Source organism: Arvicanthis niloticus, chromosome X, assembly GCF_011762505.2.
Source record: "Arvicanthis niloticus isolate mArvNil1 chromosome X, mArvNil1.pat.X, whole genome shotgun sequence".
Classification (NCBI taxonomy): Eukaryota; Metazoa; Chordata; class Mammalia; order Rodentia; family Muridae; genus Arvicanthis; species Arvicanthis niloticus.
Window position 1 is genome coordinate 98,023,333 of NC_047679.1, and position 72,089 is coordinate 98,095,421.

Consider the following 72,089-nt stretch of genomic DNA (forward strand, 5'->3'; position numbering starts at 1 on the left):
CTTCACTGTGTGCTGTGCATTTTTTGCATGATCCTAGTGACTCCATGATGGCTCATAAGCCCATCTTTCTTATAAGACTTAGACTCAGTCCTCAAGCTGGCTTAATTATAGCCACCATGTGCCATGTCCCTTCTCCCACTGAAGAATGCACACTTGGAGGTCATCAACTTTTGTCAGTAACAGCAGTATAGAGACTACTTCTATACAAAGCAGTCTCTTAAAATGTGGCTCCAGTAACAACCTTCAGTCTGAGTTGTCAATATTCTATTTTTCCCTCATTTCCCATAATGAAATGGATAACAGAACAACCTTTATTGAATTTATTTGCTTTGCAGTAACACAAAACAAAGAAAGCTAAAAAGAAAAATGAAAACTTATCAGAATATATTTCTAGGCATTAAAAACCTTAACCTTATGATTAAAAACTAAGTTTTCTTAGTAGTGGAAGAAATATTATTAATGGGGAGTTCTCAAAGTGAGAATGATATAATGGAGGTATAGGCAAAAATGGGGAAGGGAAGTGTTAGAGCTGATATACTGGAATTATGTATGTTAAGGCCATTGATTTAAACAAACTATTCGCTATGGTAACATAAATGGAATGAAATCCATTCTGTCAAAATCTAAACACTATCAAAATGGCAAAGCTGTAGGATCAAAAGAGGTGTTTTATAGATTAAATGAAAAAATCCAGCATATTGTTATACAGTGTCTCATGATACCATCATCAACAAAAACCCAGCACCAATTATTTAAGCTAGCTATAGACTCTCATTGCCTCTCTAGATTTGGTTTTGAATGTAGAAGCATCCAAAATAGATGTTCAAGGTTGCATTTCTGTTTAAGCAAAGCAAACACCAAGTGGCAGAAGTAGATGTCCTTTGGATCTAGTAAAATGATCCCAGGTTTACTGTTAAGGCATCTAAAGATGGCTTTCTCATAATGTTTGCTAGACTTGAGAGATAGAATAAATGTGGAGAAATTAAAAATGGAAAGGTTAATTACTGTGGGAAAAACTCACCCACCATAGGTGACACTATTCCCTAGGCTTGGATCTTGGACTGTGTATATAAAAGGGAGAAAGTGAGTTGAGGACTAGAATTCATTACTTTCCATTTCTTGCCTGGAAAAGCAATTTGACTAACTTCCTCAAGTTTCTGCTGCCAGGAATTCCCTACAGTGATGGACTATACATTGGAATTATGCTAAAATAAGCCCTTTCTCCATTAGGTTGATTTTATCAGAGAATTTATTACAGCAACAGGAAAATTAACTAAGACTCTGAGTTACACAGAGTTCTCTGCCCTAAGCCTGGAGCCAGAGAGGAAGGTCACTCCCCAGAGGCAGCAGACACACTGTCTAACTAGTGAACTATCCACCTGCCTGGTGGAAAGTATGTCCATCCCCTGGGGCTAAATCATGTAAATCTTTTCACTAAAATCATTTGATTGGAATAAATGGCAATTTTTAAGTCGCCGAAGCAAAATATGGTTGTTTGCTTTCTTTAAAGGCACACTGTCTAAAGTTAATGATTCTACAATTCTGTAGCATAGCTTTTCTTGAGACCAGCTCTAGAGCTAGGTTTGATGATGTTGGTAGTGAGTTATTGAAGGTTAGACATTAATAGTATTTATTAATAGTATTTATTTATTTATTTATTTCATTCAAATAATTAAAATGTTAATTCCTATTTCTAAAGTTATTTTCCCTAATAAAAGCTAGCCCTGTCAAAAATATTATATGGAATTACCATAACTACTGGCAATTATTACTGAAAATAATAGCTCCATCCAGGAGCTATTTATTGCATGATATCTGTCATTTGGCTCCATGCTTGGGCTTTCTTCTTGGCTACTGAGAACCACTCAGGCTCCTCGGGTTGTGGTAATTTTGATGGAAGACTTAAAGATCGTCTGGCTTCTCTTTCCCTGGTATATGGGTGAAGCATCTTCTGATAATCAAATGTAACTGTAATCATAGCAAACAACACACAAACAATCAGAAAACCCAGAGACACTGGAATATGTTTAAAGCTGAAATTAAGTGGACCATTCTTTCAGGTTTTCTCTGATCACCCAGTACTTTAGTAATTCCCAACCAGTGTTCTCTTAGAAGTCACTGTTCTAAGAGTCATTGCTTGGACAAATGCCCTGATAGGTATGTCCAGGAACAACATAAACATGGATATGGCCATAGAGTCATAACCATGGGAAGGGATGTGAGATAATTCTTGCAGTGAAACAGCCACAAATATTTTTGTTGTTGTTATTTGAGACAGGGTTTCTATGCTTAGCCTTGGCTGTCCTGGAACTCACTCTGTAGATCAGGCTGGTCTTGAACTCAAAGATCCTCCTGCCTTTGCGTCTCAAGAGCTGGGATTAAAGGTGTATGCCACCACCGCCCATCCACAACAGTCAATCTTTTGATTTTATTATTGGAATATCTTATACTTTTGATCTCACAAGGGGAAACATTATACCTATTCCTTTTTTAATTTAAGATCTGTTTTAGCAGTCACTGACATTGTGAAATTAAATGACAGATGACTCAATAGTTCTAATAAAAGCCTATGAAACAATAATCGGCCAACTACTGTAGTCAAACAGACTACTCTTCTTCCCAACTCCACTGCCTCCCTGATCCTGCTCTATGGATAATGAGCCTAACTCAATGTTTTTGACTAAACCAGTGGTTTTCTATTCTAATTACATATTGAAACCACCCAGGAATTTTTTTAAAAAAATACTAATGTAATGGGTATGATGGCACATGCTTATAATCCCAGCATTTAGGAGGCTATGCCAGGAGGCCTGAAAGATTAATGCTCTAGATTGGGCAAAAATCAAATGACAACTACAACAACCAAATGACAAAGAAACAAACATATATACACACACAAAAAAATAGCAGTGCTCATGTGATTTCTTGAACTAATGGAATAAGTTGGATGGTGCTGGGGCCATCTATCATTTCCGAGCTTCCTGGTGGGTCTACTGTTCAGGAGAGTTGAGAACCACATTTCAGGAATAAGCTCTCAAGACATGGAGCAAGGTGATGACTGTTATTTCCACAGCCAAATAATGAGTTCCTGGGTCCCTACTCTTTTATTTTTCCATGAAAGGGATTAATGGTGAAAACAAAGAAAGCTGAATGTAAAGCCATCCCCATTCCTTCAGCTTCTGCTGAGGAAATCCCTCTAAAACATAACTCTCAGTGATGAGGTCACAGTGTATCATTTCCTGTCACATTTATTTGCAGCTGTCAACAAGCATTTTCAGTAGTTAAAAATAAATCAATAGTACTGGGCCTTTGCAGTGGATTTTTGTCAACAGTTTCATTGAGGATAGAACAAGCGAAGACATATTGCTTTGCTATCAGCTAGAAAGTGACTTAGTCTTTTCCTCTTCTCCCAAGCAACAAGAATGTTTTGTGCCTTGCCTTGAAAGCTGCTTCATCAAAGTGAAAGACTAGACAGAGCTATAGAAATTATACACTGGACATAGATATAACAATTGTATTTTCTTAAACTAAGTTAATATCTGCTGTATTTCATGGAAGAGCCATGAAAAAAATCACGAAGCTGATTTAGAAGTATTTTGAGTGTACTTAAAATTGCAAAACATTTTACCACATTCCTCCATGGCTATTTTTGACAGGTCAGAATGAGTGTTCTCACCTGATTTTGTAGACTGTCTTAACTGTGGCATCTCATGTCTGGGGATAGTGGAAAGAAAAGTCGTCTTTGGCAGGATATGAGTTATGGGCTCAGATTCCTGTAATACCAAAATGAAAATTAAAAAATTTATGAGTCCTGAAAATAAAGACAGCAAATTTCTTAGACAATTTCGTGGTGCAAGCCCTGGCCTGAGTACTATGAGTTCAAAAGCAATCAGAAGAAAAGAGATATAGATTTAGGATAAAGATATTGATGCAGAAGTATACATCTGGATAGAAATATATAAGTATAGAAATTAATTATATAGATTCATAACAAAAGTTAGCACAAAGCTCCTTGATGTTGGAATACATCCATCCATACATTCATGCATACAATTAAATGATTCATTTGGAATATATTAATTAATGATTTTTAATTTTTATTTTATGTGTACAAATGTTTTTCTGCATATATATGTGTATATATCCCTTGAACCAGAGTTAAAGATGGTCATGAGCTACACGAAATGGACTTAGCCCCTCCTCCCTCATTTATGTAGCAGATATGAAGCTCAGTTTTCATGTGGGTCCCGAACAACTGGAGCAGGGTCTATCCCAAAGCTGTTACTTGTCCATGGGGTATGTTCTTCTAGCTGGACTGTCTTGCCTGGCCTCAGTGGGAGAGGATGTTCCTAACCCTTCAGAGACTTGATGGGCCAGGGTGGGGGAATACCAGGGAGTCTTCCATCTGCTCAAAAAAAAGAGAGGGAGGATGGGGAAAGGATCATGATAGGAGGTGACCAGGAGGGGGTCAGTGAGTGGGATGTAAAGTGAATTAAATAAATAAAAAAGAAAGAAAGGTGGATTTTTAAAAAGATGGTCATGAGCTTCTGCTATGTGGGTTCTGGAAACTGAACCTATGTCCTCTGTAAGAGCACCGAGTGCTCTAACCACTGGGCGATCTCTCATGTCTCATAATTTATATTATCAACAAAACCCAAATTGACTGGTTTGAGACCCTTTTTTCAGACTTAGAAGAAAAGTTATCTAGTTACACAGATAGTGTAAACATATTGAAATAGATTACCTTCTCTTTTGTCTATAAACTTACCACCCTTACTGCTTATCTCTGCTGATCGCAGAAGCTAAGCATGGCCAGACCTGGTTGTTACTTGAATGGGGGAATAACCTTCTCTCTAGCATTGTACAACCTCATAGCTGTGAGCTTGTTATGGTCACATATAAAGCTGATCAGTTGGTTGAAGTGAGCACTTTAAGACTTCTATCTTCCAACATTTGTTGGTATATGACTAGAAGTGCTTTTTCTGCCAGGAAATGGTGTGGCTGTATGGTTTTAGGCCTTTAAAGTTGATCTCTACACAACTGTTCTAAGCCAAAATGTTTACACACACGAGGTTATTTTCCCCTGACAAAAAAGGTAACCAGAGTGGGCTTTACCCTTTTATGATTCTCCTTCCACTTAAAACTAACAACTAAAAAGAGAAAGCTCTTTAAAGAAAAAGCTAACCACACCACATATTTTCCTTAATAAATTTAGCCAGCATTTAGAAGCATAGAATTTCTGATGTAGCTTTTGATGTGTAAATGCAATGTGCTTTCTTGGGGTCCATTTTCTGCAGATTTTCTAAAAAGAAAACAAGGCATCATGCATCAGTCCATCATCCTTGATTCTCATGTCTAGCTCATCCTGTAGCAATTTAAAATCTGCATGTAGGTGTGAAACCAAACCAAATTGGTACATAGAAATGCAAATATGGACACCTAAACATACATGTTTAGGAACTGATATGAAAAGTGTGCATAATGAAAGTCTGGACTAAAAATAGATACCTTTTGCCTATGGTTTCTCTTCCCAGTTTTAATAATGCATGGTTAATTATGGTCTAAAAATGTTCAATGAGAATTTTCATAAATAGTTGATAAACTTTACATTGAATGCCATATCTAGCAGCATAGAATTCTCATCCCTCCCCATCCCCACCTGGCTGTGAATCTTCCCTTTGTCTAATATCGATACAGTGTGTCCTGATGTCTCTTGCCTCTTACTTAGCTGTCTTAAATGTCTGAGGCCCTGTGATGGTGCCATCATAGTGCCTGTGCTCGGGGACCATTATTCAACATACTAATATGCCCAAAGTGCAAGGGTAATGATGCTGGCCATCCAGACACAAAAAAAGAGAAGCTATAAAATGCCTCCATCACATGAATAAGCAACAATCCTAAACTTACTAAGAAAATATAAAAACATCATATGCTGAGGTTGCTAAAATCTGTGGTTAAAAACAAATCTAATTTCGAAATTGGGAATAAATACTTACTTTGAGCTCAAATTTTAAAAGTTAACACCCACAATGTATAAGTAATGAATTAAAATGAAAAGGGCATTCAATAACAGGGTTCTTTACTATGTGAAGCCCAAACACCCACAGAGAATCTTATAATGTATTCTCTGTGGGTAAAGGGGCCTACTGTGTTTATAGTTTGACTCTCATTTATGAAAATCATATGCATGTACTTGAAGACTATAGTTGCTCAGTTTTTACCCTACTGGTTATGTCTGTTGTTGTTGCATTGTTGTTTGTACTAATAGGACTATTGTTGTCTTATCTACTCTGCAATCAATTTCATGGAATACTGCTTTAGAATATTTATGGCAAGGCTTGACTGATAGACTCTCCTCATTTACAATAGCTTTCATAGACCCTGTAAGAGTATCAAGGCAGACATATTTGTGTGAATGCAAAACAAAGACTCTTGAATTGTCCTTCATTAATGCTCCCAGTAAGAGCCAGTGACTGCATGTCTGTCATAATTCCTAGTGCAAGTTTAATCATTGGCTCCACTAACCTTTGGTAGAATTTCCAGCTTTGGTTTGTAATTTACCTCATATCTAGGTTCCTTGCTCTCAACCCTAACTTCAGACTTGGTCCTGGATTTTTTAGGAAAGTGGGATCCAAAGCTCCTTTGCCGTTGTTTTACCATGGTGATCCAAGCTGGCTCCATAGAGGAATCTGCCTTCCAACTAGAGGTCTTTTCTGAGAAAGAAATAAGAAGTATTAGAACCAATGCCAGGCAGAAAGGAACACCAGTCTGGTTGAGGTTACCCACAATAGTCTTGCAAATGGGATCCTTTTGTTGGTTACCAAGCAAAAATAAGTAGATGCCAATTAGAGAAGGGCCATTCTCTTTTGTACCCTTCCTACAAACTGAGAAGGCAGGGATTGAGTAGTTAGAATAGCTGTGCATTAAAATGGGCATACTATCACTTACTGGACCCTTTATTTCCTTTAGCCATCCCTCTTACCATCACCAAATCAGGGGAAAACAATGCTTGACAGATAGGCTGAGAAAATTCTCAAGCTATCAGAGTCTCGAACCATTTATACAACCCCTCCAACTCTAAGAAAAATCTTACAGATTTTTTTCTACTTCTTCATCCCTTGTGCAAATATTGTGGTGAAATGGGTGTGATTAGAGGCAGAGACAAGACTCTCCAAGGATGATTCTGAGGGCACAATGTTTTAAGGAGTAGCACTTACAAGGTCCCCTTGATCTGAATTAAATTAAGATGATTTCAGGGTAAGAGTGCAAACATATTCCTCTTAATGAACTCAGTTTGGGGGTTGTATTTGGCAGATTAAAGTGACATGGTGTGTGCAAAGTTAAAAAAAACCGCAGAATTCTGCCCAAAGTATGCTATGTATGAGGTAGATGGAGAAGGAAGAAGTGGTGCCATGAGTCTATTAGTGAAAAGGGAATGGCTCTCTAGACTGCTGCCTCCCTAGGAAAAGAAAGACTCCAAAAGAGTTACTTCTAAATGTATTCATGAATTGGATGAAATGAATTGGACACTATCCCATCTCTAAATCCACAACTAACCCTGCCAAAGCCACGGTACAGTTGGAAGCCTAGAAGCTAGCGAATTCATGGTCCATTCATACAAGGTTTTGCCTTACAGGTCGATCCTCTACCTAGAGAGACAAAACTCTCACCTGGAGGCCTGTAAACTGCTAACTTCTTCAAAGTGCCTTCATATCTGGGCCTGTTCTCTTGCTTCTCCTCAAAGGTAAATACTGGGCTGGACTTCTTTGGGCCTCTGTCTGAGCCCTGGAGAGCTCCTTTGTTTGCCTGTTCTTTGCTTGCTGCTGCCGAACCTGGGACAGACGGCTTGCAAGTATCTGGATTCTCCTTTCCAATCTTTGAGATTCTTCGCAGCCGCACTCCAAAAACATTTTCGACATCAGCCTTGCTGGTGGATGGGGATGAAGAACTTCCACTTACATCAGAAAACTGAGGAACGTTGTCCTTAAAATAAGTGTCTGTGGGAACAAATGATTTCTGGGCAGGAGCAGAAGCGAACGTGGCAGGTTTGGTAACAGAAGTTGGGGTGTTTTTAGTGAAGTCCTCATAGCCTTGTCCGTATTTCACATTTTTTGTTGAAGCTGGGCCTTTCAGCATGGGCCAGCAGCCAGTATTATTCTCAGGCATGGCTCCTTCAGCAGAAGCATTGGCAGAGTCTACATAAACTTGCTGCTGATAGTCAGTAATCAAGAAAGACTGAGTAGGCTGACCAGGAGGCTGACGGCCCTCAAGAATTCTCCACTCCACAGGCACATTTGCCGAGTCCGCTGGTAAAATCGATGGCTGCAACTCCGCTACATTGAAGGTTTGAGAAGGCTGTGTGGAAGGTCCTTCAGACTTCTTCCACTCATCTGGAAAACTGACAGAAACTGAGGCTTTCTGCTTGTATTCAAGCTTCCCCAGGGACTGAGAGATATCCCCGGCAGACGTGCTCCACTTCACAGGGTCACCCTCAGAAAATGACAAAACTTCTTGAGGCTCTTCAGGCCTTCTGGATGACTGAAAAGGCTGCTTCATGGGCAGATTCTTCAATGTGATATCCTTGGATTCATCATCCCAGTTATATAAGGAAAGGTGCTCATCCATTTTAGGCCTCAGCAGGGATCTGGAAGGACGGCTTCGGCCCTGAGGAGTAGGCTTTGCATACATGTTTCTTTCACTAGCGGCACTATCTGAAAATACTTTCTGGGCCATGAATTTCACAAAGGACTGGGAAGGTGCCCTGACATTCTGTGGTTTCTTGGAGCTGTATTGAGTGGTAGCACTCTGTAGACTTGAGGCTATTTCCTGAACTTTAGATCTTAATGAGAATGAGGTGGGACGTTTGGGAGGCAGTGGGCGCCAAGGAATGCCTCCCTCCGTAGAGGTACTCTCAAAGCTTGAGGGTGTTTTCTCAACTTTATGTTTGATAATGGTTTGGGAAGGATGTCCTGAAAGCCAGGCCTCCCTCAAAACATCCCCTTCCTTGGAAACATCTTCTAGACTTGACGCTTGCTGCTCAAATTCAGGGCCCAACCAGAGCTGAGAAGCATACTTGGGAGGCATTGGCTCCATAGGAATGCTCCGCTCTCCAGAAGTTCTCAGAGAATCTGAGGAAACTTCTTTCTTGATTTCTGAGGTCATTGGCGGCTGAGAATGATGCCTTCTAGGCCTCCTCAATGTAGCAACTCCTTTCTCTGCTACATAGTGCTCTGGATCTGCTCTTGGCTGGAAGGGGAATTTGGAAGGCAGTCGCTCCAGAGAGCTGCTCTGTGACACAGAAACATTCACTAACTCAGTCGAGGTTGGTTTCTTGACCATGGAGGGCTGAGAAGATATTTTGGGAGCTGGTAGATCGGTAGGAATGTTCCATGAAGCAGCAGCAGCATGATCTGGGGATACAGAGACTTGTTCAAATCGTGTGCTCTGCCATGACTGCAAAGAGTACCTAGAAGGCTTTGGCTCTACAGGGATCATCTGTTGTACAGATGGGCTCATGGGTCTTCTAGAGACTGGTTGTTTGACTACTGATGCCATCAAGGGCTGAGAAGGCATTTTGGGAGCTGGTGAATGAATAGGAATGTCCCATGCAGCAGGAACACTGCCTGGAGGAACAGATATTTGCTCAAAGGTAGGTGTCAGCCATGGCTTAGGAGAATATCTGGGAGGAACTGGCTTCGTAGACATGCTCCCTTGGGCCTCAGAGTTATCTGGACCTACAGGGACTTGCTTAAATTTAGGGTTTTCTTGTGTTTCGAAGACATGTTTAGCAGATATTGGCTCCATGGGGCTGCTCCATTGGGTGGAAGTTTTCACTGGATCGTGGGTCATCAGTGGCTGGATTTTGGGCATCCCTGAAGGCTGAGGAGGCAGTAGCTCCACTAAACTGGCACCTTCTACAGAGGTGCTTTCTGTGACTGGTTGGCTTTGATGACTTGGCAAGGGATGAGCAGAATATTTGGAGTGCAGTTGGCCCATGGAAATCATTTTAACAGCAGCAGTCTTGGATTCTAAAGGCACTTCTTGATACAGCGGTAGCATAGGCTGGGAAAGATTCAGATTCATATTCTCCATAGAAGTGCTCCCTTCAAACGCTGTGCTCTCTGGAGTGGAAGAAAATGATTGCTTTCCTTGAGGCTTCTTCCACGGCTGGAACTGTGTTGGAAGCTTTGGATCCGTAGAAATACCTCTTACAAAAGCAGATACCTGTTGCTGGATGAAGGGTTTCAATAGTCGCTGAGAAGGACGCTGAGGAGATGGGGACTCCAGGGGAGCACTCCCCTCTAGTGCAGCACTTTCTGCACCCGATGATATTTCTTTCTTGATGCTTAGTCTCACTGAAGGCCTGGAAGGATATCCGGAAGGCTGTGCAGCAATACTCTCTTCAGAAACAGTAAGTTCTGGACCTGCAGAAACGTCTTGCTCAAGTCTTGGCCTGGTTGGGTGCTGAGAATGGTGTCTGAGAAGCACCGGCTCCATAGAAGCCCCCTCTTCCATGTTTACAATGTCTGCACTGGAAGGGGCATTTTGCTCAGCATGGTACCCCTTCAAAGCCTTTCTAAGGGACACTGGCTGCATAAAAATGTCCCAGTCAGCAGCAACGCCTTCTGGCTCTGCAAACACTTGATGTTCAGGCGGAGGGCTCGCACACAACTCAGCAGTGTGCCTGGGAGGCAGTGGCTCTACAGATTTGTTTGGTCCTATAGAAATGTTCACCATGATGGGAGGTTGTTGCTGAGTAGTTGAACTTACAATAGGTGGAGAAGTATGTATGGGACGCACTGGCTTGGCAGGAACAGTCCACTGTTTTAGAGAACTCTTTGAAACTGGAGACAACTCTTGCTGCTCTTCCTCTGAGCTGCTCAGATCCTCAGAACTGTGGTACTTCTCAACATAACTACTTGATTCTGTGGAGACTTCCTTTTCCTCCAACTCCGGCAAGGCCTGGGAATGGCGCCTGGGAGCTGGCTGCTCTTCAGAGACAGAACCTATGGCGAAAATTCTTGATTCTGAGCATTCTTCAAATTCTTCCAAGGACTGGGAAGAGTATGCAGACATCATTTCCTCACAACTTTTCACGTCTTCTGAAGAGCTCTCTAGTTCTGAGGCTTCTCTAGCTTTGGGTTTTCCTAATGACTGGGAAGGATTTCTGAGAGGCTGACGCTGCTCCATCTTGCTCAGATCTACATCTACATTTTCTGACTTGAGGAAGACATCATCATCTTCATCTTCTTCATCTTCTTCATCTTCTTCATCTTCTTCATCTTCTTTATCATCAGCATCATCAGCATCAGCACCAGCACCAGCATCAGCATCATGTTTAGGCTTCCGCGTAGGCTGTAAAGAATGTGTAGGACCCAGTTGCATTTCAGAACTACTCTCATACTCTGAGGAACTCTTTGAATCTGAGGAGATTTCCCCTGCATTTGGCCACCTTCTGCGAGAAACAGGCATCATCTTCACAGAAGCATCATCTTCTGCAGTAGCACTTGAAACACTTGTAGAAAGGGCCCGGACACCACTTTTGGGATGCTTCTCTTTGTGGTAAGTTGTGCTCTCCAAGGATAACTCCATTTGGGGTTGAAACATTTGCAAGCCAGGACTGGATGCTTCTTCTTCTTCTTCTTGAGAAGGATGCATATGCACTTGGGCCTCTTCTTGGCTTATAGATTTTCTTATCCACTGTAACACAGCAGCTTTATTCTTTTTCTTCTTGCCTTCAGGAGGCCCATGTTCATGGCATGGTAGTGGACTCACGGACTTTGCCACATCTGTAGATGTACATTGGGGGGCTGGTGCTCTTTGAACTTCAGCATCTATGTCGGCCAATTCACCCTCCACATCTCCTTTATCTGAAGGCATCTCCTGAAGACTAGTAATTTCTGCTTCTGTACTTGTGGGCTGCCCTGTGCTTTTCTCCTCCAGGAAGAGCTTCAAGAAAGAGTGTTCCTCGCCAGGTATCTGTTCATTAGCTGAGGACTCAACTTTAGTGCTCAGGCCATACCCTTGAGTGGATTTTAGAAGGCCTCTTTCTATGATGCTCCACTCATTTTTGGCCCTTCTTCTACGTCTTCTTGGATTGAATCCTAAAACAGAGTAGTAGCTTGAGGCAGCCTCGGTACTTAGAGTCTCATCTACTGTCTTATCCTGAGTTTCTGATTTGTAGCTCTGCTCCTGGCTTGAGAGTTCTGCACCAAATGTAAAAAGGAATGGAGAGATGTGTGTACTTTAGACTTCCTAAAAGAGTGCTATGTTTGCCACTGAATTCCATGGTATGAAGAAGCAACTGTGCAAATGACATTCCCTTGTTTACTGTTGTTAGCTTTAAGCTATGGGGAAATGTTCAAATCAAAGGGAAATTTCAGTCCTATGAGTGGATAGTACGAAACTGGCTCATTAGCACTTTATCAGTAATCTGGCCAACTACTAGGAATGAGATTCAGAAAGAGGCAAATTATGATCTTGTAACAATGATTACACATTTGAAAAACCTGACTGGAGTAGGAGCAAGGAGAATTCTTTAAAATGTCATATATATATACATTTTGTTTGTATGTGGCTATTTTGCCTGCATGTGTGTCTGTCTTCCATATATATGTCTGATGCCTGGTGCCTGTGAAGGCCAGAAGAGGGCCTCAGATCCCCTGAAACTGGAGTTACAGATGATCATGAGTCTCCAAATGGAGAAATTAAGCCCGGGTCCTCCAGAAGAGCACCAAGTGCTCTTAACCTCTGATCAGTCTCTCTAGCCCAGGTGGGAACTTTTAGCTTTCTAATTAGTAGTCTTATTTTCTATATAGTACTTATCTAAACTTCTTGAAATTCTATATTATATAGATTAATGCTTCCTCCCCCCCCCCCATGTCAAAGGAATCATTAGAGAGGTTAGGATTATGATCCCTTTTCTTCCATTTTCTACCTTTTTGCCTTAAAACAATCCTGCATAACATGTAAAGCAGTTCTCTAAATACATACAAAGCAGTACTCCCAACACCCAGGCAATTGCATTTATGTGAATGCTCTGCTCAATTCTTTTCCTAAGCAACTCAGTTTGATCTAAGTGGCAGAGCCCTAGCTGCAGTTCCTTCTCACAGACATTGTCTGTAGCTCCACCTAGTGGTTTCACATGCTATATACAGCAGAGAAGAGCTGGATATGCTTTCTCAATTAGGCCCTTCTTGTGGATGAGCAACTAAAGTACCCTACAAGTATTGACTCCATTCTATCTCCATGTATGAAAGGGACAACTGTGTAAATGACATTATTCTCTTAATCTGTGATCCATCCTTCATCCCTCCCATCCTTCTTTGAAAGACTGTTAATAGTGGGTTTTTTTTTTTCTTTTCTGGGAAAGAATACATCCTTAAGAAAGTCCTATCTTTGAAACCACATGCAAAATCATTTGTGGAAAAACCCTGACAACCGTTCAACTTAATTAATGGAACCAACATTTAATTTTGTCAAACACTGCATGAAATTAGTTTGCCATCTAGCTGAAGTTAAAATACATCTGTGCACACATCCAAACACACAGAGACGTTTTCACTCTGGCGGTATTTGTTTGGAATTGGTTAAATGATAGCTGCCAAGGAAACCTGCCTGCAGATGTGCAAATCTTTGGTAGCCATGGGTATGTGATGTAATTGTGAGCACAGACTCTCTTCTCTATACTGGAAGAGAAAAATAACTCCTATAAAAAGCAATTGGGGGACAGGTACTTCAGTTGTTCCTATTTCGCTATGTTATTGAAGAAGAATACTAAATAGGCCATTATTACTTGCCCTCTGCAGAACTCAGCAAGCATACTAATTTGAAAGAATTAAACACATCTCCAAACAAAGACTTCTCTGGTTGGAAATTGATTTAGATCGGATATAAAACCATGTGCAAACCTTTCCACAAAGCCTGTACAAATGTTGTTTTGCCAGTTTAGGTGGAGAGTCTAGGGCTGGACTTGTGTAAACCTCTTTCTAATGGAAAGTTTTGTTTTGTGAATTTTAAATTATGTGTGCAGGTATGTACCCCAGAAAAGGTCCTCAGACATTTTCACAAGTGAGCTAGACAGCAAGCAGAGTCACATAACGTCTCTCACAGTGTAGCACTTGCCTCACTGGGCTATGGTGAGATGTCCAGGGCTGTACATCGGCTTTTAGTACTTTTTAAATTATATGTATGCACATGTGCAGAGAGGTGCCCACAGAAGCCACAGGTGTCAGATCTTCCTGGGGCTGGAGTTACAGGCAGTTGTGACCTGCCTTGCTTGAGTGCTGAGGACCGAACTGAAGTCCTCTGAAAAACAGTAGCCTCTTAGCTATTGAAGCCTCTCTCCAGCTCATTTGTGAGCATCCAACACTGAAAAATCCAAGAGAATTGAGGGTAGCAACCCTGGGGGCATGTTTGTTTATACAAACACCCAAATACACTCCACTGTGCAAAGATGCCCAAGATCCACTGAGTTGGCGGCGAATGTTTGCTAACCTGTACTGTCCAGTCTCTCCTTTTGCTCAGCTTGTTTTGTCTTGGTTGTAGTCTTCTCTTTGGATGTCACTGAATAGACTTGCTCCTCCTGCTTTACTGTCATCTGAAACAAAGTTGTGGTTTTTTAGGAGAGACAGACAGACAGACCAAGGCAGAGAGAGACAGATAGACAGACACACAGAGACAGAGAGAGAGAGGAAAAGAGAGAGACAGAGAGACAGAGACAGGGAGAGAATGAACTTTATTTCAATTGGCATGATCCTTAGACCTTTTCACAAGTGAGCTAGGCAGCAAGCAGAATGCCAGAATGCTTGCCCAAAGTCTCTCATGGTGGATCACCTGCCTCCCTGTGTTGGGAGGCGACTTTTAGCAGAAAGTGGCTATCAGCTTTGCAGCCATCTCGAGCCATATACACTGACATGAGACTTGGTTTTCAACAGCCTGCAACAGCTTAGCACACTCTGATAAATATCTTGTTTATCCCACATATCTTGTTTTGCTGTTTAGTGCCCCCAGTTGCAAGGCGCACATGGTATCCACTCGTTCAAGGTGCAAGGTGCATGTGCTATCCATGCTATACATGCCTGTAAGGCTTATGTCATATCCACACCTACAAGGCACATGGCAAAAGCATATAAATAGCCCAGATTTCCCTTCAATAAAGGAGACTTGATCAGAACCTCTGTCTTGTCTCCATTCTTCGAGTCTCTTCCCCTTTATCCACTCTCTCTCTCTCTCTCTCTCTCTCTCTCTCTCTCTCTCTCTCTCTCTGTCTCTCTCTGGCTAGACCCTGACCTGCAGACTGAAGCTGCAGAGTGGTCCAGGACATTTTGGCCCCCAAGCGTGGAGCGGAGAGGGCTGCAACATCCCTGGGTGGTGGTGAGGTGTCCAGAGGCCACCTCATGCGTAGGCCTTGGCATCTGGATCACCCTGCTCCTGGGACTGTCCTCACCACTCAGATTTTATCCATGTGCTAAAACAAAACTGAGATGTCTTTTTTCATTTTTAGTTTTCATATTGTAATATCATTAGATGTTTCTCCCTTCCCTCACCTCCTCCAAATCCTGCCATATATTCCTCATTGCTCCCTTTCAAATGGGTGCCATTTTCATTGTTATTACATGCATATATGTATGTGTATCTGTATTCCTAAATAGTATCTGCCCAATCTATATAGCATTACTTGTATGTATATTTTCAGGGCTAACCATTTGGCATTAAAAAACCAGTTATGTCCTTCCAATCTGGACCCAAGCACTGAGCAGATCCCGAGCAGCAGCTCTGCCCCAATCTCACAGAACCCAGAGGAAGCGGGGCTCCCAGGAGCTCTAACCCGGGCAGTATCTTAGGTAAGCAGACAGCAACACCTGCCTCAAACAGGGAGTAACTGGGACCCACTAGGACCCAGGAATTCACTCCTGGCCTGGAACACTGGTTTCTTCCAGTCTGCACCCTAGCACTGAGCAGATCTTGGGCCTCAGTTCTAACACCAGTAGCAACACCCACCCCACACAGTTCTGACACAACCAAAATCATAGGAAAGACAGACTCCAGTCAGAGACAGGGCAGGTAACACTAAGGAGTTCCAGATGGTGAAAGGCAAGCGCAAGAACATAAGCATCAGCAACCCAGGGTACTTGACATCATCAGAACCTAGTTCTCCCACACTAGAAAGTCCTGAAATCCCCATATCACCAGAAAAGCAAGATTCAGATTTAAAATCACTTCTAATGATGATGATAGAGGAGTTTCAGAAGGACATAAATAACACTCAAAGAATTTGAGGAGAACACAGGTAAACAGGTAGAAGCCCTCAAAAAAGAAACACAAAAATCCCTTAAAGAATTACAAGAGAACACAACCAAACAGGTGAAAGAATTGAAAAAACCCATCCAGGACATAAAAATGGAAGTAGAAACAATAAAGAAATCACAAAGGAAGACTACTCTGGAGATAGATAAACCTAGGAAAAAGATCAGGAGTCATAGATGCAAGCATCACCAACAGAATACAAGAGATACAAGAGAGAATCTCAGGTACAGAAGATACCATAGAAAATATTGACACAACTGTCAAAGAAAATGCAAAATGCAAAAAGTTCTTAACACAAAACATCCAGGAAATTCAGGACAAAATGAGAAAACCAAACCTAAGGATAATAGGTATAGATGAGAGTGAAGATTCCCATCTTAAAGATCCAATAAATATCTTCAACAAAATTATAGAAGAAAACTTCCCTAACCTAAAGAACGAGATGCCCATAATCATACAAGAAGCCTATCGAGCACCAAATAGACTAGACCAGAATAGAAATACTTCCCATCACATAATAATCAAAACACCAAGTGCACAAAACAAAGAAAGAATATTAAATGCAGTAAGGGAGAAAGGCCAAGTACCATATAAAGGCAGACCTATCAGAATTACACCAGACTTCTCACTAGATACTATGAAAGCTAGAAGATGTTGGACATATGTCATACAGACCCTAAGAGAACACAAATGCCAGCCCAGGCTACTATACCCAGCAAAACTCTCAATTACCATAGGTGGAGAAATTAAGATATTCCATGACAAAACCAAATTTACACAATATCTTTCCACAAACCCAGCATTACAAAGGATAATAGCAGAAAAGCTCCAATACAAGGAGAGAAATTATACCCTAGAAAAAGCAAGAAAGTAATCTTCTTCCAACAAATCCAAAAGGCGGCTATCATCCTTTTGGCCATCTTGAGCCATATACCCTGACAAGAGATTTGATTACAATAGCCTACAACAGCTGAGCACACTCTGATAACATCTTGTTTTAGATACCCAGGATCTTCCCTTGGGTGTGTGAGACTTAAAGGTGTGATTTAGAGCCAAGACTTAAGGGCGTGACTTAGAGATCAGATTTAGAGATAAAACCTAATGGTGTGACTTAAGGGGGTGACTTAGAAGTGAGACATATAAAAGGTGAGAGGCAGACAGAAGAGTTCAGTACAACTTGCAGTTAGTTATTAGGCATTAGGTAGCAGGCACTTGGAAGAGAGCTTGGAAAGAAGCTTGGATCTTGGAGGCACTAGGGACTAGGAACTCAAGACTTGGGACTTGGACTAGGAAGAGAGACTGAAGAATAAATGGGATTGAAACACACTCTGTCTGGTCTCCATTTTTCGAGTCCATCCTCACTCTCTCTCTCTTGCTGAACCCCGACCCGAGGACTGAAGCAGCTTGAAGCAGTACCGGCTCTAACAATTTAGCCCCCAAGGCTTTGGCAGTTCGGGTTCCAACATTGACAGAGAGGTCCACAACATTTTGGCCCCCAAACGTGGGGCAGCTCGGGCCGAAATAGATAGCTACACAAACAGTGCCACCACTAATAACAAAAATAACAGGAAGCAACAATCTTCTCTCCTCAATATCTCTTAGCATCACTGGACTCAGTTCCCCAATAAAAAGACGTAGGCTAACGGACTGGATACATAAACAGGACCCAGCATTTTGCTGCATACAGGAAACCCACCTCAGTGACAAAGGCAGACACTACCTTACAGTAAAAGGCTGGAAAACAGTTTTTCAAGATTTTTCAAGATTTTTCAATTTTTCAATGGTCCCATGAAACAAGCTGGAGCAGCCCTTCTAAAACCTCCAGCCTGAGAACACAAAGGGAGGGACTCATGGCTCCACCTGTATAGGTAGTTAAGTGTGGCCTTGCCAGACATCAGTGGAAGTGGAGGGAGAGCCTTGGTGCCTGAAAGTTTGGATTCCCTAGTGTTGGGGAGAGCAGTGAGGCGGGAATGGGAGGATGGCAGGAGCACACCATTATAGAAATAGGAGGAGGGGGGATGGCATAAGGGGTTTTGGGGGGAATGGGAGAGGAGATAAACATTGAAAGGTAAATAAATAAAATATCCAATTTTAAAAAAACAGATAATGGGTCTGGCAATTATAGTTGAGCAGTTGAGACTTTTTGTCAACAATTTATTATGGGGATTTCATATAATACTCAAGGACAAGGTATTGTGCAAGAGGCCCATGGAACTTTAAAAAGATTGGTGAGACATACTGTTGCTGAGACAAAGAATTATGAGCTCACCTGTGAGCTTGCTGAGTGCCCTGACAAGGGTGACTGGGGAGCTGTATTGGACATATGTTCCTGACCCACCTTTACTTGACTATATCCCAAATGCCTTGCCTCAAGTTTTTAGACCTTGTGGGATAGAGAATTGAAAAGAGAAATTATGTCTCTTGTATTCTTCTTAAAGGTACCCAGCTATTAGGATTCAATCATGTACTGGTCTAGAAATCAATCCAATATGGGAAATAACAGTCTACTTTTGGAAGACTGGATCTGGACTTTGTCAGGAACATATCTGGAAGCTAGCTGTAGCTCGCTATGATGTTAGGATAGCAAGAGATAATGTTGGGACAGGATCTGGATTTCAAACAAGGGTTAGTGCATGTTTTAAGGCTCTTTTAATTGTCAAGCTAAAATTGGTTTTTGTCTCTTCTACAGCATTTATGGTAAGTTGCATTGACTGTATAATTTCCAATTGTGTTAGTGTGTTAAAACCTGGCATGTCTGTTACGGGGGTCTATCAACCAGCTTTTGTCTCACTGTCCTGAGTATTAGAAAACCTTGATTCTCTGAAAAAAAGCTTGAAAGTGCTGTAAGAAGTGAGTTAGGCTTTAAGCAGAAGCAAGAAGGTAGCAGGCTTGATTATTGCTGGTATAACAGCTTTAATTCCATTAATAGCTAGCACCACTGCTTCTGCAATAGCATTGACACAAGGAGTTAAGACAACTATTTTTGTTAACCATCTAGCAAAAAAAAATGTTACTAATGTATTGAGTATACAAAAGGATTTATATGGGTATCTGGAACAACGAATGATGCTCTATAACCCATTCAAATTATCTGAAGGAGGTTCAGGGTTCAAGAGTTAGGAGCCATCCCAAGTGTCATGACAAATACCATTGGAGTAGTGTCACTTTTGAAATTCACAGTGATTGTCATTATAATTAGAAAAAAGTTTGAAGACACCTGTAGGATATTTGGCATAATCCTAACACCTCTCTGGGTGTGTTAACTTTGTATAATGAGATTATGAATTTAAAGAATGCTGCTCTGTTGACCTTTGATGCTGTAAATAATGCCAATAAAATTATCCATGGCCTGAGCTCAGTATTTCCGTTTTGGACAAACCTCAGGAATGGCATATATAGCTTGATCAGGTTAGCCCTTCTTGTCCTGGGAATACTTTTATTCCTGCCCATTGAGTTAAGCTTATCTTTAACAACATCAACATGTTTGCAGCCAAAGTACATGGCTTAAACCTGAAAATGGGCCCCCAGACAGAGTTATTAAATTAACAGGCTGGCAAGTTAAGGACAGGTAAGATTCTGCACAGAGCCTTAAGACAGAAGTGCATTGGGAGAGGTTGAGAGCCTTTGAGGCTGCTTGGCAAGAAGCTGACATGGGCCAAGGACAAGGAAAGGGGCTGCTTGACAGGAATATGACATTAGCCAAGGACAAGGAAGTAGGCTTCAAGCAGGAATTTGACACTAGACTAAAACAAAGAAGTAATTTCAGGTAGGAGTCTAAATCATAGGCTACAACAAAGAAGTAATCTCAGGCAGGAATCTAGATATTGGGCCAGAACAAAGAAGTAATTTCAGACAGGAATCTAAGTTTTAGGCTAGAACAAGGAAGTAGGCTTCAGACATGAATATAACCTTGGTCTAGGATAGGGAAGTAGGCTCAGATACTTTGGTCATCCTGATAAGCCCTTAGAAACAGTGACCACAGGAGTATTCATATAGTTGGGTTTAATGCCTTGCTTTTTCTTTGCCTATTTGTGTTTATTGTATTGCTTGTTCCTCTATTGCATTGCTAGATCTTCAACCTAGAACTGACCTTAATACATGCATGTAATCAAAATGGTATAAAAGCATAAAGGAGGAGGGGGCATGGGATAGGGGCTTCTAGGGAGGGGAAATGGGGAAAGGGGATGACATCTGTATTGTAAAGAAATAAAATATCCAATTTAAAAAAAAAAAACAGTTGTTCTCTACCCTGGGGAAGACTCTTTCTCCCAATCTCAGTTTATCGATGTGTTTCTTGTTCAGCTTATGTTTAGGCTATCATGTTGCTGAGACTTCATGGGTGTAGCTTCTGAATGGTAGAGGGAACTTTGGATGAGTACCTGAATTATTTGTATTTTCATGCTCTTTTTGTAAAAGGTTTGTGCTAGCAAGTCTTCGAGCTATTTTAGTTCAGAATACCCAAATAATTAATTTGGGTGTTTGACTGGCTAATTTCTTTTTAGCTGACAGATCCTTTTAAACACCTGTTTCTTTGATTTCTTAACTGTAATTGGAAACCTCTTACAAAATCATTAGGTTTTTTTTGTTTTCTTTTAAAAGGTTTTATTGCATTCACTTCTCTATGTTCATTTGTGAATGAGCATACTCATGTGCAAATGAATGTGGATGTGCCACAGAGAGTGTGCAGAGATGAAAAGACAACTTGGAGGGAGGAATCAGATCTCTCTCCTGTAGCCATCTTTTTACATGGGTGTTAGGGATCAAATTTGGGTCCACACACTTTGTGACAAGCAGTTTACTTATACCTGTTGTCATGTGATTTTAAAGAAATTCTCAAATATTTATCTTTTTAAATTATATGGATATGGAATGTCTGTGTGTGTCTGTGCATGTGTGACCGCAAGTACTTAAGCAGTCCAAAAGAGGACAGTCAATAACTGGTGCTGGAGTTATAGGTTACACCTGGCATGGGTGTTAAGAACCAAAGCCAGGGGCTGGAGAGATGGCTCAGTGGTTAAGAGCACTGACTCTTCTTCCTGAGGTCCTGAGTTCAATTCCCAGCAACCACATGGTGGCTCACAACCATCTGTAATAGGATCTGATGCCCTCTTCTGGTGTGTCTGAAGATAGCTGCAGTGTACTCATATACATAAAATAAATAAATATATCTTTGAAAAAAAAAAAGAACCAAAGCCAGGTCGTCAGTAAGAGCAGTATGAAGTATTGACCACTGAGCCATCTCGCTAGACCCCATTGCTAAGATTCTAACTTCAGAGAAGACTTGAGGGCTGTCCAGGCACTAAACCAATAAGCAGGTTGTATAAGGTTAAGTCTGTTTATGCTTTTCTCATTCCATTTATAGGAGTTTCAAATAGACAGGACATTTCATGCAGCCAACACAAGCTTGCACACCCACTGCACACATCAAGGCTGGGACAGTGCCATATACATTACTATCCCTACTTAGGGTATGTATCTCTCATCACATGTATTCAACCTATGACCCTCAGGAAGCACATGGCCACATTTGGCAAACGATATCTATGGATGTGGCCCAACCTAAAATCACAAACTTAAGGCATTACGAGATATTTTGGGCACCCATTTGTAATTCAGCTGCATGCTTCTGAAGAGTAAACTTTGTAGATAACAATACCATGGCACAATGTCAAAGGGTTGGATACATCTATACCCATATAGTTTCCTAGCAGCAGTGGGCATAGGCTAGACCTTTTCTCACAAAGTTTAATGCAGGATATCATGAAACACTTACGGATGTGGAACTTAACTTCTTCTTCTTCTGCTTCCGGGGGTTTAAAGCTATCTTGTGTTTAGCAGCTGAAGAATCCAAGCAGCCCTGTGAGGTGGCTGGGGTACTGAAACCGGAGGGATTCTGAGTGCTGCTTTCAGAAGACTGTGATACCTCGGCATCTGAGGACACTTCAGAGATGCTCTGGAGAGTGGGAGAAAATAAGTGAGTCAAATTCAAACAGATGCTGTCCCTGCTCTCAAAGCAGGAAATGCTTCTTCATTGCTAAGAAATGCATAAGGAAGCCTTTCATGGATGACTACCCACTTCCTTTCCCCTTTCAGTTTAAATGTCACACTTTGGGTCCTTTGTAAATGAAAATGAGATATAGGAAGAAATTGGGGGTGCTCCCTCGCTCAGAAAGCAACAGGGGTGCTCTGCTGCCCTCACAACTAGAACACAAGCACATAGTGGCACTTACAAAGTGGAATGATTGTATGTTCTCTTGTCCCATGTCCCTTCTCAGTGACAGGAAGACATCTGGCTAGAAAGAGAGGTGCAATCCTGGATGGGTAAAACTCAATGGGCCCCTGGGATTGCTGTGCTGGAAAGTTAGGGAGAGAAAATCCATTTGGAAGAAGGTCTCTTTGCAAGCTGTGTTTTCATAGAGAGCACACTAATATTATTTATATTTACTGTTTGTAGGTGCAAGGCTGATGGGAAGACTCCAGGAACTGACTTCTCCAGCCTCCAATGAAACATAGAGAAAGGCTCTAACCTTGTCCTCATTATAGTGGGCTCCATCTCCCCAAACTATTTGGATCTGGGACACCTGGTTCCATTCCTTAATAGGAACTTTAAAATAGTCCCAAGAAGGATTGTGGACACAACATTTTCTACACCTCCAAGAGACACACCAGAGCTCGCCCAGTCCTAAGTACCTGCACAGAAGTTACATTGAATAGCAGATGATGTGTCATCTCGCTCCTGGACATCAGAAGCACATGGTGTCATGTTCCCTTTATGTTTATCCTTATAAGTAGTGTTGCACAATGCCAGGGACCCCTTGGCAAAAGGTAGAGTTCACATGTCCCCACATTTTTCAAAAACACTGTACGCAGATGCAGTGATAACCTCATCTGCTTATCTTGCCTCTAAACATGGCCCTCCATTTCAGTGTCTAGGGACTGAACAGTGCTAGTTCATCTGGTTTCACTTCTAATCAAAGGTAAAAGAAACCTAGTTCATCTGGTTTCACTTCTAATCAAGGTGAAAGAAATATACAAAATCTGTTTGGTGGGGTCAACCACACAGCATTAACAGTGGCTCCAAGATTTTCTTAACTTTTTTCTTTTCTTTGTTTTGTTCTTTATGAGACAGGGTTTCTCTGTATAGCCCTAGATGTCCTGGAACTCACTCTGTAGACTAGGCTAGCCACAAACTCAGAGATCCACCTGCCTCTGTGTCCCAAGTGCTGGAACTAAAGGTGTGCACCACCACTGCCTGGCTTTTCTTAACTTCTTTATGCAACTGTTATCCACTAACTTATAAACACCCTTCCCAATATAATTTATTTTAATAATAAATAATAAATAATAAATAATTATTAATAAATAATAAATATATTATTTATATTTATTCAGCTTGTGTCTGTTCCCTGTGTCATTTTAGTCCTTCTGTCTAAGACTTCACTATTTCCAATTAAAAGAAGAAGATGTAGATGTAGAAATCCTAAAAGGATACCATGCAAGTTGCTTTGTATGAAAGCCAATGTAGGATGCCTAAATAGTAAACCATACAGACCAATTTTCATTCACTTGACCTCCCAACCCTTGTAGTATGAAAACTACAGAGTAGCATTGTTTGCTCCAGTGACACTCATTCTAGAGTATAACAGAAAGATCAGGCTAAGCCAAACCCTATTGATTTCCAGATTGGATATGTACAACAGGGAGGTCCTTCATTCCCAATCACAGTACAAGCCAAGGAGGTAGCAAACTTAGGCCCAGCCACTTGTCTTCTTTTGTTAGTTCAACTTTCATTGATCTGACTACTGACCTACATCTATCCTCCAACCTGTACTAAAAAGACAAAGAAAAATCACCTGATTATGGGGCCTTGCACTCAGATATATGATTCAAACTAGCCATCAGAGGTCCTTTTGTGAGCTCACAGTATTTTGTGTGGAAATGGAATATGTTCGGATTTATATATTTCCTTAAATCCACCAGTGGGCTAAAAAATTGTTTATACTCTGGAGTTCTGGACAGTGTTTCTTAGCATAGGGTTCAGGAACTCACACACCCCAATGTGAAAATCATCTAGAAGAAGGTGTTGAAAGGCACATTTGAGGGACATGTCAAGACTGGACTGTGGCTGAGGATGTAGCTCAGTGGTAGAGCATTGTTTAGCATGTAAAGGACCCTGATTTCAATTCTCAGCACCCAAAACAAAATAAAAAAAGACCTGGAGGATAAGAATACCAGCAGAAGGGCCTTAGAATGGCTTGACAAACTCTCCAACTGGGTATTTTAGGGCCAAGGTAGAGAACAAGAACTGACAGCTGATCTAGCACATCTTCAAACCAAAGCTTGGATTTCATAAATAATCCCATCAGTCTTGTTAGAACAGGATCCAGAAATCTATGGGTTTCTTCTGGTTCCGTCTTCCCTCAGCTATTATTGTTTAGTACCTCCCTAGAATAGTTACCAAGGAATTCAATCATAAGAGAGCATGAGTTATCTAAGGAGAGCAAATTAAACCCCCTTCTAGCAGGAGTCTGAAAGAAAGGTAAGGAAGAAAGGAACTCCTTTCTCTAATTCTCTTTTCCCAGCTCCTCTATCTGTCCTCAGACCAACTCACACTGTCTGTACTCAGGTGCAGAGTGTTAAGGTAGATGGATGTGGTTTCCTTTCTTCTGTATATAAGAGGGGATTAAATATAGACATCCTTTCTGGTGAAGAAAGCTGGTTAGGGCTTCAAGCAAAGCATAGTAAGGGGTCCCTCAGTACTGGTTGGTAAGGGACTAAACTGGACATTGTTTTGGCATTAACTAGGTTAATAGAGGCTCTTTCAAAAATTAAAACACATTTCAGTTCTATTCTCCTGTCAAATATCTAGACCTAGCTGGAAGCAGCTCAATCAATAATGCACCGTGAGGGCATCCTTTTAATGACTGCATCTTTCTCCCTGTATGTTGTTAGGCTTCCCTCTCTTTCTTTGTAGTTGATAAGATACTGGTAAAAGGATATGAAGAACCAGCCTGCCTCCATCTTAGGCTTTAAAAACATCTTATAGTAAAGACAAACGAGGTTCATTCCTGTTTATGATTAAACCCTATTTCTCAAGACTTGGGCTATGTCCCACCTGTAACCTTAACTGCAAATTGTTCTGTAATGTGTGTTCCAGTATAGATGCCAATCATGTCTTTGTTTCAAACCCATCTTAACCCTACCTTTAATCAAGCCTACCTTTCTTTTGAAGGGTTTTTATGACTACCTGTTGTTAGGACTACCTTGTTAGGACCACCTTGCAATTATGTATTTGTTTCAGGAGGTCATTAGAACTAACTTGTTAGGCTTATGTTCTGCTCCTGTAACCCTATTTATTTTGTCCACAAAATCCCCCATTTGGACACCCCATACCTGAGCTATAAAAGCCTTATCTTCTCCACATCCAATGCTGACCTCTTGAACCCCACTTTAGGGGAAGCAGCCTGCACACACACACACACACACACACACACACGCACACGCACACGCACATGCACACGCACATGCACACGCACACATGCATGCACACACATGCACATACATACGAAATGTGCTTTAATTAATTGCTTACTTAAATTCATTTGGCCATGATGATTTAGGTCACTTGTCTTTTTCCTCACATTTCTGGGATAAACAGAAATTTGATTGGCTTCTGAGGACAGCAGAAAGTCCTGCCTTGTGATAAGTAAGAGTGGTAGGCGTGCTCAGTGGCACAGTCTATGAGCCCAGCAATTGAGAGGCTGAAGCAGGAGGATTTGGAATGCATGGTCAGCTTAGGCTACTTGGTGAGGGCCAACACTTAAAAGATGGAAAACCTACAGACAATTAGGCCCAGGTTTCATCCAACATTTGGGGGAAAATTGGCACTTCGGGAAAAATATATTCTGAAAGTGTCCAGGAGGGTCTGACACTGAAGATGGGAGCCTGGGTCTATGTGAGCTGACACTGTAAAGCACGCTGCCTTGGTAATGCCTCCAGAGGAAGCAGCAGCACTTGATGGGAAGATTGTTCTCAGTAAGGGGTGTTTCTGCTAAGAGATGTTGGCACAGGGTGTAAGATTTGCTATTGACTAATGTTCCCCTCCTTGGGGTGTGTCAGAGAAATGTACATCCCCATTTCTGATGGTGTCTCCTCAGCTACTGCTTCATTCAAATCCTTGATACATAAAAGCTGTTGAGGCCAGCACTTTTGCAATGTCAACATTCTAGGAGGTGGAGATTCGATGCAGCCTGCATCCTCCCTCCTAATGCAATTGCTTCAATTCTTTAACTCAAATAGAAAACAAAAATATGAAAGCTGAGGATGTGGACCAGTCGTAAAGCTTGTGCTCTATGAACATGAGGCCCGGGGTTTCATCCTTAGCATGTGCACACGCATGCACGTGCGCAAACACACACACACACACACACACACACACACACACACACACACACACACGGAATTTGGAATTAAATAACACTTAATTTGAAGTTCTAGCTATACCATTTACTGACTCATGCCCCCTAACCTTATTATTCTTATTATTGATAGAGACTTTGATGTGTTATCACAAAGATTAAATAAGTTGATGCATGAGAAGTACTTAGCACAGTGCCTCTCACACAAGAAAACCCCCATAAATGGTAGCTGATATTTAACATGTTGGGGGTGAGAAAATTGTCAGCTTCTCCACTGTATTAGCTAATGAACAATGTCATTGCCACTGCTGGGCACTGGTTGTTCAAATGTATAGGACTGCTAAAGCTCACATGGTTCAATGAAAACTGCTATGAATTTGAGACAGGATCCTGTGTTCAAATCCCAGATTTATCTCTGATCAGCTCTGTGGCCTTGTCCAAATCATTTTACCTGCCTCTGTGTCCCAAGTGCTGGAACTAAAGGTGTGCACCACCACTGCCTGGCTTTTCTTAACTTCTTTATGCAACTGTTATCCACTAACTTATAAACACTCTTCCCAATATAATTTATTTTAATAATAAATAATAAATAATAATAAATAATTATTAATAATTATATAATAATAAATAATTATTAATAAATAACAAATATATTATTTATATTTATTCAGCTTGTGTCTGTTCCCTGTGTCATTTTAGTCCTTCTGTCTAAGACTTCACTATTTCCAATTAAAAGAAGAAGATGTAGATGTAGAAATCCTAAAAGGATACCATGCAAGTTGCTCACTTGTTTCATCTATAAAAGGCATGATAGTATCTTTTCTTTTATATCTTTAAAGCCTTGTAGAGAAAACAAAGTGCTTTGTAAACTGATAGTTTCTACGTGATAATTGGAAGGTGTTGTCATACTCTCCTCTGATTTATCACATGAATTTAACAAAGACTGATCATTACGAATGAATTAATTATGAAGAAAGCCACCCAAAATAACGTAAGAATTGTAGTCAGAAGGAAATGGCCAGGCAGCATTCTAAAGAACTCCACTAGCCAACATGATGGAAGAATGCAAACAACCTAACCTAGAACATGTTAGCATAGAAACAATTATCCTTCGATGGGACTAAGATTGGGTTATTTAATCAGCTGTGACTTTCACCCGTTCCACCCCATTCATGACTGTGAAGATTTATTTGGTCCTTTGTGCATGACAACCTGCAATTATTTTTCCTCTTAAATGGGGTTCTGAAAAAAAAAAAAAAAGGTTCTATCAGTCTGATTCTCTTATGGCTTGTGATAGCCAAGGTTCTGGGAATGACAGGGTGCTGGGAAGCACTAGACAAGGGGATACCCTGGTTAAAGTATGAGGTGACTTAAGCCCTGCTCAGCCCAACTATCTATAGAGATACCTGCTCAGACCCACTGCCTTTCTCACCGAATGTGAAGAACTGAACCCCTGTACCAGATTAGAGGCTGCAAACAGCAGGAGCGAGAGTAATCTGAGAGAAAATCACGTGGTTTTCAGACTGGAGTTGAAACACACCAGGCACCTCACTCTCTACCTAAGGACTCCTGGGAGGAAGAAACTGTGGTAAAGCCTTTCAACTCAATCTCCGGATTCTTAGAAAGCAAGCCTGAGCATTGAGGGCTGTAATTGGTGGCATGCATTCCCCTCCTCTGCCAGTAGAGGGCAGAAGCTGACAGAAGAAAGAGCGTGCAAATTGCTCCAAAACATAGATTTAGTTATTGTTTACTCTGAACTGTCTGGATGTTTTCTTCTACTCTCCTTGTTGTTCTGTGAGAAGGCAATAAGAAGTGGGTTTGTGGGGAAACATTTGGGGAAGAGAGTAAGGAACCGTAATGGGTAGCCTGAGCCATCTATCTGCTTAAAGAATCATCCACTCAGGCCAGCTTATCTCCTGGATGCCAATGAGAGTTGTATCCTTAGAAGCTGCTGCTGCTGCCTTTGCTGCCAACAGTATGGCCCCTGGAATCACCATAGTGACGTAATAGGTCTAGGATCATAGCAGAAAGAGCACAGACACTCACATATGGGAATAAATAGGAATTACACTGTAATTCCAAAGACTCAACTTTTACCTGACAGGCCAATAACTACTCTCTGCTAACCTGACTCAGCTCAGTCCAATTTGAGGGGCTGTGTTTTGTTTTTGAGACATGAATATCCATCAATAGATGAATGGCTCAAGAAAGGGTAATGCCTACAAACAAAGGACAACCATTAGGCCACAAATAGGAATGAAGCTCTAATACAATGCTACAATATGGATGAACTTCAAAACCAATGTGCTAGGTGAAAAAAGCTATCGGTAAAGACCTCATATCATTCGTTCTATTTATATGAAATATATCAAATAAGAAAGTGAAAACAAAGAAATTCAATTAGTGTTATCAGAAGTTGATAGAAATACTATATTATTTATAAATATATATTTATTTATATATATAAATTTATAAATAGAAAGACGATAGAAATAGGGAGTCACTGCTTAACAGGTGCTGGGTTTCCATTTGGGAGAACCAAACAAGTGCCAGATGTAGACAGTGGGAGTAAGTGTGTGTAATTCCACTGAACCATACTCTAAAATGCTTTGTATGCTTACTTTCATGCTAGCCACATTTGTCCACAAAAAAAAAAATGTTATCTAATCCAACCCTTCCACCAACTCAGACATCCCATCCCAATTCATCTGATTTAGTAGTGTTTGGCAGAAAATAGTCATAACCCAATTCCATAAATTAATGATTTTCCATCCACTTTCTGTCAGTATGTGCTTTTATTTTGGTCTAACCTAATTTTTGGCATATATAGCCAAAAGCTACTTTTCTTCATACAATCTTTTTTTTCAGTGCTGGGATTTGAAGTCAAGGCATTGCAAAGAATAGGCAAGTACAGTGTCACTAGCCACATCCCCAGATGCCTTTACAGTATTTTTTAGCATCAAAATAGAGTTTTGTTCTGACTGGCTAGTTACTTCATTATAAACTGTTTCTGTTTACTCTTAGTTCCCAATACTAATAGCTACAAATTCTAAATTCATCTAGGTTCACAACAACCAATTAAGGTAAACACAAATTTGACAACAGAGCTGTTAATATGATTACAATCAACTAATTTGCCAATTGTTAATGGGTAGTATTTGGTTGGCATATCTAAACATACAAAACATATGCATGACACTGTGTGCCAACTGCCTTTTATTAATGCTGGACAGTTTTGAAATAATATTTCATTGCCTAAGCTCTGAATTTTTATTTAAAAATGTACAGGGTTGGCTTCAATTAAAGAAGCTCTATTTTAATTTTCTTAAGATATCTGACTGTATTCACAAATTATTGTGTATTTCTGAAGCAATGTCTTCTATTCTTTATGAGCTAAATTGGTGATTATTTGGTTTGTAAAACCGAGTGGAAAATGTAAACCATGGTGCAAATCAAAAGCCAAGAATGGTAATTTATTTTCCAAAGTGCCACTCTACTTTGTCCCTGGAGTTGAGATATGTCAAGAGAACATAGAACAAGAAAGTATATCTTTAATAGGTCCAACCTATCCCTGAGAGTAGAACTAATATTCACCTTCCTTGGTGTTGATGAACAGTGTGAAGACCTCCTTCTGGAGCTCTTGGGTGTTCTGCAATCGTCAGAGCATTTTTCCAAGTCCTGAGAGAATTTGTCAGATCGGATAATAAATGGGCTGATGCTGAGTCTCCTTGAGCGCAGAGATTGGATCTGTTAAAAGGAAGAATGGAAGAGTTTCAAACATGGATGTTTTCCCCTAGGGTACTGGTATTCTTTTGTTCCTTAACTGGTGAACGACTGACAAGCCAAAAAGAAAGAAAATAACATATATAAAAATGTCATAATGGTCCAGGCAGTGGTGGTGCACGCCTTTAATCCCAGCACTTGGGAGGCAGAGGCAGGTGGATTTCTGAGTTCGAGGCCAGCCTGGTCTACAGAGTGAGTTCCAGGACAGCAAGGGCTATGCAGAGAAACCCTGTCTCAAAAAAAACCGAAAAAAAAAAAAAAACAAAAACAAATGTCATAATGAAACCTAGAATCATGTATGATAAATGCTAGTAAGAAATGGAAGATGGCTCAGTAGGTAAAAGCGCCTACCATGCAGAGATGAGGATCTGAGTTCAAATCTCTAAAACTCATGTAAAATTAGTATGAGTTACAGAAGGATTGGCAATCTCATTGCCTGTGGCAAATGGGGGTCAGAGACTGGAGAATCTCTGGAAATCTGCAGGTCAGATAGCCTGATGTATATAATAGAAAAACAGTAAAGAGACCCTGTCTGACACAAAGGGGGTTAAAAGCTCAGGATCAATATCTGAGGTTGTGAGTTGGTCCTCTGACTTCTACAAATGTGTCATATAGTGTGTACACAAACAATTGCATGTTTGTGTGTGTGTGTGTGTGTGTGTATGTATGAACAGTGCCCATGAAGCCTCCATAGATTAATGTTTAAACTGAAGACACTCTGTGGTGGTTTGAATAACAATGGCCTCCCTGACTTTTGAAGTTGGATAAATGCATTTTGCATTATGCTTTGGCTACAAGCCTATGGGGGCCAAGGAGTGGGCTGTGATGGTTTAAATAGGTTTGGCCCTCATAGACTCATGTGTTTGAATGCTCAGCCCATGGGGAGTGGCACTATTAGTAGCTGTGGCCTTGTTGGAATAGATGTAACTTTGTTGGAGGAAGTGTCTCACTGTAGGGACAGGCTTTGCAAAGGTCTTAAGTGCTTAAGCTATGCCCAGTGTGAAATCAAGTCTCCTCCTTCTGTTGCCTATGGATCAAGATGTAGAACTCTCAGCTCCCCCAGCACCTTGTCTGATTCTGCGATGCTTTATGCCATGATGATTATGGACTAAACCTCTGAAACTGTAAGCCAGCTCCACAAATGGCCCCATTAGCTCATATATTTGAATGGTTAGTCATCAGGAAGTAGTGTGTGTGTGTGTGTGTGTGTGTGTGTGTGTGTGTGTGTACATACATACATACATATATTCATATGTATGCATGTGTGTATGTGTTTGAGAATTGTTCTCATACTTTGTCTTAATTCAGCTCCCAAAGCCTCTTCCAGACCTGACGGTTCCTGCCCCACCCACACACACCCCGCTGGTTTCAATTGGCAATAAAGAACTGCCTTATAGCCAATGGCTGGGCAGGCAGATGGAGGCAGGACTTTTAGATTACATGGGCAAGGGACCAAGAGAGAGGGGCAGAAGAGGAGAATTGCCATGACTCAGAGGCAGAGGGATCAGATTTAAGAGCTGGAAAGAAATCATCCAGCAATGTAGGTGGAAAGGGAAAGCAGCCCTGTGAAAGGGGGGTGGAGGGCTTCCCAGAAGGTAACAGGGCAGCAAAGTTAAAATATAAATTTAGAAAGTAATAAGCAAGGAATACAGGCAGGGGGTGTTTGCTAGCTGCGGGGAGGTTTAGAAGTGCCCTGCCATTGAGCTAGTCAAGGCATATCAAAATTAACTGGCATCAGGGTGTTTCATTAGTGAATCAAGAGCTCTTGGGCAGTTGGGCAGGTGCAGTGCATGTGTGACCCATCAGAAGCCAAAGCAAATTAACTAATTCACCACCATAGATAGATAGATAGATAGATAGATAGATAGATAGATAGATACAGATACAGATACAGATACAGATACAGATACAGATACAGATACAGATACAGATACAGATACAGATACAGATACAGATATAAAATAACAACTGAAAAATCGGCTCAGGAAGAAATTTCTTGCTTCCCTATCTTCATGTCTAACTAATATGTATTTAAACCAAAGACCAGCAAGCAGTTGCTGCACACTTTTGCCAATCCCCAAACAATGTCCAAAACTTCAATTTTTTTTTATTTGACTGAAGCCAGTCTTGGTTTCAGTCCCTTCCAGCTTCTATCTAGAAGTCTTGCTTCATTCTGCTATATCTTTGAATTTGCCCATATCTTTGGAGCTAGTATTTCCAACGGTGAATCTTGAAGTTATCATCTGGGTTTGCCTCCCCCTGCCCCCGACTAAAACCTCTATTCCTTTTGCTCCAGGTACTGTCTGGGCTGGATATTGACCTTATTCATCTCTTGTCTTCATATTATTAAGGCTGATTTTTCTGGAAATGTTAATGAAAATATAGAGACCTAAATCTGGGTGTTCAGTACTTCCAGAGCATGGGTTCAATCTCTAGTATCCAATAAATACACTTTAAAATCTATACTTATACTTTTAACTTTATAAAAATATTTTTAAATGGTGCATTTGAATGAAGGGTTGACTAATTTCAGACTTATGACCATGCTATATTTGCCCAACCATGGTCCTCTTGATACGGATTGAAATCTTTGATTTATATTTAACAAATATTGGATAAGCATCTACAGTTTATTACAACCAATCATACGAAGTGGGCCTACAATACTTCACAAAACATGGTTCCTTTTTTTCTTTTAAGCTAACATCACTTGTTTCTGTCTAAAGTTTTATATATGGAGATCTTGGGTGGCAGCTCTGCCCCTAATCTCCAAGAACCCAGAGGAAGCAGGGATCCCAGGCTCTCTAACTCCAGCAGTATCTTAGGTAAGCAGACAGCAAGGCCCGCCCCAAACAGGGAGTAACTGGGACCCACAAAAACCCAGGAAGTCACTCCCAGCCCAGAGCACTGGTTCCTTCAGGTCTGGCCAGAGCACTGAGCAGATCTTGGGTGGCAGCTCTGCCCCCAATCTCTAAGAACCCAGAGGAAGCAGGGATCCCAGGCGCTCTAACTCAGGCAGTATCCTGTCTGAGCTTGAGCACTGAGCAGATTTTGGGCCCCAGTGCTTTCCCCAGTAGTTACACCCACCCCACACAGTTTTGATACAACCAAGATAATAGAAAAGACAGGTTCCAGTCAGGGACAGGGCAGGTAGCACTAAGAAGATACAGATGGCAAAATGCAAGTGAAAGAAGCATCAGCAACCCAGGGTACTTGGCATCATTAGAACCTAGTTCTCCCACACAAGAAAGTCATGAATTCCCCATGTCACTAGAAAAGCAAGATTCAGATTTAAAATCACTTCTAATGATGAGGATAGAGGACTTCAAGAAGGACATAAATAACACTATCAAAGAATTTGAGGAGAACACAGGTAAACAGGTAGAAGCCCTTAAAAAAGAAACACAAAAATCCCTTAAAGAATTACAAGAGAACACAACCAAAAAGGTGAAGGAATTGAACAAAACCATCCAGGACATAAAAATGGAAGTAGAAACAGTAAAGAAATCACAAAGGAAGACTACCCTGGAGATAGAAAACCTAGGAAAGAAATCAGGTGTCATAGACACAAGCATCACCAACAGAATACAAGAGATAGAAGAGAGAATCACAGGTGCAGAAGATACCATAGAAAATATCAACACAACTGTCAAAGAAAATGAAAAATGAAAAAAGTTCTTAACACAAAACATCCAGGAAATCCAGGACACAATGAGAAGACCAAACCTAAGGATAACAGGTATAGATGAGAGTGAAGATTCCCAACTTAAAGGGCCAATAAATATCTTCAACAAAATTATAGAAGAAAACTTCCCTAATCTAAAGAACGAGATGCCCATAAACATACAAGAAGCCTATAGAACGCCAAATAGACTAGACCAGAAAAGAGATACCTCCCATCACATAATAATCAAAACACCAAACACAAAACAAAGAAAGAATATTAAATGCAGTAAGGGAGAAAGGCCAAGTACCATATAAAGGCAGACCTATCAGAATTACACCAGACTTCTTACCAGATACTATAAAATATAGAAGATGCTGGACAGATGTCATACAGACCCTAAGAGAACACAAATGCCAGCACAGGCTACTATACCCAGCAAAACTCTCAATTACCATAGGTGGAGAAATTAAAATATTCCATGACAAAACAAAATTTACACAATATCTTTCCACAAACCCAGCATTACAAAGGATAATAGCAGGAAAGCTCCAATACAAGTAGGGAAATTATACCCTAGAAAGAGCAAGAAAGTAATCCTCTTCCAACAAATTCAAAAGAAGATAGCCACACAAAGATAACTTCACCTCTAATAACAAAAATACCTGGAGACAACAAGCACTGTTCCTTAATATCTCTTAACATCAATGGACTCAATTCCCAAATTAAAAGACATAGGCTAATGGACTGGATACATAAACGGGACCCAGCATTTTACTGCATACAGGAAACCCACCTCAGTACAAAGACAGACTACCTTAGAGTAAAAGGCTGGAAAATAATTTTTCAAGCAAATGGTCCTAAGAAACAAGCTGGAGTAGCCATTCTAAAATCTCCAGCCTGAGAACACAAAGGGAGGGACTCATGGCTCCACCTGTATAGGTAGTTGAGGGTGGCCTTGCTAGGCATCAGTGGAAGTGGACAGCCTTGGTACCTGAAAGTTTGGATTCTCTAGTATTGGGGAATTTCAAGAGCAGGGAGGTGGGAGTGAGAGGATGTTGGGAGCACACCCTCATAGTAATTGGAGGGGAGTAAAGGGTTAGGCATCAGTGGAAGTGGAGGGCCTTGGTACCTGAAAGTTTGGATTCCCTAGTGTTAAGGAATTTGAGAGCAGGGATGCCAAAATGGGAGGATGGTGGGAGCACACCTTCATAGAAACGCCCAGAATTATATGGATTAGACATGACAGAGGCAGGCAGCCGGAAGACTAGATTCCAGAATTCAAACAAACAATTATCTTGATACTAAAATTTGTTTTGAGAACTGTTTATTGCAGAATACACAGCCTTGGTATATCTACTCATCAAGCAAGCTGAGCAGACCTGCTCAAACCTCTGATGTCCTGGAATTCCAGCCGGATGCAGTGAAGACAGTGTCAGAGGTTTATCAACTCATTCTTCCCCCAACCCCTCTTCTAATATCTCAACACCCATAATCAGCTTGAAAAAGTTAATGAAGAGTCGGCGCCCCTATTCCCTGGGCTTGGGGACTGAGGTAGTTAATATTGGGCTGTCTTTCTAGGGAAAAATTTTGGTGGAACAGGGAGGATTAGCTAGGATTTATTGCATAGCCATAATTTACTGGTAGAAATATGTATAATTGTTATTAAGATGAAGTTATAATTTCTTAAATGGTACAAAATTTACTTTGATTTCAAATTTAAGGTTTTTATTGATACGAGCTTCTTATTTATTTAAAAGTGAGATGAATATTGTTACTGTCATAGGCATTGTGCCTGTATAACACATTTAGGAATACAAGGCTTAGACCCAGTCCTTCTTAAACTTTTTTAACTGGTTTGAGATGGTTAGACTGTGAGTTAAGGGACTATAGCAAATTCATGGCTTTGAGTTTATTGTTAGGGAGTTTTCCATATTTTATTTAGAAATAGCTGAAAGGTGTTAACAGACAACAGTCCAGATTGCCTTACATGGATAATTGGTTTTCAAAACATCAGAAATCCACAGAATTGACATTACAAACATCTCTGTATTAATGTTCATTTTGATTAGAGACCTGTCTGCTCCTGGCAGCTTCCTGTCTTGAATTCTAAGAAAAAATTGAGCATCTTTGGAGTTATTCCAATTGTGGTGAGACAGCCACTAGGCAAGAATTGCCTCTCTCCATCTACAGACAAAATACTGTCCAGAAAAGGAGACACTTGCAGAATAGTCGACTGATTTTATCTGCCAAGACAGAGTAATCATCCCTTAATAATTCTGCATCACTAGGTCTGTCAGATGACCCTGGGCCAGAAGGCTGAAGATCAGATGCTCCAACATTTTGTAGTATAGGGACTGTCCAGGTGTTCAGCGGTCTCTATAAATTGGCTAAGTTTTAGAAGCTATGCTTTGTGCTTCCCATAATCTCAGTTAACTCAGTCATTCTGGATTTCTGATGGGGTTGAAGACTTATAGTCTCATAGCCAATCCTTGCTATTTACTTTGAGAGAAAATATTTGAGAGGATGGTTTTCAGCTGACATTCATTCTAAAGCCAAGGGGGGAAAAGCCAGGTTCAGAACTAAGTCTTTTATTTAGGAGAGATGACAGAAGTTCTGCTTAGTCAACAAAATGATGGACTCGGTATTAGGTCTATCTTGCACCTTACTGACATAAATTAGTATAGTTATGTTCTAACTGTATTTTGAGAGAAAAGTTTTATTTTAACAGGAAGAGTGATATGTAGGAGGAGCTAAGGTGGGAGGAGTACAGAGAGGGGGAGTAAGGAGAGGAGGAGGAGAAGGAGAGGAGGAGCTAGGTGATGAGAGAGAAAGAGAGAGGTGGGCCAGACATGGAGGTGGATGTTCACATGTCTCCGCCAGTCAAAGATAGTTGATATATCTAGGTTGGGTATTAGGTTACTCTTCTGATTGATATTGAGCATTACCAAACTTATAAATCCTTTGGTTGACATTAAAAAATTGTATAAAGCAAAAAGGAGAAGGGGGTATGGGATAGGGGTTTTCTAGGGAGGGGAAATGGGGAAAGGGGATGGCATCTGAAATGTAAATAAAATATTTTTAAAAAGTTTTATATATGACCTCCAGACACTAGCCAAAGAAGAATGGACACAGTGGAGGTTTGCCAAGATTTTGCCCTTGGAAAACTCCTGGCCAGGGTCTCCCGTGCTTGCTACCAGTCTTTATTGGGAACTTAGGAACTAAGCCTAAATCAACTATTACTTCAATCAACCATACGTAAGCCAATAATAATAACAACAACAACAAATAACTTTCACTAAGGGATTATAATATAGCAAGCAGTGAGAAATCTTTACAGTTCTTACAAAGTGATTGCTAAGTATCATGACCATTATCTAATGGAGAAAATGAGGTTTGAGAGATTTGTGACTGACGGTACTTCTATGGTTGTAAGGCAAGTATTTGAAAGCTATTGCTAAATTAATAGCTTGTGTTCTTAACCACTATGCACTCTTGATTCCTTGCCAGCAATAAGTGCCGGGAAAGGGGGAAGGTCCATACTGAAGACATGTTCAGGAAGCTGAACAGCAGCAACCAGAACCAATGGTGTATTTTCTTTCTTAAGAAGAGCTGCAGGGGGAGAGTTGGGCTTGAGTACAACAAGAAAAAAAAGTGTTTTCTACACAGTTGGCTTTATAAACTATGAACTCAACAGCAGGAATGTGCCGATAATACAGTTTCACATTTTAACTGTTATCAAATAAAGAAAACCTCTAAGCAACCATGGTGAATGTCCAGAAGTGAATAGAATTGGCTCAACCTTAGCAGTTCAGACACAATTGAACCTGGATTTCTTCCCTCCCAATCTGTAGATGCTATGAATATCTTTTTTGATCCACTAAGAACCTTGCCCCGGAGGGATTTCTCATTGATTAGAAGCATCAATGGGTACTCTTGCAGACGACCCACATCAGGTGGCTCACAACAGTCTGTAACTCCAGTTCCAAGGGCTGTACTAAAGTGTATATACCCCCACAAATACATTATTTTTTTATTTAAAATAACTCCACACCATCAGGGGACCCAGGCACTGGGCAATTCTATACTTCCACCAAGTTCTATGGAACACTGGTACCAGAGCCCCTGATACATTCTGTTCTGTGCATTGATGTGTGTGATGTGTGAAACAGGGCCACAAACTATATCCCAGGGTATCCTGGAATTCACTATGCAGAAGAGGCAAGTCTTGAACATATGATCCTCCTGACTCAGTGTCCTAAATGCTTATACAACAAGGAGTGCCAGCCACCCTGCCTGGCATCTGGGACCCTTGGCATTAATTAACTTTCATTTAGTGCTGTCTTCTTGGCAATTAAAGGGAGTTTTCTACCCAAAGGTTAATCTGGTTATTGATGACCTATTACCACCTATTTTGGCTGTCCTGCCTTCTTTCTTCCTTCCTTCCTTCCTTCCTTCCTTCCTTCCTTCCTTCCTTCCTTCTTTCCTTTCCTTTCCTTTCCTTTCCTTTCCTTTCCTTTCCTTTCCTTTCTTCTTTCTTTCTTACTTTCTTTCTTTCTTTCTTTCTTTCTTTTTTCTTTCTTTCTTTTGACAAGTTTTCTCTGTGTAGCCCCAGCTGTCCTAGACTAAGATGTCCTCAAGCTCACAGAGACCTGCCTCTGCCTCCCTAGTGCTGAGATTAAAAGCATGTGCCACCACTGCTGGACCTCCCCCCCCCACACCAGTACAAATTAGAGTTATCTTGAAAGAGAAACCTCAATTAAGAAAATGCTTCATCATTTGGAGCTAGAGAGATGAATCAGTGGTTAAAAGTACTGACTCTTCTTCCAGAGGTCCTGAGTTCAATTCCCAGCAACCACATGGTGCCTCACAACCATCTGTAATGGGATCTGAGGCCCTCTTCTGGTGTGTCTGAAGACAGCTACAGTGTACTCACACAGAAGGCTTCACCAGATTGCCTGTAGACAAATCTGTGGGAAATTTTCTTGATGGCTAATTGATAGAGAAAAGCCCGGCCCACTGTGGGTGGGGCCATCCCTGGGCAAGGTGGCCTGAATGGAATAAGAAAGCAGACTGAGCATGCCATGAAAAGCAAGCCAGTAACCAGTTGTCCCTCTGTACCCTCTGCTTCAGTTTCTGCCTTGAGTTCCTGCCTTGACTTCCCTCAGTGATGGACTGTTTAATTGGAAGGACAAGATGAAATAAACTCTCCACGTTGCTTTTTGTCATACTCCTTATCACAGCAATAGAAAAAAATAACTAATGCAGCGCCCCCTGCTGTCCATAGGCATGTTTTGCAGTGGAAGGCCTAAAGGATTGGGCCCAATGTATGAGCCCAATGTAGATAGGCCCACACTGGTCATTTAAGAAAACTTGCCTTTGGACTATTGGGGTTTTCCCCTTATCTCCTTCATCATGAGAAAGAAAGATCCTAGACTATTTCATGGCAATACTCCCCCAAACTAACTCTAGTTTTTAACTGTCTCTGCTACATGAGTTTTCCTGTTGCTGGGTCTAAAAGAGGAGGGAAAGTGTATAGGACCTACGCTGCTCCTTTCCAAACATAAGAAACATCCTGTAACACTTTTCATGGCCATGAGAGATCAAGGAGTGCATCTACAGGCATGCAAAAGCTGGTGTTGCTATTTTGGACTGAACAGCAGGAAGTAGAGGAGAATAGGTTTTGCCTAATGTGCTACAAGAAGACAACAATCCACTAACACTAGGGGCCCCCAGCCACAGAGCCACATCCTCTGCTGACTTCCTCCATTTTATCTTCCCCACCCTTCAAGATTAAAGCATCCAGCAGAATTTTCACAGTTAGTCACATGAAGTCTCAAACATGATTTAGAAATAAACCCAAATTACCTTGTGCCAAATACAAACTTAAAATGGGCCCATAAGAGTGCTACTGTGTCTGGACAGCTATGAAGGATTAAAGCATCTTAGAAAGTGGGTAATAGCAAGCCTGTGGATTCTGAGGTTAACATGCCTGAAACACATTTCTAAATCAACAATGTATTAGCTTGGTGGCCCTGAATAGTGTATTTTTAAAACAATTATTGTATGTATTTATGTTTATTTTATGTGTGTAAGCATGTTGCCTGCATGTATGTCTATGCACCATATCTCTGGTGCCAATGGGGGCCAAAAGAAGATATTAGGTCCTCGGGAACTGGAATTACAGATGGTTATAAGCTATCATGAGGTGCTGGGTATCAAACCAGGGTCCTCTGGAACTGCATCTAGTGTCCTTAAGCACGGAGCTATCTCTCCAGTCCCTTGAATGACTTCACTCAATCCTCATAAGCAAGTTTTTGAGGGAGATATCAATACTGTACATTATAGATGAGGAAGGGAAGGCTCAGAGAAGTTAAACAGCTAAAGCATGGTCTTACACCCAGTAAGTTGTAGGACAAAAATTCAAGCACAGACCTGTATGGTTGTTTGAATGAAAATGGACCCTGTATGCCCATAGGGAGTGGCACTATTAGGAGGTATGGCTTTGTTGGGGTAGATGTGCCCTTGTTGGAGGAAGTGTGTTGCTAAGGGTAGGCTTTGAGGTCTCAGAAGCTCAAGCCAGGCCTAGTGGCTCACTGTCTCTTCCTGTTGCCTGCTAATATGAATGTAGAACTCTCAGCTCCTCCTGCACAGTGTCTGCCATGCTTCCCACCAGTGTGAAAATGGACTAAACCTCTGAAACTGTAAGCCAGTCCTGATTAATTTTTTTCCTTTATAAGAGTTGCTTCCGTCATGGTGTCTGTTCACAGCAATAGAAACCCTTACTATGACAGCAGTTGGTACCAAGGACTGGGATACTGCTGTGGTAATACTGACCACACTTTTGTTTGAAGGAATGTATGGGGACTTTAGATTAGAAAAGCATCTGATCGCAGCCAACCATGGGACTGAGCATGGGTCCCCAATGGAGGAGTTAGAGAAAGAACTGAAGGAGCTGAAGGGGTTTGCAGTTCCATAGGAAGAACAATAATATCAACCAACCAGACCTCCCCCCCCAGAGCTCCCAGGGACTAAACCACCAACCAAAGAGTACACATGGAGGGACCCATGGCTCCAGCTGCATATGTACCAGAGGATGGCCTTGTTGGGCATCAATGGGAGGGGAGGCCCTTGGTCCTGTGAAGGCTCAATGTCCCAGTGTAGGGGAATGCCAAGACGGAGAATCAGGAGTGGGTACGGGGGAAACATCTTCATAGAAACAAGGGGAGGGAGGATGAGATAGGGGGTTTTCAGAGGGAAAACCAGGTAAGAGGATAACATTTTAAATGTAAATGAAGAAAATATCTAATAAAAATCAAAAGAAAGAAAGAAAGAACAAAAGAAAAAAGAGAGAACAAGGAAGGAAGGAAGGAAGGAAGGAGGGAAGGAAGGAAGGAAGGAAGGAAGGAAGGAGGGAAGGAAGGAAGGAAGGAAGGAAGGAAGGAAGGAAGGAAGGAAGAAAAGCATCTGAATGCTTTAAACTGGGGCTAAATGGGCCACACTAGCAGAAGTATGGAAGACAGTAGTACTGGGTATGATTTTTGAACTGTGGTGGTCTGGCTTAGAGGCTTCAGAAGAGAAGAATATTGGTATGTTGCTTAGAAATCATTCTTTTGATATTTTGGTGAAGACTGTAGCTGCTTTTTGCCTTTGACCAAAGAGTCTGCCTGAGGCTAAATTGAAGAGTTATGGATTAACTGCGTTGGCATAGGGCATTTCCAAACAGCCTAGCTGTGCTGTGTGGCTAGTAGAGGCCAGTCTTATGCAGATCTATACTGAAAAGGAGCTAGGCAAGGAAAAATACAAAGTGTACAGTTGGAGGAGAAAGGTGGCACTAGAAAGTGAAAACAGATTAAAGAAAAACCTGATGCTATGTGGAATAAAGGGAGTGGTGGTCTCTGGGCAAAACTCCATGCTGCTAAGCTTCCAACTAGTGAAAATTAATTAAAGAAAAATAAAAAGGAATTAAGGAATTAAGGAAAAGCTTAGAGCCAGGTGTGGTGGTGCACACCTTTGGTCCCAGATCTCAGAAAGCAGAAGCTGGTGGGTCTGAATTCAAGACTAACCTGGACTATAGAGCAAGTGCCAGGACAGCCACTCTTAGGAAGGAAAGTAACCCATCAAAAACAGAAAGCTGGTGAAGATGTAATTGAAGAGGGGGTCATGTTCCATTTCCATCAAGCAACAGAACTTTGAAGCTTGGGCCATGTGGTTCTGGCTTTAGAGTCAAGGATACAAGAAAGGGGCTATGGAATCTCCCTCTAAGACTAAGGAACTCCACTGAGGCCAGGCATGTGTCAGGGGTGTCTCTGCATGGAGGCCTAGAGAGGCCATTGTGTGAAGCTGTAAAGGTGAAGCCTGGATTGCCTTGGAGACCCCAAGATGTTAGAGATGCCAGAGCCATGGGATAGCTGCTGGGCAAAGCTACTAACAGGAAGTAGAACCAATCCAATAGAAAGGAGTGTGCTGCAGTCAACAAAGCTGAAAGGAGTTGGAGATCTGAAGAGTGCTTTGACGTCAGACATGGAGATGAAGAGTTTGAAGTCGACCCAGCTGATTTACAGTCTTGCTTTGGTCCAGGACTTCCCCACTATGCTCCCATCCCTACATTTTGAAACAGTAATATATATCCTGTGCCATTATATGTTGGAAGTATATGGTCTGCTTTTTTGATTTTACAGGAGATTACAGTTAAGAGATTTCATGAGTCTCAGAAGAGACTTTTAAACTGTGGACTTTAAACAGTGCTGATACTGTGATAGAATATGGAATTGAACTTGGACTATGATATAGCTACAAGCCTACAGGGGCCAGGGAGTAAAATGTGGTGGTTTGGATGAAAATGGCTCCTAAAGACCCCTAGGGAACAGCACTATTAGGAAGTGTGCCTTTGTTGGAGTATGTGTGGCTTTTTTGGTGTAAATGTGTCACTGGGGGTTTCAGATGCTCGAGTCAGGATCAGTGCCATTCTCTTCTTCCTGTTGCCTGTCAACCCAGAACCATGTCTGCCTGCACACTATCATGTTTCTCACCATGACAATAATAGACTGAACCTCTGAACTATAAGCCAATCCCAATTAAATGTTGTCCTTTATAAGAGTCATGGTCATGGTGTCTCTTCACAGTAGTAAAACTCTAAATAAGACAACCTGTCTATGTGACTTAGCCGACCATGCTACACATATTTCCATGGTATTACTTCAGTAAATTTGGAGCCTGGGCCCCAGATTTCACTGCTGGAAAAATAGTGGCCCTCAGATTTACTCAAAGCTCCAAGGGCACCACTTCCTGTGATTCTAGGCAAAGTTCTGGAGCTAGAAGACCTCTGTGGAGAAAGAGAAAAGCTTGGGGGTTTGGCATTCTAGCATAGAAATAGAAAACTGTCCACTATCAAAATAATGATGGTATCCTTGAATGTGTTAAATGAATACACATGGCAGCCAACACTATGTGTTGGCCATATAACATAGTTAAACGCCTATTTGTATATTGTATTACTCGAGATGTAAGATAGCTCTGTGAGATAGAATTAGTCGATAAGCAGGATCAAATTCCTCCCTCTTTTGATGAGGGGGCAGGATAGAAAAATAAATAGTGTCTAATCAGACTAAAGTCAAATTCATCGTTACCTTCAGTGATCTGCTTCTCTGGGACTCTGGAGAAGAGTGTAGCTTGCCTTCTGTTTTTTCAGGCTCAAGATCCGAACAGAAAACACTGTCATGGGATATGGACTTGGCTCCCATGCCGCTCTTGGGCCTATGTGGAAAGGAAACGTCTTGTAAAAGCAGTGCAATGAATTAATAATTGAAGAGCAAGGTATTTTCATAACATAGATACCATAGAGAGCTCAGAAGGATGCAGAGATGCAGGTGTGCTGACACAGAAAGCCATTTCTGAGATGGAGAGTAAGAAATCAAAAAAAACAGTATGAACCCATTCAACATACACACATCTCACACACACATACACACATGCACACACACACAGACACACATACACTCATACACACATATACATGTACATACATACATACACACACACATACATACATACATACATAATTTATGTTCAGAAAAATGTCTGGGGGGTCATTAGTGGTGAGACTATTAGTGGTGAATCCCTCTGAGGAAGGGACCGAAAGATATGAGAGGGATTTTCATTTTCTGCCTTGTGCCTTGGATTACTTTTAATGTTTAAAAATTATTTGTGTATGCCAGTCTTTGTTGTGGTTCATAGTCATCATAAAAGCAATGAGGACTTGGAGAGATGAGAGAGAACAGGGAAATGATGTAATGTATCAAAATCTCCAAAAATAAAAGAAATAAATTATTTGTATATGTTTTACAGGAAAATTCTACTGAGATGGTTTAGTCATCATACGATTTGTCCATATACCATACAACTCCATAGTGACAATCTTGAGAAATGGAAGGGTTATTAAAAATTTTTCACAGTCAAATTTCCCTTGAGTGTTTTTATTTGATTTGTTTTGAAATTCAAGGATCTGCCCAGATACTGTCTTTTCATTTTTACATGTATTTATTTAATGTGTGTGTGTGTGTGTGTCTGTCTGTCTGTCTGTCTTCTGTCTGTCTGCCTGCCTGCCTGAGTACATGCTTGCCCACATATTACAGGTTAGAGAGAACAAATTTGGGGAGTCAGTTCTCTCCTTTCACTATGTAGGGCCCCAGAATGCAACTCGGATTGTAAGCTTAGCAGCAAGCAGCTTTACCCACTGAGCCACCTAAGATAGAGCCACCCCAAGATAGAGGTTTTTTTTCTTAGTTGTTTTTTTCCCTTTGTTTACAAGACCTTAAAGATACATTTATCCTATTTTTCCAAATCAACCTTATGCATCATTCATATGTTCCTTCCCTGGATCAATTAGACAGGCTTTCTAATTAGGAATGGGACCAGCTTGATCCCAAGTGTGTTGAAACAACTTGAAGAAATGTTAAAAACAAAAGAACAGCAAATGGCACTAAAGATACCCTTGGGGACATGGTAATATGTTTTTCAGCCATTCGACATGCAAGTGTGGATGCATGCCCATGCGAATGGGGAATGATGTCAAATACTTGGGTAAGAAACAAAGGAATGGGAGGAGAGAAGACAGGAAGAGAGCGAGCTCCAGCAGCAGGCTAGTGCTTCAGCACACAGGGCTCTTGCTCTCTCTATTTTGCTGCATCTCAAGTTGCCTCCAAGAAAGTTCCTTGTTACAAGAACTTGTCACCATCTCATGTTCAGGGCCCAAATCCTGACAGCCTCACACCAAGGCACTTGTTAGTCCTATAGCGCCAGCTGTTTCTCTAGTCACCATTTCATGATGATTGCTTTAATAACAGTTTCTTTTTTATTAAAAAATCTATTCTTTTTAAACTTACTTATTTATTTTATTCTTTGAGAATTTCATATATATATTCTATATTCTTTATTCATCTATTCTATATTATTATATTATTCATATATTGTTTATTCATATATTCTATATTCTTTCATTTAGTTTATTTTTTGTTAAAATATAATTACATCATTTTCCCCTCCCCCATCTTCCTTTTAACCCCTCCCATGCCCTGTCCCTCAAATTCATGGCCCTTTTCTTTAACTACTATTGTTACATATATAAATAAATATATGAATAAGTATAAAAAGCATAACCTGCTGAGACTATTTTCTGTTGTGTGTGTTTTCAGGGTTGACCAATCAGGATTCAATAACCAAACAGTATTTACTCCCCCTCACCCTCCAACTCTTACTATTCTTTCCCACTTCTCCCTCTCCTCTTCTTGTCTCCTTTTTAAATTCACTGTCTCTAATTAGTGTTTCCAATATACACATGGGTGTGGGGCAACCCACTGGGACACATTTAACCTACCAAAGGACACACCTGTTAAGAAAACTGAGACTCTTTAGTAGCCATCAACTGCCAATAGCTCCTCATGAAGGGGTAGAACCTCATGGTCCCCCTCCTCCATCCATGCTAGAATGGTGACTGCAAAGCCCTGGTTTTTTAAATTGTGACTTGCAATCCTCTATGTGTTTATATACTTGTAAACAAGCAATGATGAAAAACTAATTCAGAATCAATTGCATAACAAATGTGGGGTGTTTCTGGCAGTGTTCATCCATGTTGTATTGTGAACTTTCACTGCAACCTTGGTTCTGAATACATAACCCATGCACTCTGCATGCACTTGGTTTTTTCTACAGTGTTTTCTACACTTATGGAAACATAATGGCTCAATTATAAGAAAGACAATATTTTCTTACTATCTATCATACCTCAACATGGAAATATTAAACCAGTATATTTTTGGATTATACTGCATTAAAATGTTTGATTTGTCTCTTTGTTTGTTTGTTTGTTTGTTTGTTTGTTTCATGAAACAGGGTCCCACCATGTAGCCTTGGATAGACTGGAATTTTTATGTACACCAAACTGGCCTCAAACTCCTAAAGGTCACCCTGCCTCTACCTTTTGAGTGCTGGCATTAGAGGCTTGTGTCACCACACCCAGCTGGCTATAAGTGTTATGACTTGTGGTGGTTTGAATATGCTTGGTCCTTAGAGAATGGTACTGTTAAGAGGTGTGACCTTATAAGAGGAAGAATGCCACTGTTGGGGCTTTGAAACTCTGCCTCAGAGGCTTTGGCTCAGCGGTTAAGAGCACTGACTTGCTCTTCTGGAGGTCATGAGTTCAAATACCTGCAACCACATGGTGGCTCACAACCATCTGTAATGGGATCCGATGCCTTCTTATGGGGTGTCTGAAAACAGCTACAGTGTACTTACATATAATAAATAAATGAAAACAAAAAAAGAAACTCTGCCGAGTGTGGAAAAGCCAGTCTTCTCCTGTTTGCCTTTGGAACAAGATGTAGAACTCAGTGTGATGGTTTGAATATGCTCCGTCCAGGGAGTGACACTATTAGAAGGTGTGGCCCTGTTGGAGTAGGTGTGTCAGTGTGGGTGTGGGCTTTAAGACCCTCATTCTAGATGCCTGGAAGCCAGAATACTGCTAGCAGCATTCAGATGAAGATGTAGAACTCTCAGCTTCCCCTGCACCATGTCTGCCTGCACACTGTCATGTTTCTTGCCATGATGATAATGGACTAAACCTCTGAACTATAAGCCAGTTTCGATGAAATCTTGTCCTTATAAGAGTTGCCTTGGTCATGGTGTCTGTGCACAGCAATGATTGTTTAGATGGATTAAAAAGCCTGAACTCACTTCCAAACACCTGAGTGGCATTCTCTAAGGTTTTCATCCTAGCATATTAAGCAAGGGACAAAAGCCAGGAGTGATCTTCAGGCTCTTGAGTTCTACTTTATTTAACTTATGCTCCTTGCAAAACTATCTCCCCTTCCTTACCTGCTTTGGATCTCTCTCGACATTTCTTAATGTAGCAAATACAGCAGAGCTAATGAACCATTTTGGAGTGTGAAGTTACAATCTTTGTAAAAATAGCCATTATCAAGTTGCAAAAACAATGCAGGCTAAACCAGACAGACCTTCCATCCCCCATCCCTCTGGTTTAGACAAGGTGCTTATAATCTTACTTTGAGACAATATCCTACAATGGCATTGCTTGTACGGTGTGAAATAAGCCCTTCTGTTGTTGGGAAATAGCCCTTGGCAAGGCTATCTGAAAGTCCTCATGGTAGGTGCACTCATTAAAGAACCATACATAGTTCCGTGTCATCATGTCATGGGAAGTATTTGGGGGAGTATTGGGAGAGGCTTAGCATGGCAGAGTCTCAGAGGATGGCTAGGAGCACTAGTGACCTCTGAGCAGCACCTCTAGATGTCTGCAGATTAATGTTATGAGAAGTGGTCTAAGGAGTGCTCCATGGAGGGATCGAATCCAGGGATAGCTGTACGTACAGGATATCCAAAGGAAAAAAAGAAATAGGATATTTAAGTCAGAACATCACATGTAAAAAAAAATGTGAATGTGTGTGAGTGGCTGAGAAACAGCCTTACTCATAGCTCTGTGACCACCCAGTGTCCTGAGGGGGACTGAAAGATGCATTGAGCTGGCTAGCTTGTTTGTGTGCTTTTGCAGCAACAAAAGATTCTATGCTTAAGCTCACATGTCCTAAAAATGCTCCTCTTTCTGAGATTTTATTATTCAGATCCTGCATGACGTGGACCCTCCTGATGTTATGAAATGGGCCACAAGCTCCTCGTGAGCAGTAAGCCCTGAGTATGATCGTTCCACTTGCTTGTGCCTGTTCTGGATCCAGCCCCAGCCCTAGCCCCAGCCCCAGCTTCTGACCCCATCTGGGCTTACTTGGACTCCGCTTGCACTTCCGGAACTGGCTGCAGAGAAGACACACTAACACTGCTGCTGGAAAACCTTGGCTTTAGCGATGTCCCTTCCAAGACTTCTTCTGGTTCTTTCTTCTTCTTCTTGCCAAAAAAGCTCTTAAAGGCTTTAAACTTAGATTTCTTCTTTCCTGGAAGTGAGATGTGAAATGGATGTGAGGCTAAGTGTGATGGAGGAAGTGAAGGGAGAAGAGAGGTAGAGCCATAGTGGCAAGAAGAGGCTGGTGATCCCAGGTACCTTGAAGATTTCACTCCTGGTACCCATCTCACTATTCACTTGTTTGTGACACCCTTAGAACCTTATTAAGCAAGTGTCTGAATTGCAGTGGGATGTAGCAACCCAGGCCACACCTTGGGGTCCTAAGGCAGCCTCAATTCAGGCTAAACTTTAAACTCATAAGATGCCCACCTGCTTGTCAATTTCAATGACTGAGAAAGCTCCTCTGCATTTTATTTTGGGCCCTCCATCGTTGTACCTTTTTATGTTTCTATTTTATTTTGTCTGAGTTTATTGGAGGGAAGGCTCTGGGTGTCACTATATAGACCAGCTGGTCTTTAAAATCCCGATTCATTTGCCTTAGACTCCCCAATGCTGATATTACAAGCCTGTGCTATTCACCCTCCAGGGGTGGCTTTATCTGTATTTTTTAAAATGCTTAAATCTAGGAAATTGGGGGGGGGGGGGCGGGGTTGCGTACTCTGTAGCCCAGGCTTCCTGCCTGTGCAGCTAGAGGGCTGGTATAGCAAGCATGTGCTACCACCCTGCATTTGGCTTTCTTTTTAATCTTTTGATTTCTTAAATGTAGGAAAGTGTAGGGATTCAAAACAAAGCAAAAGAAAAGAAACCCCCGTAGCCCAAGCTGTCCAAAATCTCTGTATCCTCCAGTCTCCACTACCTTAGTGCCTACAGGCCTGTGCCACCACCTGGACCTGGCTTTATCTTTTAATGTTTTAATTTTGTAAATCCACGAAATTCTAGGGGTTAAAAAAGCACAGACCTGAAGCTTTCAATCCTCCTGCGTCCGTACCAAGAGTACTGTTATTGCAGGCCCGTGCATTCTCCTCTGCATTGTCTTTTAAAGTTCTAACGTCTTAAAACTGTAAAACTATGGGGGTTTACAAAAATGGGGTCTCACTATGTGGTGGAAGATAGCCTCACACTCTTGAGCTGCCTGTCTCCAAACCTAGGTTCTAGTATTATTTATATAACCTGTGCTGCTGACCCAAGCAGTGCTTTCTCTTTTAATCTTCTAATGTTATTTTTTTTAAGATTTATTTATTTTTTATTTATATGAGTACACTGTCACTGTCTTCAGACACACCAGAAGAGGGCATTTGGATCCCATAACAGATGGTTGTGAGCCATCATGTGGTTGCTGGGAACTGAACTCAGGACCTCTGGAAGAGCAGCCAGTGCTCTTAACCACTGAACCGTCTCTCTTCTAATGATTTTTTTAAGCTATGAACTTGTGAGGCTTCTTTAAAAGGTCTCAATATGTAACCTAGTGCACTTGGCCCTCCTTCCTCTACAGCTTAAGTGCTGATACTACAGGCCTGGACTTAACCTTCTCATTTCATGCTTTAATTTTTTCAAATCTAGGGAATCATGTGTGTTTCTTTTCTAAAAAGGCATCTAGGCTGTTCTAAAAAGCCTAGGCTGTTCTTAAACTCCATCTTCTGACCTCAACCCCATCAGGGCTGGTATTGTAGGCCTGTAGGCCTGTGCCATCACCCCAGGCTTGACTACCTCTTTAAACCTTTTAAATGTTTTTAAGTTGAGGAAATTGTGGGGATTGAAAACAACAGGGTCTTACTCTGTAGCCTAGGCTGCCCTCAAATTTGGGGTTCTCTTACCTCCACACCCAGAGTGTAGGTATAGCAAGCCTGTGATCCCACCCCAGGCCTGACCTTATCTTTTACTTTTAATTTCTTTAGTCTAAGAATTTGTGATGGTTTTAAAAGGGAAAAAAAAAACGAGTCTTACACTATAGCCCAGGCTATCCTCAAACTTTTGATCTTTCTCCCTCCACATCTGGAGTTTGGTATTGTAGGCCTGTGCTTCCACCTCAGGCTTGGCTCCATCCTAGAGATGTAGGCCACCACTGCAGACTAAGTCTTCTCTTTCAGTTTATTTTTTTAATCTTGGAAATTATGGTGGTTTAAAAACTAAGGTCTCATACTGTAGCCCAGGTTGGCCTGGAATTCCCAGTTCTCCTCTCTATATACCCTGAGTGCTGCTGGCATTGCTAGCCTGTGCCACTACTCAGGTTAGCTGGTGTTATTTAAGTTTCTAGTTTTAAAAATCAAAGCTGTGAAGGCTTTTCTTTTAAAAAGGAAAAAGAAACCAGAGTCTCACTGTGTGGATTAGGCTGCCCTCAAACTCTTCATCCTCCTGCCTCCTCCTCCAAGTGCTAGTATTCTAGGCCTTCACCGCCAATCTTTTAATCTTCTAGCTTTTCAAATCTATGTAACTGTGAAGTGTTTTGTTCAAGGGTTTTACTATGTAGCCTAGGCTAGCCTCAAATTGTTGATTCACCTGTCATCACACCAAGAGTATAGGTGGGTGCCACCACCCCAGATTTGGCTTTCTTTTTTTTTTAATTTTTTTTTTAATTTCTTAAATCTAGAATACTATAGAGTTTAAAAAAAAACAAACAAGCAGGGTTTCACTTCATAGATGAAGCTGCCTCTCTACCCTTAGTGCTGGGATTTATAGGACTGAGGTTTATGTGCGCAGTTCTAATTGCTAGAATCACATTTGCAGTTTGGGGCTAAAAACTATTTCCCTGCTAGCCCTCCCTGGTCTGCACTCTTAATCTTTTGGGTGCAGAGAAAACACTCCCACCATGGCCATTTTGAATCAGTCTCTGAAACCAACCTGAGCCAGTATGAGCCAGTTTGAACCGGTCTGAGCCAGGTCCAACACACCAATCACAAATGCCTGCCTGCCCGCCCTTAAAGAAGAGTTGGGCCAAGAAGGGAAGAATCTGCTACATGTCCCCCATCAGAAGCACCACCATCTGCTTTCAAAATACAGAGGCCTACTGCCCGCTTTGCTTCAAAATCCCAGAATGGGAGACAGAAAAGCAAAACCAGAGATTTCAGAGTTGCAAACCCACTTCTTAGGAACTGGCAAAGACAAGAGAGAAGCATCAGCAGCCAGCAGCTCCATTTGTAATACAACCAGCAAACATGGAACAGCTGGGTGAATCTCCTAATCAATTGGTACTAATACTAATACTAAAAAAGTGGTAAGGCTGTGAAACCACATTTGCCAAACATGCTCATCCATGAGCAGACAAAATCACACTGACACGTACTTTATCCTCCTACATGAACAAGATGACTTGTGTGCTGACTTTTCAATATGCACAGGTTTCGGGTTTTCCCTTGTTTTTCATTCTTCGAAGGGAAGAAACAACTGACTTTCCCAGAAAGATTCAAAATACTTTAAATAATGCACATCGCATCTCCTTCCACTAGGGGCACTCATGAGTTAGAGACGGTTCCATTGTACTGGGTGCTAGTTGCTGTATGAGTGTGGGCTCTGCGTAGCTTTGCTAGTGGGGATTTGGGACGGCACAAAGAAACCAAACTGGCAAACACGTTGTGCTGGATGCTCACTGATCCTAAGCAGTGGCTTAGAAGAAGGGCACCATCTCAGACAGTAACCAGTTGATAGATACACACTTTTGAAGTCCTAATACAATCAAAGGTGTTGGTCAGAGAGTCTCGCCTCCTGGGTCTCTGGGTACTCTCTAGAGGTTCCCCACCTCCCACTCTCTGAGGCTGCATATTTCCATTTATTCTCTTGTCACTCTGGGCTTCTCTCCTGTCCCCTCCCCCCATATCTGATCCTGTTCCCCTTTCCCCTCCCCCTCCCCCTCCCCCCTCCCTCCCAGATCCCTCCCTCCCTCTGCCTCCCATGATTATTTCTTTCCCCCTTCTAAAGTGGGACTGAAGCCTCCTCACTTGGGCATTTCTGCTTGTTATACATTTTATGGTCTGTGCGTTGTATCCTAGGTATTCTGGGGTGACCTTAGCCAAAACGCCCAACATTGGGCAAAGGGAACTTTTTGCAAGAGTCCACCTCCAATAGATAGGTCTCAAGTAGAGGAACAGGGTTACTAACCCACAGTCAAAACTCCTGACCCAGAACTGTTCCTGTCTAAAAGAACTTCAGGGACAAAAATGGAGAAAGGGAAAGGTGGTCCAATGACAGGATACATATGGGGGGGGGGCACCAAGGCCTGACACTATTACTGATGCTATGATGCATGTGCTTACAAACGGGAACCTGGCATGGCTGTTCTCAGAGAGCCTCTACCAACAGCTGACAGAAGCAGATACTTATGCCCAACCTTTGAACTGAAGTCGGGGACCCCTATGTTGAATTAGGGGCAAGATTAAAGAAGCTGAAAGGGAGAGTGACCCCATTGGAAAACCAGCTGACTCAACTAACTGAGACGCCAGGGAGCTCTCAGAGACCAAGCCACCAAGCATATGCAGACTGTTCTGAGGCCCCTGGAACATTAGTATCAGAAGTCTACCTGGTCTGGCCTCAGTGGAAAAAGATGTGCTTATTCCTGGAGAGACTTGAGGCCCTGAAGGGGGGGCCTGGTGAGGGGAGTGCCATCTCAGAGGCAAGGGGGAGGGGGAATGGAATGAGGAGCTATGGGGGTGGACTGAGAGGGGTAACAACCAGAATGTAAATAAATCAAATAATTTAAATTAAAAAATTGTTGGCCAGATATTTGGGTATTATAAATACACCTTTCAAGTTAAGTTCTTTCAAGGGTTGCTTTTAAATTTCTAGAAGATGATCCACAAAATGCTGGTTTTCATAAGCCACTGGAAATACAAAGTGTAGTTAGGCAGATAGGGATAAAAACTCACCCAGCAGTAAAGTCACATATACGCGTATAACTCATGCCACCACAAGGTGTCGCTGTTGTAGCCAGTGAGACAGCTATCTGGCTTTCTCTAACAAAGCCATTAATTTCTATGTTCAATCCAATTTCTAAACGGTAAGCAACTTTCAACATCTTTACACAACAAACACCAGAATGAACGTGTCACATGCCACGAAACAGCCTCCAGAAGAAATCCCAGCCAGTGAAAAAATTGTTGCTACTGTTTCTTGTGTTTGGTTCTATCATTATACACATGGGCAATCTGGGTTGAATTTAACATTAACATGCATAATAAAAAATGAAGACATTGTTCTTTTGCCTTGCTACCTTTGGAAACACACACACACACACATCTAACTTTTCCTCCCTTCCATCTCCAAATGGCCATTTTATTCTCTGGCCAACACTAGTTCAAACAAAATATATAATCTTTTGAAATTTTTGGAGAATATATCAAAACCCCTCCCCGCCCTTTATCAAGACTTCTGCCTCTTCTGTAAGCCTCAGTCAGTTGATGACGTCATTAGGCCTACTTTGATGAGGAGTCACTTCAGTCATTCATTCATTCATTCATCCACTCATTCATCCATATATCCATTTCTTAAATATTCTGGAGTGTCTAATAACTCTCTGAGACCCTGCTAACCACCAAAGATCATCAAGGCTCCACGGTCAAGCTCAGTACCCCATCCCTCAAGCATTCAGTGAACTTAGGCCTACGGGAAGCCAGGAGGAGGTTCTACTCTCCACCTTTCTAGATAGATAGTCTTTTGAGTCATATAGGAAGAAAACTCAATGAATGAATGAAAAAAAACCAAGCCAATTAACTGTTACATCTGGTTCTGTCTTCAAAGTCAACTCTTACTGTGTCTCATAGTTCCTTTTCTAAATGTGCTTTTGGAAGGGAAATGGTGAGGGGTGTGGCCCATATTAAAATTAAGTTACATACATAGATAAAATCTTCACAATGAAACCCATTATTTTGTATAATTAATATACACTAATAATAAAAAAGGAAAACACAATCAGTTTTTGTAGTTTATAATTTATCTCTCCGTTTCAGTCATTCCACTCAGGTTCAGCTGTCTCTCATGGATAGATGAACAACTTCACTAATGAATACACATTTGAGGAAGGCTTGCAAATGAGATTTATTTCAATTTAATATTTCTATTTTAATTAGAATACAAAGCATTAGGTTTCATCATGGCGGTTTCAAATGACGTTTTTGTTGTTGATTCTCCTCCCATTTCATCTTGCCTTCCGACTGTCCCCACCCCTTCCACTCCCAGCAGCCTCCTCCATTCCCCAACACCTCTTCCCCACCCCCACATCATGGCTGCATTCCTGCAGTCATGCCCATATATGCATAAACCTTACAAGCTAGGATGGCACATGAGGCCTTTCATAATCTGAATTTAGATGCCTGTGGTGGCCTCTTGTTTCTGTCCCCTTTACTCTCCTCATTACAAATCCTTCCCTTGGTTGAATCTGAATGTCTGTCTGCATTGAAACCTTAATGGAATCCATGACACTGTGGTTTGGTTCTGGTTATTCTTTCTGAATAAACAGAAATACCTCTACCTTAGAGAATAAAAGCTTCTGCAAAGATTTCAGACCTTTCAGCCCCTCCCCTCTCATGCCCCACCCTCCCTCATCCCTTCATCCTCCATTTTGTTTTCATGTCACGTGATTTCTATTACATTGTTTTCCTAACTCACCCCTCCCTTAAGACCTCTTCCCCCCCCTTTCCCTTTCTAACGGTCTTTACATATATATATGTGACGGAGTTCTTTTTCCTGATTGCAGTACACAGTAACTCTAGTTCTAGTCATTAAGGTTTTATTGGGTGACTTACCCTCCTTGGTGACTTCCAAACCTTCCATACTGCTGGACACTTCGCTTAATGTCTCAGCCATGGTATCTTACTAAAAAATCCAGAACAAAAGAGGGAAATATGAGTCCTTTGATATATAGGATACAAAAAAAAATCATCACACCTTGCTACTTATCTTTTATCCTTAAACTATTCAAGAAAACACACTCAAACGCAATTGCCCACTTAGGATAGACATCATCTCTTTAAAAAATACAGTAATCCTAATAATAGGCAAGTGCATGGATATAGAGGATCTTGCCTAGGGCTGGTAGGGAGAAGGCGTTGCCAGGAGTGATGGATGAGGAATCACTGTGACACTTGTAGCCATCTTTGTAAACATGGCAGTACCTTCCCAGCACTCAAACTTACAAAAGACAAGGGTAGAACAAAGAAAAGGGGGTATTTTGACATCCCTGCACCTCAGTGCCATTGTGAGAAGTAATTTTGTTTAATACCCCCCACCCGAGTTTGTCTGAAATTTTTTCTTGAATACATGCCTCATTTCCTTCAACGGATCCTAAATGCCCCGCGGACATCAACACCAGGAACTACCCACACAGTCAGGTAGGATAGGTGGAACATCTCTCCTCCTCACCACGTTGGCAATCACAATAAAATGGAAATTAGAAGTCCAACTGGCTTACAAAAATGACTGCAAATCCTTTCCTGTTACCTCCTCATATTTCCCAGTCTTGTTAAACACAAAATCTAAGCGGTTTTTTTTTTTTCCCTACTTACTCTTACTGTGGCTTCGTTTGAAGTTCTCCCGTGCTCTTCCCAGCGAGAGCTCCAAGACACCCGCCTGGTCCCCACAGCAGAACTGCTCTGGCTAAAGCCAGCCGTCCCAAAGCACCTCTATGCCTCCCGTCCACCTTTTAAAAAACATTTGTATCAATTTCTGTTCGGAACAGCACACTCCCCGAATTTTCCTCTTTTCTTATTGGCTAGTCCTTCTCAGGCTCCTCTAATGGCCCATTGTCCTAGCCCTGATTTTGAAACATAGCATTTGGGCCTTTGTCCTTGCCCCTCTTCTTAATCAACAATAAAGTTCTAGCCCAGCAAATGTTAAGAGAAGCACAATTGTAAGTCACATGCCCAGTGAAAAATCCTCTGGCAACAACACTTTAAAGAGAAATCCCGAAAATGGGTGAAAAAAAATTTAATAAGGTATTTTATTGAATCCAATTTAAACAAAATATTATTTCAATATGGAATGACTCACTATGAAATATTAATGGTATATTTTACGTTTTTCTTGTCACCCTAAACTGTCACACTGGTCACATTAGCCCCTGGCTCTGCTTAAACTCATTCACCAACTTTTTGCTACTTGAAGGTTAAATGCCTTTCTACATACTCTGGGGCCCACTTGCCCCTCTGTCTCCCCAAAGCCCCCTGTATTCCTATTCCGAGAGTCATGAGCCATTCCCGAAACATACTGTTATTTTGCTTTATCTGAGCTGTACGCAGCCTGTCTGTCATGCCTGGAATGCCATCTTTCCAAATGCTTATTCCCTTAAGTTCCCTCACATTCTTTGTGACTCGGACCCCCATGTCTACCCCTGTCATGCTCTTTCCCGAATATATACACATCTTCTATAGCTGCCATCACCCGGTGGACAGGGACAACATTTTGCTTATCTGAATACCAGCATTCCCTAGTAGTACCAAGCACACAAAGTGCTCTCTCCGTATGCTTGGTAAGGACCTATGCAGGAGTACACAGAGCAAGGTGCTGGAGGGCAAGGTCTGAGTCAAGACAAAGTGCTCCTCTTGTTTAAATGAATGGGAACCGTTTGAGACACATTCCAAGTAAAGAACTTCTTTGCATGAAGTTCTATGAGAAGAACTGGTAAGACAAGTAAGGAAAGACAAAACATGTATTTTTATACAGATGCCTTCATGTAAAGTGGTCATTAACAAGTCTGTCTGCCCCAGCAAAGATATGAAATTGTATTATTGATTCACTCTTTAAAATGCATGCTGGACTGAAATGTACCTCAGCAGAGAAGCATGAGCACAACCCTGAATTTGAGCCTATCAACACACACACACACACACACACAAATGAGAATAAAAAATGCACGTTTTCTCTCCCCTGGGCCAATCCGGGGCTCCCCTTCTTCCTGTCTCACTGAAAGATTGTGAATTCTTTGAAGGTAAAACAAAGAAAGAAAGCCTATCTTTCAGGCTTGATGAAGTTGTTTAACCACGGCTCTATTGAGGTTCAAGGATTCAGAAACCTTTGCTTGCCAGGTCTATCTCCTGTCCAGAATGGAGAATGTTATTGTGATGCAGTTATCCTTATGTTGTCAAAATCATTCAATAGCTTCCCGGGGAGAGGGGAAGCATTCCAATTGGTTGTCCAGTGCCAAAGAGTCAACACTGAAAACAGTACATGAACTCAACAAATTGTATTTAGGAATATATGTACATATAAACACATATATGCATGCCATAACAATTAGTGAACAAGGAAGGCATGAATTGGACAGGGAACGGTATGAGGTTTTGAAGAAAGAAAAGGGAAGGGAGAAATGGAGTCATTAAATTAAAATCTCAAACATTAAAAAAATAGCCATTTGGTGGGATAAATGCTTTCCATGGGATCTGCAGTAGACAGAACCCTTAAATAGATCCCAAGTGTTTTACTCCCTATACATCCCCTCCCCTTGGGTGTGGGTGCACCTAACCTAATTATGTAAGCCCTGTAAATGAGGATATAGACAATAGCTATGGAAGTCAGAGATTTGAAGCTGTCACAGATGCTTTGCTTATTGACCTTAACAGAACCACTTGTCATGGTGAGTGGCAGAGAATGGCAGTGTTTCATAGCTGAGAGCAACTTTTAATTAATAGCTATCAAGAAATTTGAGACCCTATAGGTGTAGTCATGGTGGTGCATGTCTGTAATCCCTGCAGTCAGAAGGCTGAGGCAGGAGCATGGCTTGAGCTCAGAAGCTTGGGTTAGCCTCAGTATAAGGGCTTGGATATTAAGTGTTCCTTCAAAGGCATTGCTGAAGACCAGCTTGTGGAGAGAATAATTAAGAGGTGACTCACGAGGCATGGTGGTAACTCCTTTAATCCCAGCACATGAGAGGTAGAGTCAGGAACATTTCTGTGAGTTCAAGGCCAGCCTGTTTTATAGAATGAGTTCTAGGATTACTTTGAGAGGATAGATAGATAGATATAACTGGAACCTGAGGACTCTGACTTAATAAATGTATTCAGTCACCAACAGATGTTTAATTTGATGGTATTAGTGATAGGTGATTGATTGGAAACTTGGAGACAAAAATCTGAAAGAGGGTGTTACTGGGGAGTATGTGGCAACAGCAGTGTGCTCCAATTCCCCACTAGTCTTCTCCATTTCATGCCTGAGGATTTTTGTTTGCTTGTTTTTTGTTTGTTCGTTTGTCATGGTTAATACTATTATAGTTCCTAACAGTCAATAATACATGAATTGGGAGAAGTGAAACTCTCAAAAAAGTAGGGTGGGAACCTGAATAGAAGAAAGAGAAATGGGTGTAGGTGTGGGCTCTGAATTTCCATTAGCTACTTGGAATCTGTGGGATTTGACTCAGTTCTTCCCTGTCCTTACAATTCCAGAGACACCAGAGAGCAGAGTCAGCAACTGGGACTAGGGAGGAAAGGGCAGCACTGGAAACCAGCCATACACACCCCCACCCAGGACCTTGGATGTGGAGGCAATAAACAAGGATGAGAAACCAGTCAGAAACCTGGTCCCACGCTGGATCATCTGTATCCTTTGTGAAACAATTTGAAACTTTTTGGTTTCATCTTGAGAAACTTTAGCCCACAGTGTGCCCGTTGGAAAACACAATCTGTGAATTACCTGTGGTCTCCACAAATAGTCTTTGTTCTCTCAGCTCTGTCTGGTGGGAAATCGAGTGGTCTCTGAATAAGCTTCATCTTAAGGTGGGGGGATTGGCCTAAGGAGAGGAGATTTTGCTATCCCCAGTGGGTGCATGTCCAGTGAAATAAAAATGCCTCCCAGAAAATGAGATTCCTGAACCTTCTTCATTGGGGTGATACTTGTAAGCCAGTTGGACCTCTAATTTTCTTAGATCTTAAATCCATGGGCATTTTTTTCAACTGTGAAAAGGGACAGCTGCTACCTCACACAATGAGCAGGATGATCTGAAGGCACTCTGAATCCAAATGTCTTCCTTTATCCATGGCACTGCCTTCTGCCTTCTTCTGCCCGAAATAGCTACTGGTAGACCTGTTCCCTTGAACCATACAGCCTAGTCAGAATGTTCGTCACCAGGGCCTCCTCCCCTCAGCAGACGCAGACTCTGTGTGAATGCATACTACTGTGCTTGGATCTGTTTTAGATGCCATGGAGGCAATAGCAAAAGAAATACTGAATTTTGCTGTTTACTGGACACTGAGCACGTACTGACACTGAAGTGTTTTGCTCAAAAACCTTCTCACCAAATCCTCAGGCCTTTCCTGGGAGGTAGGTTCTATTGATTCTCATACCCCATAGGGATATGGAAGCTGAAAGGCTAAGTAATTCCCCATGCTCACATGGTAAGTATATGGTACATACAAGTTATGAAGTTAGAAGTAGAAGCTAGGACTTCAGAATGCTACATAAAATGTTCTGCTCCCTGATGGCAGAAGGAAAGAGAAGAAAAGAGGAGAGAGGAAAGAGGAGAGAGAGAGACAGAGACACACACAGAGAGAGAGAGAGAGAGAGAGAGAGAGAGAGAGAGAATGTGAGAGCACATGACTCTGACCCCAGGAAGAAGGAATTTGAGGCAGGAGGCATGTGAATTCAAGGCTACATAGTAGGCTTCAGAACACTCTGCCCTTTACAGTGATACCCTGTCTCCAAAAAAAAACCCTGCCCTAATCTGTTCTCTGTTGCTGTGATAAACACTGTGGCCAAAAGCAAGTTGGAGAGGAAAGGGTGTATTTCAACTTACAGTTTCCAGATCACACTCATCACTGAGGAAAGTCAGGGCAGGTGTTTTTAACTTAGAGTACCTGCGTGGGCCAGTTAGAAAGGGACCAGTAGAGTCGAGGAGGAGAGGCTTTAAGGAGGAAAGAGCAATAGAACGTTTGTGATATTAGGGTAAAGTCAGGGAATAATGTGTGTAGAAAGGGTTAAGTCAGGGTGTGATGGAAGACACAAGGGGCTGGGATTAAACAAAGTGAAACTTGTAGGAAAAGCTACATGGAAACCTGGTAAGGTAATTAAAAATACAACTTTAAAAAAGAGAAGTGTCCTGTGTGGGTGGATGATACTGCTTCCAGAAGCCATATTATTTAAGAAAAATCCCAATGCCAAGTATGGGATACCTCCCTATGAGTGCAGGTACAGGAGACCCTAACGGTTCCCAAAGCAATACAAACTATTGTCATTGTTCTTGGTTTCCTATTAGAACTAGATGACAAGATTCTACTGCTGAAGACATACATATTTATGTTTTTGGAACTTACCTGGAAGTTTCTTTCCTAGTAGGTAGTTTTCATAGCAGGGAAAGTTACACAGGCTGCTGGAGGAGAAAAGTCATTGATTGTCTTCCCTAGATATAAATCCTATGGGTGACAATATCAACCAGCCAGGGAAGATGTGCCCCCTGGCTCAATAGTGGCATGACTGTTTTCAGGGTAACCAATCACCACTTGATTGGATGAATGTAAGGTTCATTCCACAGGAAGAATTCAGACATAGTACTATAAACCTGGACAAAAACTCATGGCTGGGGATGTCATAAGCCCTAGAAGGAAATCTACCATTATTGTTTTGATATTGGGCATGGTGTCAACATGATCACAGTATATTGTATGATAAATTAATTAAAAAGATTGTTTTTTTTTTAAGAAAAAATACAGCCAGTTGGTGATGGCACATGGCCTTAATCCCAGTGCTCAGGGTGGAGTGGGGGCAGGTGGAGCTCTGTGAGTTCAAGGCCAGCCTGGTATACAAGGCAAGTTCCAGAATAGCCAAGACTGTTACACAGAGAAAACCTATGGGGCAGGGAGGAGGAAAGAAAGAAAAGAGAAGAAAGAAGAAATACAAATGGTCAATAAATACTTGAAAAGATACTCAGAATCTTTTGCCGTCAGGGAAAGGAAAATTAAAATTACTCTGGGATCTCCCCTTATCGAAGCCAGAATCTCTAGCAGTCAGAATGGCTATCGTTAGGGAAAAAATACTGGTAAGGTTGTGAGGGGAAAGAACCCTTATTCAATGCTGTTAGAGGAGTAAACCAGTTTAGCCAGTATGGAAATCAACATGGAGGTTTCTCAAAAGACTAATTCTAGAAATCATGTATGACCCAGATGTACCACTCTTGGACATACACTCAAAGAACTCGTTCGTGATTATTGCAGCTTTTTACACAATAGTCAGCATAGATGTTCACCAATAATGTAAATCATATACATAATAGACTTTTACTCCACTACAAAGAAAGAATAAATTATGAAATTTGAAAGAAATAGATGGATAGGAATATGACCATATTAAGTGAGCTATCCTCAAATCAGAAAGATGAACACGACACGTTCTGTCACATACAGGGTGTGACTTCTAATCTTTAGATATGTGTATCTGTCTGGGAGTGAGTGTGTGTAAAGATCTCGTGAGCTACGAAAGGTCCCATGACAGGTCCCGAGCTTCAGGAAGGGAGCTTGGGGAGGTGATAAAATAGATATGAAAAAGAAAGGAGGAACCCTAGGAGCCAGAAGGATATGAGCCAAAATGGGGGAATGGGGAGGGGGAAGGAAGCTCAACCAAAAAAAAAAAAAAAAAAAAAAAAGCATGTATAAAATGCCTTAATGAAACTGGTTGCTCTGTGTGCTAATTAAAAGTAAATGAACAAGAATAATATGAATCATGAGGCAAATTACTTACAGTAAAACTAGAAATGATAATTGGATGAAATAAAAAAAGAAAGGGAAAAAAGAATGTAGCTTAAATAAAAAAGAAACAAGCAGATGACATACACTCAAAGGTATGGATTTTAGGTAGAGAGAAGAAGAGATACAAAAATCTTATAGACAATAGAGGAAAATGTCTAAGACACACATGAAGAGGAACAAAAGTCACAAATTACTTTTTAAAAGGTTAAAAACAATAAGAGTATAGGAAAATGAAAAACACATAGAGGAAAAGATGAAAATAAGAATAAAACCCCAAAGTGCAAAAAAAAAAAAAAAAAAAAAAAAAAAAAGAATAAGAATAAGAAGAAAAAGCGGATTTATTAACAGTTTCATTCTGAGTTCTCTAACAGTGGGGCCTAGAGGGTCTCAGTTGAAGGTGGTAATTTTTTCATCCACTTCAAGCTGACGCTGAACCCAGAGTTGCTGAGGACCAGTTGATCAGTGGTGGTGTAATCATTGTAGAGGCTGCCACGGATGAATATGATCAGCATTTTAATCTCTGTTCTCAACCTCTTCAGAGGGACACACCACACAACACCACACACACACACACACACACACACACACACACACCACACACTTTTTACTCCTGTGAGTAACTAATTTCCAAGTCAGGGGGTGTCTCCCAAGTGTGTTAGAGTTAGGGGAAATAGGTGGACTGCTGAGATCCATAACTACAAGACCCACCTCAGCGCTTTCAGCATTAAACACCTTATGGAGTGAGGAGGTTTGAGTAGTGACCATTGGACCTGAGCCTTAAAATTCTCCATCTTGAGAGAAGTAAATTGCACTGTAGAAAAGTTGTCCTAGAGTTTGCATGGCCTGATGACTTCTGCCTTGGTACTATCCATCTCCACAGTTACCCTGAGGTATTTTGTTGTTGTTGTTGTTTTGGTTTGTTTTGAGAGGTTTTTTTTTCCCCATAAAATCACAAGGCAAGGAAAGGAACTGCTGTGCTGGAACTGCCCACTGAACTCTGGCTGGCGTCTACTAATCTCCAAAGCGGCTAAGAGGATAGGACCGACTCCTGTGGAGCCCTCATTGCAGGAGACTGTCTACATCCAGTCTCACTCCCTCCCCCATCCACCAGCTGCCAAGAATTCCGGAAAGGAGCAGTAGTGGGAGGGCTCAGTGGTTATGCACATGCACTACTCTTGAAGAGAACCGGAAATCAATATTGTCACCTACATTGGGTGGCTCACAACCACCTGTAACTCTAGCTCCGAGGGAACCTTAGCTTTTGGCTTCCTCAGCCACAAACCATGGCATATACAAACTCACACACAGACCCACTAACAGATACATAATTAAAAGATAATAAAACAAATCTTTAAAGTGGTAATTCTCCAAGGTACAGAAACGGTAGGTAGACAGACAGATGTTTTCATCCCTGGAGATTTATGAGGTAGAGAAATAGAAGGTACATTGTCTGCATGTGTCATACACGGACTCAGAGGTCAAAAATAAGAGTGAGGATCATGGGTATACCATAGAAGTGTGTCCTCCTTATCCCACAAATCTGAGTTTAGCAGGAAGCACATAAGCAACACCAAGACCCTGAGACTTAGGGGTGAATGTGGCTAAAGAAGTGAAGGTGATGGGAGGCAGAGGCAGGCGGATTTCTGAGTTTGAGGCCAGCCTGGTCTACAGAGAGAGTTCCAGGACAGCCAGGGCTACACAGAGAAACCCTGTCTCGAAAAACCAAAAAACAAAACAAAAAAGAAGGAGAAGGAGAAGGAGGGGGAGGGGGAGGGGGAGGGGGAGGGGGAGGGGGAGGGGGAGGGGGAGGGGAGGGGGAGGGGGAGGGGGAGGGGAGGGGGAGGGGGAGGGGGAGGGGGAGGGGGAGGGGGAGGGGGAGGGGGAGGGGGAGGGGGAGGGGGAGGGGGAGGGGGAGGGGGAGAGGGAGAGGGAGAGGGAGAGGGAGAGGGAGAGGGAGAGGGAGAGGGAGAGGGAGAGGGAGAGGGAGAGGGAGAGGGAGAGGAGAGGGAGAGGGAGAGGGAGAGGGAGAGGGAGAGGGAGAGGGAGAGGGAGAGGGAGAGGGAGAAGGAGAAGGAGAAGAAGAAGAAGAAGAAGAAGAAGAAGAAGAAGAAGAAGAAGAAGAAGAAGAAGAAGAAGAAGAAGAAGAAGAAGAAGAAGAAGAGAAAGTGAAAGCTGAAAGGAACAACACAGAAGAGAATGCCAGGATAGGAAGCGTCCCTGGCCACAGGAAGCCTTCCGAGGCATGTTTCACAGCCAATGGTCTGCACGTGACTGAGAAGAACTATGGATGCAGCCAAACACAAAATCATAAACTTATTTACATTGCTATGGGAGAGCTTGGCGATTTTTAAAACTCGGTTGCAGTTTGGGGGCATTAATTTAGTAGAAGACAACATTATGCAGGCAGACTCTGGGGCTCACTGGGCTGCTGAGCCTACTTGGCCACCTCCAAGACTATGAAAGACCCTGCCTGCTTTCACAAAATAAGGTAGACAGCACCTGAGGAACAACAACCAAGGTTGCTCTCCAGCCAACAGGTGCAGATAAACAGGGACACACACACACACACACACACACACACACACACAAGCACTTTTTGAAAAGTGTGCATGCCCGCATTAAGGGATGCTGTTGTGAATCACTCCATTGAAAGCAACAGGACTAAAAGGACTTGTCAGAGATTGCAATAATCACATACGGTCTAATAGAGGAGACCATTTACTACCCAGATCGCTTTGGGATGGTGTGAACACTGAGATGCTAGGGGTCAGCATAGATGTGCTAAAGAAGGGACAGAAAAAGCAGATTACAGCCACCAATCCCAGGCATCTAGAAAGATCTTGAGGACGCTGGCCTCAACTCTGAGACGTAATTGCCTTGCTCATATCTCTCTGCCCAGAGTCAAGCTTGTCATCACATTTGACTCATGCTTCTTTGGTTCCGGGATTGGGGCAGAATTGAGAAGCTTCTGGAAAAGTGTTGGCAGGGCACAGTAGGAGGCATCAGAGTAATATATCGGGAAATGGAGTGTGTGCCCTGAGGCCGCTGGGCTGCATGGGACAGCAGTAGAAAGCGGTCTTAATTTGATACATGACCTGGAGCTGAGCCAGGATATAAGGCAACTAGTTGGAGAAAAGAGAACGGCCCAGACGCCTACACGTAGTGACACATCTGCAATCCCAACACTCTGGAACGAGAGGCTAGAAGAGATGCAAGTTTGAAGCCGGTGTGAGCTGCATACTGAAATCTTGACTCAAAACGAAGAAAGCCAGTTACAGTGGCTAGTGTCTTTAATCTCAGAATTCAGGGGGCAAAGACAAGTAGATCTTTATGCTAGCCTGCTCTATATATAGGCTTTGGGGGCTACATAGTGAGATCCTGTTTAAAACACACACACACACACACACACACACACACACACACACACACACGGAAGAAAGAGAGGAAGGGAGAGAAGCAGGGAGAAAGAAAAGGTGAAAAAAAAAAGAAAGCCAAGGGCAGGATGGAGTTTCCTCCTCCAAAACCAAGCAGTCCAAGGGCGTGTGTCCCAAAAGTTTGCCACTCATTCACTCATTCACGGCTCACCATTGCTAAGCCAAAAGAGCAGCAACTGATTGCCCCTATAAGAACCCACTGATGCTTGTGAAACTCTTTCCACGAAGGAATGCTGCCACAAGGAAGAGTGGTAATGAGTAGCATAGTGGGAGAGCTGAAACCTCTTGAGTATCTTAGGCACAAGAATCCCTGTCATCAGGGACTGGGTAATGAAAAGGCCACACTGGAAGCAGAGTCTCCCGTGTCCTCACAGTGCTCAGAAAAAAAAAAAAAAAAAAAAAAAAAAAAAAAAAAAAAAAAAAACCACTTAGATGCTGGTGGAAGGGCCTGGTCCTGCCCCACTGGGTTCACTGAGAGCCATAGAAGCCCAGGAAGAATAAATGTGATCGCACGTGAATAGTAGCACATTCTTGTATGGAGGAAGAGCTCCACGGAGTTTTATAAACTAGGACTGCAGATAAGAGTAATGGTGTGAGGACAGGGTTCAGTGAGAAGCCTGTAAATCAACAGCAAACATAGCAAGCCCAAAGGAAGCAGGGGACAAGATGAGAGGAAGTGAAGAAAAAGTCATTTCTTATGATCTCCAAACATAACTGTGGCAAAAAAAAAAAAAAAAAAAAAAAAGGAAAATGGCTTTTGATTTGAGGAAGGGTGGCATTTTTTAAAGATGTATTCATATTTATATGTACATGTGTATGTGCGTGTATGTATGCCCTATGAGTACGGTTACCAATGGGGGCCAGAAGAGGATGTGGGATACCCTGGAGCTGGACTTTACAAACTGTTGTGAGCTGCACAACTTGGAGGTGCTTCAAACCTAACTAGGAGCCTCTGGAGGAGCAGCAAGCATTCTTAATCAGAGGGGCCAAGAACTCCTTAGTCCCGGCAGAATTTATTTTTTCCAAATAAGTGCATAAATCTTAGTCTCCATAGAGGACTCTAGGAATTTTTGAAGAGAACAACCCTGGGCCCCCAATTAGTTGTAAACAAACCCAGTCTTTTCAGTGAGCCTCAGTGCCTCGTCAAGGTGTTTAGGGAATGAGTTAGATTTGGAGGTTGGGGTGCATGTTAGTCCCTTAAACGTCTGATTTTTAGACTCACTGGGATCTTCCAAATTTCCTCTTACAGAGGTCACATTTTGCAGCTTCACTACAAAGTGTGCCTGCGTTAACCAGCTAAGCCTAGCTGTAAGAGGAGGCTTTCTGAAAAGCCTGGTAATATTTTCAATACAATCTCCTTTTTTTTTTTTTTCCAGTTCTTTAGAAATGTAAGTGGTTTCTTCCATTTTAAAAATGTACAGAGTTGAAGACTTCATGAAAATTCATCAAACTCTTTCCTCTACTCCTAAAGAGACTGTTTTCCCCCATTGTCTGGGGTATATATGTATATGACCACTCGCATACTGGTCAGAGAGCAACTACAAATCTTGTTTCTCCTCAGGAACCATCCACCTTGGTTTCTGAACATGGAGCCTCTCACTGGCCTGGAGCTCATCAGTTAGGCTAGGCTGTCTAGCCAGAACTCCAAGGACCCCTTTCCCCACCTCCCCTTTTGGCACACAAAGGTCACATGGTGGGAAACAAGGAGTGAAGACCTTGGGCTATACAAATACAACACTTTATCTCTTTAGTAAGCTCATTTTTTTTTTTCTGAAAGACAGTGCCTGGGGTGTCACTGTAGTTTTCTTCTTCTCCATATCTAAACTTTCCCATGCTCCTACCTCTTCACTGCATCATTTATCTTTTCTAGCCCTCGTTTAGAGCAACTCCCTTACAGGCTGTACTAGATAACTGAGTTCTGTTGTTAAAATGTATGATAGCTCTGTACTAAATGTTCAAACTTGCATTCAGATCAGATGAATAAACTCCTTTATGTTTCTACTTTCAAAAACTGTTAACTGCTCTAAGAATACAAACTCTATTCTTGATTTTTTTTCCCACTGAGCCTCAGCTACGTTGGATGAAAATCTCCCTAACAGAATTGAAGGTTTTATAAGGACCAGAAGCGGTAGATGTAGGTCTGTTGTCCTTAAGTCAAGACCCCTTTGGGGGTCGCATATCAGATATCCTGCATATCAGATATTAACATTACAATTCATAGCAGTAGCAAAATTACAGTTATGAAGTAGCAGTGAAAATAATGTTGTGGTTGGTTGGGGGGTCACCAAAACATGAGGAACTGTATTAAAGGGTCACAGCATTAGGAAAATTGAGAACCACTGCTGTAGACTCTGACAGCTGTAAGGCCTTCAACAAGTCAGACAATCTCTGTAAACCTCAGTTTCCTGCCCTATAGAGGAACATAATAGAACATGTCTAGTAGCAGATTGAGAGATGGAGAGAGTAGGTAAATAAAAGAAGTAAGGTGTTTATAAAATCGGGTCTTTCGCCTGTGCTCTTCCTATCCATCAGCTGCTCAGAAGGCACGTCTTTCTCACAAAGACAAAGAAACAGGCATGTTGATCTCTTAGGGAAGACATATAACACTCATGCATTTGCTATGAAGTTGGACAAATCTAGGTTTGAATCCTGCCTCTTGTGAATATTATGATCTTGAACAAAGCACTGCACTAAGGCCTAAATTTTCCTGTTAAATGGAGCCATTTAGTACCTATATCATAAACTAATGGTAATGGCTCATTAATTTAATAACAGTCATTTGAATACCTACTATATGCTAAGAAAAGCTTATGAAAGTGGTCAAAATAGAGAGGGGGCACTTCTGTCCCAGATAATTTGATGAATCTCTGAATATGGGATGTTCTCGGCATGGTAAATAGTGTGATAGTTCATAGATGTTGACTCTGCTTCCCTGTGGAAAGATTTCACTCATTGTGGTAGAAATGACCTCTCCTCTCCTCTCTTCTCATCTCTATTCTCTCCCCTCCCCTTCTCTTTTTTCCCTTCCATTTCCTCCCCTCCTTTCTCTCTTCCCTTCCTTTCTCTTCTCTTCATAGGTTTTCCAAAGTAAGGTATAAGGCATCTTATAGTTAGTTCTTTACCCTCTCTCCTGAGGCCCCCTTCAACTAACCACATGGTTAGTTGAAAGCTGGGGCTTATGAATCAGTGAGGGCAACACTAAATACATCCAACCCTTTAACAGTAAGGGTAGTTCACACAACCACAGATGTTGCTGAAGTTTAAACTGTGGAATCCTTAGTAATCTACTGCCTCTAGAAAGCCTGTCTTTGGTGTACAAAGTTGGGGGGATCTCTTGGAGGGAACTTGCAGAGCCCAGCAAGGCTGCTGAGGCTCCTCATAAGATGCATTTGTAAGTATTTCCAAGCTCTATGATGTATAGTCCACCCTGCTCTCTCTCACTCTCACTCTCTCTCTGTCTCACTCTGTGTGTGTGTATCTGTCTGTCTGTCTGTCTGTCTGTCTCCGTCTCTGTCTATGCCTCTGTCTCTGTGTCTCCCCAACCCTCCCTCCCTCCCTTTTCCTCCTCCTCCTCCTCCTCCTCCTCCTCCTCCTCCTCCTCCTCCTCCTCCTCCTCCTCTTCTTCTTCTTCTTCCTCTTCCTCTTCTTCCTTCTCCTCCTCCTCTTTCCTCAATGACAGGGTCTCATGTATCTCAGGCTGGTCTTGAATTCATCAGGTAGCTGAAGATGACCTTGAACCTTTGATTCTTTCTGCTTCATGTCCCAAGTGTCTTCCAGTTATGCCCAGTTTAGACATTAAGATCAAACCCAAGGCATCGTACATGACAGATAAGCACTCCATCAATTGAGCTACAACCCCAGCCACTCCAGTTTCCTCTTTGTCAAATGACCTAAATAGTTTTCCCATGCCAAGAGCAGAAACTTTCATTTCTTTTTGCTATCCCAAAGAAGCAAAACTTTACCAGAAGCTACTTATCCGTTAGTGATTGCTCTTTGTTCATCAACATTAGGTGACAAGGGAACTCTAAGGAGGGGAACCTATGGTATCTGATCTAAACATTGTTGACAATTCTATTAGGTGACAATCACCTCATTTTACAGACAAGTAAGGCCCTGAAAGGCTAAAGCAGTCAGTCACTACCATAGGAAGAACAGTATTATGTAAACTCAAATCCAAGTCTGACTCTAAAGACTACTGCTCCTTCTACTGCATGAAGCCAAAGTAATTTGGTATGTGTAAGTACATATGTAAATGCACATCTCCTGGTTCCAGTAGGTGGCTAGTTCTTGGGTAGTTATGACCTTTGACAGCATGGTGGTTCTTTAGCTAAGGAGCTGCCATGAGATGCCCAATTTTCTTCCCTTTAGCTGGGTGTCTTATTCCTTCATTAGAAACCTGGAGTCAGTCCAGTTTCTACAGTACTCTGGTCTCTTAGTCCCAAACACTAGATGTGTAGGTTGTCTTGTCACACTACTGCCTAGGTGACCAACAGCAGGACCCAACACTGTGAGGAGCAACTGCCTTCTGGCTACTTCCAGTGCCACCTCCCCAGTTCAGACACTCTTCTTCCAGATTGAGGGTAATCCCTCTGATACTGGGCAAAAGTATTGTGTACAAACTACCAGCATATTCTTGAAACTTAGAGAGGGCCTGACACTCTGCAAACCACTTCCACTTTCCTATAACCCCATGTGGTGAACCACTGGCCAAATGGTCTTACTGTGATTATCAGTGTTCATTATTCCCACAGAGAGACACCAACCAAGGTCCAAAGAGGCATAGGGATATGCCTTTAGAATTGCTGTGCAGCCAAAAGTCAGGTCCCTGCTGCCAAAGTAGCATTTAAATATCTCCGAGGAAAGTTTGTTCTTAATCCTTTCATTTACATAATACCAACCGCTAAAATTTATCACAGATTCCTGGCAGTTATAGCCAGCAGCTGTCTTCACCAGACATTGTATTATACATGTTCATCTCATACATAGATTCATGTGGTACTCACAGGCCTTAACAGTGGGTCCCTTGACTAATTCCTGCTTTAGAGATGAGGAACTGATACTGAAATGGCTTAAATAACAGGCCCATGGCCATAAAGCTAGGAAGTAATAGTGTGAAGATATTCTAACTTTCTACTGGACTATGCCCCTAAAGCAAAGCTCCACCACCCATATCAGATGGGTTACAAGGTAACTCCAATACCTGGAGATTTGGTGTCTTCTGGCCTCCATGGGCACCAGGCCCACAAGTGATATACAGATATACATGTAGGCAAAACACTCATACACATAAAATAAAAATAAAATTGTATGTCTATATCACACTTCCCCTCATCAAGGTTCAGTGAACTGTGTAGACGAGCATATACAACAGGTGGTAGATGACTTCCAGGAAACTGCACTTTCTAGACACAATGAGACTGATACCTATATGAACTCACAGAGATTGACAGCATGCACAAGACCTGCACAAACTCAAGCCAGACAAAATCCCAACAGGGTAGAAGGGAAGAACTTCCACCCCTAGCTAAGGAGCTATTGGCAATTGATACCTAGTGGGAAGAGAGTCCGTTCTCTTCAATGGGGTGAGACTGGGCATATCATCTACATCCCAGGGTAGGCCCCATGCTCACAAATAGTTAGGCAGCACAAATCAGACTCTGTATTTTTTCTTAATTTTTTTTTAAGAAAAAAGAACATAAAGTTGGGTAGGCATGAGGTAAGGGGTGATCTGAAAAGGGTTGGAGGAGTGGGAATAGAATAATCAACATTTAAAAAATTAACATGCCGGGCGGTGGTGGCGAACGCCTTTAATCCCAGCACTTGGAAGGCAGAGGCAGGCGGATTTCTGAGTTCGAGGCCAGCCTGGTCTACAGAGTGAGTTCCAGGACAGCCAAGGCTATACAGAGAAACCCTGTCTCGAAAAACAAAAATAAATAAATAAATAAATAAAAATAAATTAAAAAAAATAAAAAATTAACATCATGGTAACACGTAACACAACATAGACTGTTTTGATGGTATACACAGCATGCTCTCTGAGTAGACTTCATACATAGAGCAACATATATTGTATAGCCCTTACTCAAAACTCTTAAAATTAATTAGTTATTAAGATTAATTAATTTTGACTCATGGCCTGGAGCACTGGTTCCTTCGTGTCTGGGCTTGAGCCCTGAGTGGATCCCAGGAAGGCAGCTCTGCCCTCAATCTCACAGAACCCAGAGGAAGCAGGCCTCGCAGGAGCGCTAACCCAGGCAGTATCTTAGATAAGGAGACAGCAACACCTGCCTCCAAACAGGAAGTAACTGGGACCCACTGGGACCCAGGAAGTCACTCCTGGCCCAGAGCACTGATTCCTTCAGGTCTGGGCCAGAGCAATGAGCAGATCTTGGGCCCCAGCTCTAACCCCATTAGTAACACCCACCCCACACAGTTCTGATACAACCAAAATAATAGGAAAGA

General features: G+C 41.8%; 1 protein-coding gene across 1 annotated transcript; it reads right to left on the reverse strand.

Annotated features, from left to right (window-relative positions):
* Window positions 1–289: 289 nt before the first annotated feature.
* Kiaa1210 (KIAA1210 ortholog) lies at window positions 290–55,333 on the reverse strand. Its single transcript, XM_034485984.2, has 13 exons — window positions 55,273–55,333; window positions 48,467–48,632; window positions 43,803–43,929; window positions 30,321–30,473; window positions 22,082–22,261; window positions 14,497–14,599; window positions 10,588–12,206; window positions 9,842–10,464; window positions 9,547–9,625; window positions 7,665–9,495; window positions 6,562–6,713; window positions 3,677–3,773; window positions 290–1,968 (listed from the first exon to the last, which is right to left on the reverse strand). Exons 1-13 carry the CDS (start codon window positions 55,331–55,333, stop codon window positions 1,802–1,804), a joined length of 5,358 nt encoding a protein of 1,785 aa, XP_034341875.1. The 3' UTR covers window positions 290–1,801.
* Between the last annotated feature and the right edge of the window lie 16,756 nt (window positions 55,334–72,089).

Coding starts and splice junctions, on each gene's coding strand:
- Kiaa1210 (XM_034485984.2), bottom strand. CDS start 55,333: ATGGCTGAGACATTAAGCGAAGTGTCCAGCAGTATGGAAGGTTTGGAA. Junction 30,474..43,802: donor AGAGAAGCAGATCACTGAAG/GTAACGATGAAT, acceptor TCCTTTTAACAG/ATCCAATCTCTGCGCTCAAG. Junction 6,714..7,664: donor TTACAGGCCTCCAGGTGAGA/GTTTTGTCTCTC, acceptor TTTCTTTCTCAG/AAAAGACCTCTAGTTGGAAG.